The 72,089-nt window shown below is 44.2% G+C and overlaps 2 protein-coding genes and 2 non-coding genes across 5 annotated transcripts in view; 3 read left to right on the forward strand and 1 right to left on the reverse strand.

Moving 5' to 3' along the window:
• Positions 1–16,819: 16,819 nt before the first annotated feature.
• On the forward strand, positions 16,820–16,924 carry Trnal-caa. The gene is made up of 2 exons: positions 16,820–16,857; positions 16,879–16,924. It is a non-coding gene; the product is annotated as a tRNA-Leu (tRNA).
• Positions 16,925–17,233: 309 nt separating this feature from the next.
• Trnae-cuc lies at positions 17,234–17,305 on the forward strand. Its single transcript has one exon. It is a non-coding gene; the product is annotated as a tRNA-Glu (tRNA).
• A 6,980-nt stretch (positions 17,306–24,285) lies between these two features.
• Positions 24,286–42,759, reverse strand: LOC125359440 (L-amino-acid oxidase-like). Its single transcript, XM_048357185.1, has 7 exons — positions 42,540–42,759; positions 31,319–31,548; positions 30,936–31,048; positions 30,380–30,581; positions 29,274–29,342; positions 26,458–26,594; positions 24,286–25,117 (listed from the first exon to the last, which is right to left on the reverse strand). The coding sequence occupies exons 2-7, from the start codon at positions 31,544–31,546 to the stop codon at positions 24,286–24,288; spliced, it is 1,581 nt and encodes a 526-aa protein (XP_048213142.1). The 5' UTR covers positions 31,547–31,548; positions 42,540–42,759.
• Positions 42,760–61,766: 19,007 nt separating this feature from the next.
• Pgbd2 (piggyBac transposable element derived 2) overlaps positions 61,767–72,089 on the forward strand; it is a 21,005-nt gene continuing 10,682 nt past the window's right edge. For both annotated transcript variants that reach the window (XM_048357428.1, XM_048357429.1), the window contains exon 1: positions 61,767–61,871. The gene's annotated coding sequence lies outside the window, so the exon portion shown is untranslated. The remainder of the gene's footprint in view (positions 61,872–72,089) is intronic.

Below are 72,089 nucleotides of genomic sequence, written 5' to 3' on the forward strand. Positions count from 1 at the left end.
AACCCGTATTGCGGGATCAGCACCTCGACGGGCCACAAAGCCCCTCCGGCCAGCATTAAAAGACCCCCCCAGAGCTACGCAGAGTCTCCTTGGACCACCCCCACTCCACAGATGGCTCCCGTGGAATGTGTCACCAAGCTGCTTCTGCCTGCCTGCCTTCAACAGCACAGACCAAGTAGATCTTCCCTGCTCTTCCACACAGATTCCGCCACTTTTAAAAAAAAATCTAGTATCAGCCTGTAACTTCCACCTCTTTCTGTTTTCCCCGCTCATCACTGGCTCTTCCTTTCCTTCGTTGGATTTTGCTTCTGTATTACCCGAAGTCTCTGGAGCAGACCCTTGACCAAGTTTTCTCTCTTCTACATTTGATTTCTTTTGGGGTGATCTAACTAGTCATTCATATAACTAAAGCTCTGGGATGCTCACATCTATACTTGCGGCCTAGCCCTCTTTGGGCTCCAGACTCATCTAACTGCCTCACACCTACACATCTCTCCGCAGGTTTTTCTTTTTCTTTGTTTTCCATTATCAGCACTTGAACCCAATACCTGGCCATTACGCTCACTGGCTGGTGCTGTACCGACTGAGCCATTCTTTTTTTTTTTTTTTTTTGGGCCAGTCCTGGGCCTTGGACTCCGGGCCTGAGCACTGTCCCTGGCTTCTTCCCGCTCAAGGCTAGCACTCCGCCACTTGAGCCACAGCGCCGCTTCTGGCCGTTTTCTGTATATGTGGTGCTGGGGAATCGAACCTAGGGCCTCGTGTATCCGAGGCAGGCACTCTTGCCACTAGGCTATATCCCCAGCCCTGAGCCATTCTTTTAACCTCAGTGTTAGTACACACAAAGAGCTAAGGACAGTGCCTGACACAAAGATAGTTCTGACACATGCTAATTTATATTTTCACAAACATAACAATAACAAATATATAACAATAATCCCTGCCCCCTCACCATTCTCAGTAAACAGTGCCATCATTCCCCATTTCCTCAGACCAAACTGTCTTCTGGGAATCAGCCTTGGTTATTCCTTCTGGGATACTCAAACCCTATGCATCAGATGTCTGTTGGGGGCTGGGAATGTGGCTTAGAAGTAGGGTGCTTGCCTAGCATGCATGGGTTCTATTCCACAGTACCACATACACAGAAAAAGCAGGAACTGGTGGTAGAGCACTAGCCTTGAGCACAGAAGGCTCAGGGAAAGTGCCCAGGACTTGACTTGAACCCCCAGAACTGGTGTGTGTGTGTGTGTGTGTGTGCGGACACACACATCTGCTAGTGTATTCCCTGATTTGTGACCGTGTTACTTCAAATTTTGTCTCTGTGGTCACACTGCCCTTTCTCTTCTATATCAAACATTCCTTTAACTGTCTCTTCATTTATTTATTTATTTATTCATTTAGCAAGTGCTGGGGACTGGGACTCAGGGCCAGAGCACTGTCCCTGTCTTCTTTTTTGCTCAAGACTAGCGATGTACCTCTTGAGCCACAGCACCACTTTCAGCTCTTTCTATATATGTAGTGCTGAGGAATGGAACCCAGGGCTTCATGCACGCTAGGCAAACACTCTGCCACTAACCCACATTCCCAGTCCTGTCTCTTAGGTTGTTTACAAGTGCATTCAGAGAGCACTTGGACAATCCAGATAATCTTCCCAACTCAATAGTCTAAAACAATTTTATCTGCAAAGTGTTTGTTAAATAACATAATTTTCACAAATTCCCAAATTAGAACATAGATTTTTTTCTTTTTTTGGTCGGTTGTGGGGCTTGAACTCAGGGCAAAACCTTTACCATGATTTAAGGATTCTATGTGGTCTGGCCCTTGGCTGCTGCTCAGAAATCTCCATTTTCTCAGATTGTCCTCTCCAGCCTTCTCATTATTTCTGACCTGAGCCAACAAAGCCAGATGGAGGTTTTTGTTGTTGTTGTTTTCCCCTCCCCCCCCAGATACTCACTTCATAGCTCTTAATATGGTTGCTTCATTTCCATCATGTAAGTTTCAACTCCAATATCCCCTCAGAAAGACCTCTTTCCCCAAGCATTCATCTCACTGTGTTTTCCTATTTAAACACCTGAATGATGTTCATTAGTCTCTGAAATCATTTTAGGGATTTGTTTGTATATTTGTCATTGGTATAAGATGGTTGTTGACCAGTCCCAAACTCTCTGTAAACTAAATATCTCAAATGACATGAAATTCAAACATGAACCACCCATATATATGTATGTCTGGTCCATGTTTCGTTTGACTTTTGATACCAATGACTCAGTATACTTGTCTGACCAGTGTATGGAAGGAAGAAGGATTATCCACGTTATTCCAGATATTTTACACATTAAGGAAGATGTGACCTTTCCATCAAAATATCAGAACACCATTGGGAGCAATTAGGAAAACAATATTCCCTCTCATCTATAGTCCCTTAACAAATACCTGTAAAATCCTAGTTTCCTCAGCCACTTGGATAAAATCAAAACTTGTCCATAATTCTTGATTATTCTTAGATGATGAAAAGTCCTTTACCCATTTTGGGATCCAGGAACATTCTTGGTTCTCTCAAACTAAAACTCTAGTCACATGTTGGTAGCTTATGCCTGTAATCCTAGCTACTTAGGAAGCTGAGATCTGAGGATTGCAGTCCAAAGCCATCCCAAGTCCAATTACTCACCAAAAACCCAGAAGTGGATCAAGAGAGAGAGCGCTAACCTTGAGTGAAAAAGCTAAGAGACAATATACCAGCCCTAACTTCAAGCCCAGTACAAACACAAATAAGTTAAAAAAATATAGAATTCCAAATTGCTTTTAATACCAAATCATCTCCAAAAAAGTCTTTTTTCTCTTGGCCACTCTTCACTTTCTTTCTTTTTTTTAAATTGTCAAACTGATGTACAGAGAGGTTACAGTTTCATACGTTACACATTGGATACATTTCTTGTACTGTTACCTCCTCCCTCATTCCCGCTCCCCCATTTTCCTTTCCCCCCATGAGTTGTTCAGTTCATTTATACCAAACAATTTTGCAAGTATTGCTTTTGTAGTTGTTTGTCTTTTTCACCCTGTGTCTCTCGATTTTGGTATTCCCTTTCAGTTTCCTAGTTCTAATACCAGTATACACAGATTCCAATGTACTCAGATAAGATACAGAGATAGTGCAGGTACACCACAGGAAGGGAATATAAGATCATCAATAATAGAAGCTACGGTTATACATAGCACGTTGAAAGTAGTTACTACAGTGATATAACAATCGTTTCCAAAACATGGAGTTCATTTCACTTAGCATCATCTTATGTGTTCTAAGGGTATAGCTATTGGGCTCTTGTGATCCTCTGCTGTGACTTGCGTAAACCTGTGCTAATTATTCCCTATAAGGGAGACCATAGAGTCCATGTTTCTTTGGGTCTGGCTCACTTCACTTAGTATAATTGAAGAGTCAAATGAAAAGATAGCTACCCAGTTAAAAGATTTGAGAGACAGCACTCAAAACCAAATTAATGAAATTAATGAAGTAAAGAAGTCCATGCAGGACCTAAGATATAATTATACCAAGGACATGGAAATCATCAGGCAAGACCAGTCAGAAGGAAAAGAGGTTCAAAATCAAGTAGCTAGCCTACATTCCCGACTAGCTGAAGGAGAGGATCGAATCTCAGGAGCTAAAGATTCCCTAGAATCTATGGAGAAAGATCAAAAATCAATACAACCCCAATCCAGTCAACAAAACAGATCACTCCAGGAGCTTCAAGACACAATCAGGAAGCCCAATTTAAGGATAATAGGTATTGAGTAAAACCTGGAGAAAGAAATTAATGGAATAGGCAACCTATTTAACAGAATATTAGCCGAGAACTTCCCAAATATCCAGAAGGATAGGCCTATACAAATACAAGAAGCATTTAGAACCCCAAACCGACCTGACCTGAATAGGACATCCCACCAACACATTGTGATCAACACAGGATCAATAGAGTCCAAGCAAAGAATCCTTAAAGCTGTTAGGGAGAAGAAAACAATCACATATAAAGGAAAAGCAATCAGAATTACCCCGGACTTCTCAGCAGACACCATGAAAGCAAGGAGAGCCTGGAATGAGGTATAGCAAACCCTAAATAAAAATAACTGCCAACAAAGAATACTGTACCCAGTTAAATTCTCATTCATAGCCAAGGTCAAATAAAAGTCTTCCACAGTAAGGAAAAATTAAAACAATATAACTCCACCAAACCAGCTTTTTTTCAAAGATGTACTATACAGGGAAAATAATCAAGATCCCAATACAGACAGAGAAATGAACCCTAAATAGAAAACCAGAATATTAGATCAAGAAATGGGAAGACACAGCTTTTAACAAGATAGCTATAATGAAATGAACAAACGATCATCTCTCAATCCTAACTCTCAATATTAATGGACTTAATTCTCCAATCAAATGACATAGACTCATGAGTTGGATCAAAAATAAAGATCCAGGGGCTGGGGATATGGCCTAGTGGCTAGAGTGCTTGCCTCATATACATGAAGCCCTGGGTTTGATTCCCCAGCACCACATATACAGAAAATGGCCAGAAGTGGCGCTGTGGCTCAAGTGGCAGAGTGGTAGCCTTGAGTAAAAAGAAGCCAGGGAATAGTGCTCAGGCCCTGAGTCCAAGCCCCAGGACTGGCCAAAAAAAAAAAAAAAAAAATCAAGATTCATCTTTCTGCTGCCTCCAAGAGACACATCTATCCAACAAAAGTAAACATCTTCTAAAAGTAAAAGGCTAGAATAAAATCTATCAAGAAAATGGCCCCCATAAGCAGGCTGGGGTAGCAATCCTAGTATCAGACAAAATTGACTTCAAATTAAAAAAGGTAAGAAGAGACAAAGAAGGTTACTACATACTAGTAAAGGGATCTCTCCTTCAGGAGTATATAACCACCCTAAATATCTACACACCAAATACAGGAGCACTCAACTTCATCAAACAAACACAACTGACTCTAAAAACACTAATAGACCCAAACACATTGATAGTTGGGGATTTTAACACTCACTATCACCTCTGGACAGATCAACATGCCAAAAACTGAATAAAGAAACCACAGAATTAAACAACTGCATAGACCAACTAGACTTAACTGACATCTACAGAATATTCCATCCAGCAACATCTGAATACACATTCTTTTCAGCAGCACATGGAACATTCTCCAAAATAGACCACATCTTAGGGCACAAAGAAAATCTTTACAAATTCAGAAATATCAAAACCATTCCCTGCATTCTCTCAGACCACAATGGAATAAAATTAGAGCTCAACTCAAAGAGCCACCGCAGAAAATCCTACAATACATGGAGACTAAACAACACACTGCTGAACCATCAGTGGGTCATTGAAGAAATTAGAACAGAAATTCAAATGTTTATGGAATTCAACCAAGATGAGGACACAAAGTACCAGCTCCTTTGGGACACAGCAAAGGCAGTACTCAGAGGGAAATTCATATCTCTGAGTGCCTCCATCAATAAACTGGAGAAACAGCAACTCAACAAATTAAGGAAGCACCTTAATCTCCTCGAAAGAGAACAATAAGTCAAACCCTAAGTCAATAGACGGAAGCAAATAATTAAAATCAAATCAGAATTAAATGAATTAGCGACAAAAAAAATCGAAAGAATCAACAAAACCAAGAGTTGGTTCTTTGAGAAAATCAACAAGATAGACAGACCCTAGCAAACCTGACCAAAAAACAAAGGCAGCACACTCAAATAAACAAGATCAGAGATGAAACAGGTAACATCACCACAGAAATAACCAAAATTCAGGACAAAATAAGAGACTATTTTGCAAACCTTTATGCCAACAAGTTTGAGCACCTGGAAGAAATGGATGATTTCCTAGAAAAAATTGATATCCCCAAACTCAACCATGAAGATTTAAACCTTCTAAACAGACCCATATCCAGCATTGAAATAGAAACGGCAATAAGTGATCTCCCATCCAAGAAAAGCCCAGGTCCAGATGGATTCACAGCAGAATTCTACAAGGCCTTCAAAACAGAACTCACACCAATATTTCTCAAACTCTTCAATGAAATTGAAAGAGAACGTTCACTACCAGACACATTCTATGAAGCCAGTATAACCCTCATCCCAAAACCAGGCAGGGCCTCATCATGGAAAGACCGATTTCCCTGATGAACATTGATGCAAAAATTCTGGCCAATTGACTTCAACAGTTCATCAAAAAAAGTCATACACCGTGATCAAACTGGATTCATCCCAGGGTTGAAAATTTGGTTCAATATACGCAAGTCAATTAATGTAATCCACCACATCAACCAGAGCAAGGTAAAGAACCACATGGTTATATCTCTGGATGTGAAAAAGGCGTTCGATAAAATCCGGCACCCATTTATGCTAAAAGCCCTGGAAAAACTGGGATTCAAGGGAACACTCCTGAATATAATAAAGGCAGTTTATGACAAACCAAAAGCAAGCATAATTCCAAGTGGTGAAAAACTAAAGCCATTCCTTTAAAATCAAGAGCAAGACAGGGATATCCGCTCTCTGCCCTTCTCTTCAACATAGTACTATAATTCTTAGCCAGAGCAATTAGGCAAGAAGAAAATATAAAGGGGGTCCAAATAGGAAAAGATGAAATTAAACTTTCTCTCTTTGCAGATGACATGATCCTATACCTAAAGAACCCCATAGACTCTACTCCCAAGCTACTAGAGCTGATCCACAACTTTGGCAAAGTTGCAGGATATAAAATAAACCCTCAAAAAACAAAGGCCTTTCTCTATGCTGATGACCTGAACGCCGAGGCTGAAATCAGGAAAGCAACTCCTTTTGCAATAGCCTCAAAAAACATAAAATACCTAGGAATAACCTTAACGAAAGAAGTGAAAGATGTCTATGATGAGAACTTTAAAAACATGAAAAATGAAATTAAGGCAGAACTAGGGAAATGGAAAAACCTCCCATGCTCCTGGATAGGGAGGATTAATATAATCAAAATGGCAATATTGCCAAAGGCTATCTACAAATTCAATGCAATACCCATTAATATCTCAACACCATTTTTTAATGAAGTAGAGGAAGCAATTCAGAAATTCATATGGAACAATAAAAGACCTAGAATAGCAAAAACAATCCTAAGCAGAAAGAACAGTGCTGGAGGAATTACAATACCCATCTTCAAGCTGTATTATAAAGCTATAATAATAAAAACAGCTTGGTATTGGCACCAGAACAGGCCTGAAGACAAATGGAACAGAACTGAAGACCCAGAAATGAACACACAGAACTATGCCTACTTAATCTTTGATAAAGGAGCTAAAACAATAGTTTGGAAGAAAGACAGCCTCTTTAACAAATTGTGCTGGCAAAACTGGTTCAACACATGCAACAAACTAAAACTAGATCCTGATATATCACCCTGCACCAAAATCAATTCCAAATAGATCAAAGACCTCGAAATCAAAACAGACTCCCTGAAAACACTAAAGGAAGGAGTAGGAGAAACACTTGAGCTCCTTGGCACAGGACGGAACTTCTTTAACAAAGACCCAGAAAGGCTACAAATCAAAGAAAGGTTGGACAAATGGGACTACATCAAACTGCAGAACTTCTGCAGGGCAAAGGACATAGCTCGCAAGATAAACAGAAAGCCCACAGATTGGGAGAAGATCTTTACCGGCCATTCAATGGACAAAGGCCTCATATCTAAAATATATGCAGAACTAAACAAATTACCTTCCTCCAAAACAAAACCGCAGAGAACCAATAGCCCCCTCATCAAGTGGTCTAGAGACTTAAAAAGAGACTTCTCTGATGAGGAAATGAGAATGGCCAAGAGTTATATGAAAAAGTGCTCTACATCACTGGCCATAAAAGAAATGCCCATTCAAAACAACATTGAGATTCTATCTCACCCCAGTAAGAATGTCCTATATCAAGAAAACTAACAATAGCAACTGTTGGAGGGGATGTGGTCAAAAGGGAACCCTACTTCATTGTTTGTGGGAATGAATGTAAACTGGTTCAGCCACTCTGGCGAGGGGTATGGAGATTCCTCAGAAGGCTAAACATAGAATTCCCCTATGACCCAGCAGCCCCACTTTTGGGTATCTATCCAAAGGACCACAAACATAATCACACTAAAGCCACCAGCACAACAATGTTCATCACAGAACAATTTGTCATAGCTAGAATATGGAACCACTCTTCAATTTCTTACATCATTGAAGTAAGGACAAATCAATTCTCTCAAAAGTCATTTGCTCTCAACTTTTAGAAATCCTGAGGAGTAGTATTTGAGAGAGTAAAGACAGGGGCGCTCTTTTTTTTTTTCCCCCCCGTCATGGGGCTTGGAATCAGGGCCTGAGCACTGTCCCTGGCTTCTTTTTGCTCAAGGCTAGCACTCTGCTACCTGAGCCACAGTGCCATTTCTGGCCATTTTCTATACATGTAGTGCTGAGAAACTGAACTCAGGGCTTCATGTATATGAGGCAAGCACTCGTGCCACTAGGCCATATTCCCAGCCCTGGGGGTGTTCTTTTTTGCTGTGTGTCTTTGCCTTATTACAATGGGACTGTGGATTTCATTTTAGTATCAAATTACAAAATATTAAGCTTAAGCTTAAACTATTTGTAGCTCAATGATAAGCAACTCTTTTCTCCTATTAAAACTGCCAATTCAGGGTGGGAATATGGCCTAGTGGTAGAGTGCTCGTCTCATATATATGAAACCCTAGGTTTGATTCCCTAGCACCACATACATAGAAAAAAGCCAGAAGTGGTGCTGTGGCTCAAGTGGTACAGTACTAGCCTTGAGCAAAAAGAGGCCAGAGACCACACTCAGGCCCTTAGTCCAAGGCCCAGGACTGGCACAAACAAAATAAAACCTACCTACCAATTCTTTTTCACATGTAAAGTTCCTATATCTCACCATAAACGCTCATAACTAGATATTGGGGTCCTTGTGGACAGATCTATCTGTAACAATTGTGTTTCCTGCTTGAATGTAGTCAAGTCTAATAATAATGCTGTGCTCTCTGAGCTCTTAACATCTTCATTCCACTCTCCTAGCCCAAGGAGGGAAGAGCCAAAGGACCTCCTGGCAATTTGTTCCCTAACTTATGTCATTTTGGTGGCACTGGGGTGTGAACTGAGGATCTTATTATTGCCAGTCAGTTGCTCTACCACTGGAACCAGACCCTTAGTAAATGGGGATTTATGCCTAGGGCCTGGCCTGGCCTGGCTTGCCAGCTGTTTAGTTGGCACAACTACACCAAACTTCACTGGTTGAGCTGAAGATTCAAACTTCTTGCTCTGTTTTACCTCCACAGGAGGGAGGAACTGCCTGTTTCCTGCCTCCCAAGTTAAAAGTTAAGAGTACTAGTTAAGAGTATACTGCCTGTTTTTGAAACAGGATCACCTATTTGGGGGAGGGGTGCCAGATACAGGACTTGTATTCAAGGACTGGTAGTGTCCGTCAGCTTTTTTTCGCCCACGGGCTCACGTAGGACGCGCTTCCCGTTGACACTGAGGCCTTGGGGGCGGCCAGCCACGGAAGACTAATGTGGGCCGGGCTCTCAGCGAGGTCCCGCGGCCGGGCGGGGCGGTCGGGGACTCGCCAGGCTACGCTGCGCTGCGCGCTTGCCCGCACCACTGGGTGCCAGCCCAGCGCCCTGGCATGCCGGTCTTGGTTCTGGGAGAGAGGGAAGACGGGGCAGCAGGTAGTGTGTTCCCAGTGCTGAAAGAACAGCGGTGTCCATGCCTCAGGCGCGCTGCGCGGGCTGGCGCGGGGCCCTTTCCACCCATCCCGCTCGGACAGAACGTGGGAGACCCGGGCGCGCAAGGCAGACAAAGGGCCACGGCCCTGGCTGTCATCGGAGCCTCTTCCGGGTCGCAGTCGTCCTCCGAGATGCATTTGTGGGGCAGCAGCCGACTCTTTGTGCCCCGCGGGAGCGCGCGTCGGATCCCTCACCCGTGCCTCACCGCCAGCCTCGGCCCCCACGAAGCTCCGCCGGCGCATGGCTGCCCCGCAGCTCCGCGGAGATCCACGAGCTCCAGCTGGTTTCGGGTGAGGTCCAGGGAAATCGCGATGTGTAGGTCTGTACCTCAGCTGTCATCCAGGCTGTAAGAGAAACCCTGCATCTGGTGGCCTTGCAGCTGGGCCGGAAGGGAAGGGCGTTTCCTGCGCATGCCCAGAGAAGGAAAACATTTGAAACAAGCAGAGTGAGTTGTAAGAACACCAGCTTCCGGACCACTCCTCCCTTTGTCCCCGCGCCCACCCCTGTGAAGATGCAAACAAGGGGAGTCTGGTTTGCTCTCAGTAAAATGTGGCTTCCCATGTGCTTTATTTGGTGGGTTTGATGGGTGTTCCTCTTGCCGTGGGAGAGCTGTGTCCTTGCCACTTCTCCATGTCAGTGTTTCTGCCCTTTGCCATCTTCATCTGTTGTACCAAGATGTTATAGCGTGTACCTGTGTACATTCACAGGCACAAAAGCCAGATGGGCACCAGGACCACTCACACCTATTATCCTAGCTATTCAGAGGATGGGATCTAAGAACCAAGGTTCAAAGCCAACCCAAGCAGACAAATCTGAGAGACTCCTCTCCAGATAACTAGAACTAAGCCAGATGTAGAAGTGTGGCTCAAGTGGTAGAATTTTATTCTATTTAGCCTTTACCTCTCTCCCACCCCACGCTGACAAACTTGCCTCTTTTTAACTCACTTGTCTTCTTCCTTTTTCTTTGCCTCATTGCATCCAGAAAGTTCTATGTTTGAGTCACAGATGGGCCCAATCATGTCCCCTCAGCCACCTTCCAGTAGCAGGCTTCTACACAGAAGAATTTATTCTGAAGACTTATGATTGTGTTCTGATCTGTTGATCATTCACCAGACTGTCTCAAGATCTCGCCTTGCTTCCACTTACCAGGACCTGGTAGATCTTGCTCTTTCCAGACTGATAGTCACCCGGTAAGAATGGGGAAATATGACCAAAAGTGTAGTGGAGTGACCCCACCAGGAGAGACCACATGGACACAGAGTACAGCCAATAGAAAGTTTTTATTAGCTGGCCTGAAACTACACTGGGCCTTCAGGACATCCAAGTACAGTCTCAAGTGCTTAGGGCCCCCTTTAAAGCTGAGAACCCACCTCCTTGTTAAAGCAGAGGTGGAAAGTCCCTAAAACTCTTCTCTTCCTGGCAAGTGACAACCAAGCACAGCATTTGAGCAAGGGCAACACTACCTGTTTCTAGGACCCGTTACTTTGGAACATAAAGGAAACAGTGGATACATATATCTTTAAATGCCAAACCATAAGGAACTAGTCTCATGGTACGGGTGCTTTCTGCATCTAAAATAGAGTCACAGAAGCTAAGAGTAAACTAAGATGGTGAGGTTTGATAAGCGCTATCAGAAAAGTAGAGAATTCTCCCTCTCATTCTTGCTTATTCTCTTAAGCTTCCTCTAGGAACACTAGAAACAGCCTGGGCTACACATCTCACTTGAAGCTCAAAGCACAGTTTACAGTCTACTGAATTAGAGTGTGAGGCTTTATGGTTCATCAGCAGGACAGCCTTGGGCCTGTACTTAGACTTCCCAGGAAATCATACATAGGCTAACCACATTATTCCTTTCCTTCTAAGCCAAACCCTAATGAAAGGTGTTCTAGACCTTTAGAGTTAAATGGACAGAACTTGACCTCTTCTATGAACCCTGAAAACTTGTCATAGCTCTGTGCAAAAGCAGTTCCTATCTGGGTCCTTCCACCATCCTACTTGTCTATAAAGTCTGTGAAAGAAGAGAGAGAGAGACCAGGAAAAAGAGAGAAAAGGACAAGAAGAGGGAAGAGGAGGAATGGAAAGAAGAAAAGCTGCCCATGCATTACCTATTAATGGCCCCATCAAGAAAACAAAGTGAAAGGAACGGTGGCTGAAGAGACCTGTTGGGTAGAACTTTTATTGTAAAGCCTGCCTCTGGTATGCCAACCTCCCTGGCCAGTGACACCACCCACTACATCCTTAACACAGGCCCATGTCTCAGCCCTTTCTCCAGGAGACCGAGTCTGACTTTGCTGCACACTCAGATGATGACTCCTTGGAACTGATGGAGATGACTACAATGCTGAGCATTTCAAGTTCCTAAATCGAAGTCTTGATATGTTGAGGACTGAATTCAAGAAAATAAAATAGATCTGATGGTGAGATATTGGGAAAAGCAAATGTATCTGAAAGTTGTTCAGTAACTTTTAGACAAAAATGATGACAACAGAATAGACACTGAAATGTGGGCATCACGGGCAAGCATTCCTTCTACCCTGCCATGTGCGGTACTGAAATTGGACATGAAGAGAAGAGCATTGTGGGAGACTATTTGTATCCCCCCTCCTGTGTGCATACATACATATGTATGTATGTATGTACATGCACACATGCATGCTACTAGGGCTTAAACTCAGGGCCTCACATTCTTGCTCAACTTTTTCACTAAGGCTGACCTCTATCACTTGAGGCACAGATCTTTTTTTTTTTTTTTTCAAATTTTTATTATCAAACTGATGTACAGAGAGGTTACAGTTTCATACGTTAAGCATTGGATACATTTCTTATACTGTTTGTTACCTTGTCCCTCATACACCCCTCCCCCCTCCCCCTTACCCTTTCCCCCTCTGAGGTGTTCAGTTCACTTACACCAAACAGTTTTGCAAGTATTGCTTTTCTAGTTGTTTGTCTTTTTTTTACCCTGTGTCTCTCAATTTTGGTATTCCCTTTCAATTTCCTACTTCCAATACCAGTACACATGGTTTCCAATATACTCAGTAAGATTAGGTACAACCACAGGAAGGTGATAGAAGAACATCATCAATAATAGAAGCTACAGATACAGATGGGACGTTGAAAGTAGTTACAACTGTGATATAACAATCATTTCCATAACATGGAGTTCATTTCACTTAGCATCATCTTAGGTGTTCATAAGGGTATAGCTATTGGGCCTTGTGATGCTCTGCTATGACTTGCCTAAACCTGTACTAATTATTCCCAATAAGAGAGACCATAGAGTCCATGTTTCTTTGGGTCGAGCCACAGATCTTTTTTCAACTTTTTGGTGGTTAATTGGAGGTAAGAGTCTCATGGATTTTCTTGCCCAGGCTGTCTGTGAACTGTAATCCTCACATTTCAGCCTCCTGAGTAGCTAGGATTATAGACGTGAACCATTAGAACCTGATTTGGACCCTTGTTCACTAATCAAGCCTTCTAAACTTCCAGAATCCCCCACCAACATCATATATTGGGGCCTAGAAGATAGCAAGTGTGTTTGAATAGTTAGGTACCACAAGGCTCCCAGTAGCTAGAGGACTCAATTTGGCTGACCTGTCAAAGTTCTAAGTTTATCTTGAGTGATTCTCATTGTCTTGGAGTTGTTTCTGAAATTCAGGAAAAGGAAGGGAGTAAAAGTATAAGGAGAACAGGGAAACAGCTAACAGGCTTAAGAACAGGAAGGACCCTGAGCATTTAGGAGAGGAGCAAAAGCAAGAAAGGGTCTTTGTAAAATCAAGTCAGATGATCCTGTTCCAAATCTTTCTCTTCAAGTGTCATTCCGTGCTTCACCCAAGAATCCTATGTCCTACACTGGTACCACTTTCTTCTCAGCAAACTCCATTCCTCTTCCTCCCATCTCTCCTCTAGCTCCTACAACATGGTCAGATGTCACTTATTGTTATCTCCTATATCAGAGATAGACAAAATAATAGACAAAATAGCAAAAGGACTTCCCAATAGAGTTAGAGCTAGAATCAATGTAAGAACCAGATCAGGGAATCCTGCAGAATAATTACAGGATGAGGTGTACCCTGACAACAACAAACTGTTTGTCAGGGTCTGCTAGCTTCCTACATGAGGGTGAAAATGTATGATGCTTTTCTTAACAAGCAACATATACAGAATCTTTTCTCCAGGGACTATACAAGGAATGTACAAGGGCCTAGGAAGATGTGGAAGGAGAGAAGGGATTGAGGAAGTGGTGGGTGTGTGGAAGGAAAAGGGCCAGGCTAGTGGGTTTGTAGCAAGGTAGTTGACAGGTAAAGTGGAGGACAAGCTCTTGTTTCCCACTTAACATTTACTCTAAAAACAAGGAGGGAAAAGGTGCTGAGTGGGTAATATACCCTCATTTTAAATTGCTAGAATTAAAGGAAAAATGAGACTGGTATGGCTTTAGTAGGGCTTTTTTCATCTCCTCCCCATTAAAAAAAAGGCAAGTTTAAAAACGCATCTTTAATTAGGATGAATTATGTTAGTAATATATGCAGAGCAACTGGAGGTCTTTGGAGAACCCAAATCACCCCACTACAAGTCACAAAGAACTACAAAAGGTGCATTTAGAAGCTAAACATTTGACACTGCACTCCACTCCATGGGCAATGGAAGCAAATTGGCAGGAGGGCTGCCAGAGGCAGACAGACAGCACTATTACCCATAAAGAATTCAAATACCAAAAAAAGTCTGATAGAATACTTCCAGGTAAACTTTCCTAATGGTCTAAGTTCTAAACAATTGTAAAACTATTTTGTCTACCTCAACATCAAAATCGCCTATATGCTTCATTTAGCATTTCCTATTTATCCCTGAACAAATATTGTATTTTACATGGAAGTTAATTTGGAGATATCTCATACAGAGTTGTCTGTCCCTAGATACAGGTACTGAAGTAACTTCTTAACAGTTTAGAGCTATTTCAATTCACCTTGGGGACAATTCATGTCATGTTAGCTTAAGCTATCACAAACATGTTTTTTTTAAAGAGTGGATTAAGATAAATAATTGTAAAGATGGAGAATTGAGTTGGTTCCATTCTGTCATTCTTCCAAAATGTAAAGGTGATGTACAGAGGGGATACAGTTACATAAGTCAGACATTGAGTACATTTCTTTTCTAGCATCTTACTTTCTGACTTACACCATGTCTTGCTAGTTCTTTGTCTCTAGTCCATTTTTGGCCTCACTGGAACTCTTACCTGTTACAGTCTCACTAATAGCTCTACCTGTTCTCCCTCCTCTTCTTATCTAGTTTCCAGTGCAGGCTATATTCTTGTAGTCACTACCCTGGCACACGTTCTCATCAACCTTGCCCTCATCCCAAGTTCTTACCACTTGGTAAAAACCTTTTCAATACTGTTCCTATGGAATCACTGTCTCCTATCTGAGTCCTACCTCTACTCCTTTGTTCCACTGCCACCCCACTCATACTGTGTCCAATCTCATCACTCATCTTGTGACTTCAGTGGTACTTAAAACATGTGACCACTCTGGAGACAAGGCAGTGAATTCTATCATGAATTTGAATGGGAAATAATTAGTATCTTTTACTTCATTTAGCCTCTAGTTGAAGAAACAGACATTTCCTTCCATTAAGGGAGCAAACTAATAGCCACACTAGAAGGACCCAATATCATGAATAAAAACGTACAACTATTTTCATATTGGATTGTGTATGTTGCTGTTTTCTCAGAATCTTATTCTCTTCCCCTTACCAGTTATTTATGTTTGGAGTTTCCAAGCTCCTCTACATGATCAGGAAATATGTACTAGTTTGTTAGCAGGAGGGAAAGCTCAATGGTAGGTACTTACCTAGCATGCAGAAGGTACTAAATTTGACCCTCAGCACTGGAATAGAGATATTATTGCAACTATAGTCATTCTACTGTGCTAGAAAACATGTGTGTGCGCGTGCGCGCCATAACTTCAGTTCCAACTTTTTGCTATTCGTTTCCTTTTACATTACCGATTAAATAAAAAAAAAAAATACATCGGACACCTAGAACACTCTATATTTGCACGTTATTTTGGTGTATGAGGAGTATTTTAGCAAGAGCCATTTTAGTCCAGCTTTAACAGCTTCATTCCTCACAGCCCTTTCATTTTCACTAACTGGTCACTTCTGCCGGACAGAGGGATGTGTCAGGTTAGTTTTCATTGTGGGGGGGAAAAAGGGGAAGGGAAGCGGGGAGACAGAGAGACAGAGACATACAGAGGGACAGAGACATCGTGAGACAGGAAGAGGGACAGACTGAAGGACCCAGACAGAGATCCCGGCGCGGACCGGCACGGGGACCCCTGGACGGCGGCTTTCCTCGGGTCCTGACTGTTCCGCCAGTGTTGCTTGAGCTCCGGGCGGGACACTCGGACTCGTAGGCCCGGCGGCTCCCTGAGGCCCGGGAAAGCCCGCGCCCGCGTCACTCACTACCTCTAGCAAGGCCCAGGCCCTGGGTAGAGGCTGCGATGTGGACGCGGGGCTGGAGCGCCCCGGACAGGCAGGCAGACGCCCTGCGAAGACAGGGGCGGAAAACAGTCACCGGCGAGCGTGCCCTTCGCCCTGCCCGGGCCCAGCGTCCCCTTCGCTCAGCGTCCCTCCTCGTCCTGCCTGGGGCCCAGCGTCCCTCCTCGTCCTGCCGGGGGCCCAGCGTCCCCCCTCGGCGTGCCCGGGCCCAGCGTCCCCCCTCGGCGTGCCCGGGCCCAGCGTCCCCCCTCGTCCTGCCAGGAGCCCAGCGTCACCCCTCGGCGTGCCGGGGCCCAGCGGACCCCTCGGCTGCCTGCGCCCAGGTTCCTACCTCGGCCTGGGATGGGAGGTGGGGCCAGACGCCTGTGCGTTCGTCCCCAAGTCCGGGCCTAGCCTCCTATTCTCAGCTCAGTGCGGCGCTGCGCTCGGCCTGTGTCCGCCAATTCCCGGAGAAACCGTGGGCACTGGCGGACAGCGTCAGGAGCAGCCGCGGGAGGGAAGCGTGGTCTCTCATGCCCAAGTAGCTGAAGGAGAGAAAAGCGACTCCAAGTGTCAGGATGGCCGAGTGGTCTAAGGCGCCAGACTCAAGGTTCTTACCTTCCTACGGGTATTCTGGTCTCCGAATGGAGGCGTGGGTTCGAATCCCACTTCTGACACAGCTCTTTTTGTTTTCTTCCTCCTTTCAAAACACACTCCAACCACAGCATATTGCTTTGGGAAAGTTGTCTTTCCTTCTCTTCTGCAACAAGACAGCTACCGTAGATTGTGGCATTCTAAACCGTTCATCCGAATCAGTGGAGAGTGGAGGGCAGCAAACCTATCTCAAAGGGAGCACAGAGGGGCGGTGCCAGCTGACTAACCAAAGACCGCCCCCAAAACCTCTCCCGTCAATCCCTTCGCAGAATATGGCGTACGTCACCAAATCTGTATTAGTCTAGCAGATAATGAGCACTGTTACTACCTCTTCCCTGGTGGTCTAGTGGTTAGGATTCGGCGCTCTCACCGCCGCGGCCCGGGTTCGATTCCCGGTCAGGGAAGCTACCGTTTTGCTTGACGAAGGACCCTGACACTCGGTTTTTTCACTAAAATGCAAAGCGAAAAAAAAAAAAAATAAATTATTCTCTCTTTTGACAGAGAATTGATCCTCTCTACAGTTTGTGACTACTAATTGCATGCCAGGCATTTACCTCTAGTATAGTATCTTAAAGGAGGAAAGAACAATTTCGGCAGCTCAAAATGATCTAAAATATTTGAGGGTTTCCTGAGGTGCTTGTTCTTATTACTTTAGCACGTAGTTAAGGAGTTTTAACACTCTTCCAAAGTTCCCAAGGTTGTTAATAGGGCACTTGTCGTCTAAGAAATCAGTCAGATAGGTAATCTCACCGATTCCAGAACCTTTTATTTTGAAAATAAATAGAAGCAATTACAATAATACCACGAGGAATCTAATGATCTCTTCACCTAGATCCAATATTGGTTAGTATTTTGTCATCATTGAGATCCATAAGAATTACTTCTTCCTGATGGCTACAGCCAGGTTTTCAGAAGAACCAGTGTGGAGGAGGACATGCTACCAGGCATGTCCTTCCTAGGACTCCTGAGCCCGGTGGCCTCAGGGGAGCCAGCACAGTGAGTGACAGCCAGGCTCTTGATTACAGAGAAATGAGTTCAAATCCTGCTTAGAGGTTTCCTAGATGAAAGTAGGCTGTTTTGTCCCAAGTCTTAGCTTTAGCATCTGTAAAACTGGCCTAAGGACTGAAATGAAAGATAATTTGAAATTCTAGCTAGCTTTTAAGTTTCAACCTTCTTTCATCTTCAAATGAATTGAAAGGGATCTACAAATGTGAAAGAAGAAGTGGTTAAAAGAAAAAGCTGTAAGGACAAATACCCATATATAACCGTGATTTCCCCCAGTGGTAGAATTGTAAAATTTTAAACTTTCTTTGTTGTATATGCTTTTATGTATATGCTGAATTTTCTCCTATGAGTAGATAAACTTCATTACAAAAATAACATACTTTATTTAAAAACCTTGTTCCATCTTTTTTTAAAATAGAGAAATACTGATTTTAATTAGAATATGGTAAACTCTAGCTAGGTATTCATCATCTTTTGGCTTAAAAATTAGCAAAAAAAAAAAAAAACCCTGTTAAAACAAGGCATACTTCCCCTATACTTGCTATGTGGCTTCAGTTACAGAAAGACTGGTTCCATCTTACACAAAATATTGACTCAAAATAAATCACAGTGTAACATGTAAGATATAAAACCTTTAGAAGAAAATGTAACAAAACCTTCAGGATCTTAGGCTTAGAAAAGCTCTTAGACAAATCACAAAAGACATAATCCATCAAAGAAAACCTTAAAATTGGAGTGCATCAAAAATTTAAATATGTTTTGCGAAACATCTTATTAACACCATGAAAAAAACAAATCTCAAAGAGAAAACGTATTTGCAAATCAAATTTGTGACAAAAGAGTCCTTTCTATGTAGGATGAAGAGAGAACTCTGAAAAGTCAACAGTATAAAAGCAAATGATCCAATTAGAAAATGAACTAAAGATATAAAAAGCACTACACACACACACACACACACACACACACACACGATGTCCAATGTTACTGAAGTACAAATTCAAACCACAAGAGGTCATCAGTATGTACTTTTCAGAATGGCTTAAGTATAACAGCAAGGGATGTGCCCTCATCTGTTGCTGGTGGAAGGTAGGGTAGGATAGACAGTCTAGAAACAGTACAACAATTCTTTTTAAAAAACAAATTTAAGTCTAAAGTTGTACTTCCTACGTGACTCAATGATTATACTCATATATACTTATTGCACAAGAAGTAAAAATGTAGGTTTTGCACAAAAACTTACACATACATGCATATTGCTCTTCTACTTGTTAGAGTGCCAATCTGGCAAAGACTTGAAGGCCTTAAGTGGGTGAAGGGTTAAACAAACTGTGACACTGTCATATCACAGTATGCTACTCAGTAATAAATAGAAGAAAATAAAACTATTGACCTCAGGGATTTATATTGAGTAAAAATGACAGTTTGAAAAGGTCATATACTGCACAATTCTACTTGTATGACACTCTAGAAAGGGGAAACTTATAGTAATGGTAAACAGATTACTGATTGCCTAGTGTGTGTGTATGTGAGGAAGTGATTTTGGGGTTGGTGAATTGCACCTTGACTGGAGTGTGGGTAACAAAACTCAAATCTGTAACATTGACTTATACCCCAAAACATTGTACCAATGTCACACTTCTAGGTTTAGCTTTATCCTATAGTTAGGTAACTGTGTCCTAGGCCAGATGCCAAACTCTGAGTATTTCACCAGCCAGGGGAATCCACTTACCCATAGAAAAAGCAAACAAAAGTCATGGCCATAGCAGGATTTTCATTACAATGGCCATTTGGGCAAGATGGAAACTCAGCATCTCAATCCATCCTTGGCCTACTGATAGGAACTTTCGGGTTAAATAGAAGAACTGAGGCAGGAAGTGAGAGGTATGCTTTGTCAAGCAGTCTTTGTCCAAGTGGGGCCAGGTTGACCATTATCTTACTTCTAGCTCTGCAAGGTGGCCCCAAGAAGTTCTTACTATCTGAGGAAAAATCTTGGTCCCATGCAATGATTATTTCTGCTTCAAGGTGATGTTATCATGAGGGTAGTATGTCTATAGGCTCCAAGGGTGATGTTATCATGAGGGCAGGTAATATGTCTATAGGCTCTGGTGTTGTTGGACTTTAAGGTGACTACAGGTTTAACACAATGACTAGAACTTTGAGGTGCCTTTTTGGGAGTCTGTAACAGGACAAAAGTTGATCAGCTACCTCGCTACTGCTGGGCAATGGCTCATGCCTTTAATCCTATCTACTCAGGAGGCTGAGATTTGAGGATTAGGGTTTGAAGCCAGCCCAGGTAGGAAAACTCATGAAATTCTTATTTCCACTTAATCATCAAAAAGCCACAAGTGGAGATGTGGCTCAAGTAGTAGAATGTGTGCCATGTGTGGGCATGTGCATACACACACATGCTCATGCACCCCCCCCCCCCCAAATACCTAGTTACTTTCAAAGATAATATAGGTTAGATATCAGGTACTCTCTAAATGATTAACATGCCTACTTGCAGAATTAAGCAGTCTAACCTAAAGGTGTGTGTGTGTGTGCGCGTGTGCGCACCAGTACTGGGAGGTACTGAGGGCTTGAACTCATGTCCAAGGCTCTGTTTCTTAGCTTTTTCCACTAAGGCTAGCACTCTACTACTTGAGCCATAGATCCATTTGCAGCTTTTTAGTGGTTGTCTAGTCTACTTTAATGGGCCCTCCTGTCTGGGCTGGCTATGAACTTTCATCCTTAGATCTTAGCCTTCTGAGGAGCTAGGACTACAGGCATGAGCCAGGGCCCAGCAATAGCTAGGTAAGCCAGCAGCAGGGGTCTTCACCCAAAGTTTTAAAACAGAAGGGACACACAAAATGGAAGCAGAGATGTCTGGCATTTATCCTGTCAGGTGAGAAGTCAGTGTTCTTCAGTAATAACAGTTTCTAAGTACTTGTTTTAATTAGGCAAAATGTAAAAACTGGTGGAAATGGAATGGAGGGTACATTTGGGCCTGTCTCCTCGCAACTTCCAGTGAATCCATAATTATTATTATTCTGTAAGTTACTTCTCCCTGCATTGTAGGTGACATTAACCTCCTGAAGATATCATCCTGGAAGATGCCAAGCTCCAGGATTTCATGTTCTTCCAGTTTCATTGCAGACACACACCTCAGCTGCCTCTTCTCATGCTCGGTTGCTTATATATCTTGGCTCATCAGCTGTCTCCTAGTTTACTAAGGGAAGGACTTAGGTTTCAGCCCATGATTTCAGAGCATGGAATGGTTATTTTGTGTATATGAGCTTCATGTGTGCTGTGAGACAGAGCAGGGACTGTGTCTGGCGACGCCAAATGGCCTGTAGGACTTCGGGCGCTTCCTGAGGCACTCTGTGGGGATGCAATCCAGGTGCAGGTGGCACGGTGCTGGGAGAAACCATTTGCCATGTGTTCTGAGTGGCCCTAGTATGCTCTGAATGTAAAGGCCCTGAGTGCTCTTTGCTAAGGCTGTTTCTCAGGGCTGTGTTTCAGTGAGCAACCCTAGTCCCAAATCAAGAGCAGATTGCTTACTGCTTGCCATGGACTGGGTATGTTCTTTGAGCTCAGTGCTCCTCAGCCACAGCACAGTGCTCACCTGCACCCCTCCACACTGGGGCTAGAGAGCGTGGAATATTCATGCTTCTACTTGGGCTGCAGGTAATAAGTTCTTTGTCTCAGATCCATGAGTTTTGTGGTTTACGGCAACATCTAGGAACTTCCATAGGCTCATTTGTTAGATTGTTAGAATGAAACCCAAAAGTCTGGTAAAGGGAGATTCTGGGTAGGGGTGGCCCTGATACAGCCTTAGGCTCTAAAGAGAATCGTGCTATCTCAGCTTGTTCTGATGTCTTTCCTGAGGACACTTTACTGCCCTTGGTGTTTAACTGCCCCACACTTCACAGTCACCTGGCCTCTTTTCATGGGTGATTAATTCATACCTCCAAGAGGTCCAAATCAGTGACAAAGTCCACACTAGCTCTCTGCCGAATGCTGGGCTTGTCTAGAGGTTATCCATCTCTGTGCACAGTCATCATGTCATCATATTACTCTGCTTAAATGATATTATCACTATCTACTCCATCTATCTACCTCTAAACCCGTCTGACAAGAAAGAAGACTCATGTGGGATAGGAGAAGATATGAAAGGCAGAATACAACTTTGTTATTCAAACTTAACATTTATGGCTGAATGTCTCCAAAGTGAATCATGAATTTTCTAAGAGCACACAAAAGAGAATGAAACAGAAGAGCTGATCTTCGAAGAAGAAAGAGTATTTGTAACTATGTCTGGGTTTAAGTTTGAGCCACTTTGGATTAGTATTTTTGACTCTCTTTGACAGTTTTCTTCATCTTTAATATGGAGTAAACTTAGAATAGGTCCACTGGGGATTGTTGCAGTGACCTGAAAAACAACAACAGTGAGTGAATTGCTGAATACACAATGTGGCCTTCTCAACTTCTCTTAATATTCAGTCGTGACTCAACAAAAAATGGATCAAAGACCTCAGTGTCAGATCTGACACCTTGAAATGATGGCAAGAAGGAGTTGGAGAAGCTGTAGAACTTACTGGCACAGGCAGAACCTTTCTGAGTCAAATTCCCGGAGCTCAGCAAATTGAAGAGAGACTGGACAAATGTAATTGTATCAAGTGAAAAAGTTTCTGCACAGCAAAGGACATAGTTACTAAGCTCAAAAGATAGCCAACAGCTATAAATCTAACAAGGGCCTAATATCCTGAATATACAAGAAGCTCAAAAATCAAGTCTCTCCCAAAGAAATAAACCAGTTAATAAATAGGCACAGGAGCTAAATAGAAACTTCTCAGGAGCAGAAGGAAGAATGACCAATGAACACTTGAAAATATGCCCAATGTCCCTGGCCATAAAGGAAGGGTAAATCAAAGCAACTCTGAGATCCCATCTCACCCCAGTAAGATTGACCAGCATCAAGAATTTGAACAATAATAAATGCTGGCAGAGATGTTGGGAAAAAGGAACCCCATTACACTGTCAGTAAATATGTAAACTAGTGTGACTACTTTGGAAGGTGATTTGGAGACTCCTAAAAAACAAAAAATCACTATGATCCAGCCATACCACTCCTGGGCATCTACTCCTGGGCATCTACCTGGAACATCACAAGCCAAGATATTGTAAAGACACTTGCTTATGCATGTTCTTTGCTGCACTACTCACAGTATCCAAGTTATGGAAACAGTTCAACTGCCCTACAGTGGATTCGTGGACCAAGAAAATGTGGTACTTACATAGAATGGAATTTTACTCTTCCATTAGAAAGAATAGTAGTATTATGTCATTTGCAGAAAAGTGTATGGACAGGGCTGGGGATACGGCCTAGTGGCAAGAGCGCTTACCTCGTATACTTGAAGCCCTGGGTTCAATTCCCCAGCACCACATATACAGAAAATGGCCAGAAGTGGCGCTGTGACTCAAGTGGCAGAGTGCTAGCCTTGAGCAAAGAGAAGCCAGGGACAGTGCTCAGGCCCTGAGTCCAAGCCCCAGGACTGGCAAAAAAAAAAAAAAAAAAAAAAAAAAGAAATGTATGGACCCAGAATGAATCATGTTAAATGAAATAAGCCAGGCTCAGAGAGACAAATGGCACATTTTCTCTCATATGTGGAAGCCAGATATAAAACGCAACTAAATGTAACTTATATAGGGCTCTATGGGTTTAGACACTGACTGACTGAAGAATGGTGTACTGAGGGGAGGAGTACAGAAGTGTGAGTTCTCTGAACAACTCATGTACTGTCCGAGTACTAGGAAATGGAAACTTGATTGGGGGTGGGAGGAGGGTAAAGAGGGCACATGGGGAATGGGGGGAGGAAGGGTGAGCAAATGCAATCATTATACCAATGTACATTATGTAAAGACTGAACTGTGTAACTTAGGGGTAGGGGTGGAAGGGAAGAATGGGAAAAATGATGGAAGATGTGATATTGATCAAGGTGCCTTGTACTCATAACCTGCCCTACGGGATAAAAATCCTCTTTTACAGCTACTTAATAATAATAATAATAATAATAATAAATTCATCGTGGCAGGTGAGGAATGGAGATGGGGAAAGGCGCTTCCCATCCCTCAGTACTCAGCTCTAAATTCTTTGAATGATGCCCGCACTGACCGGCTAGTGAAAGTCACCCATTCAACAAACGCTTTATTTTTCTGACAATGTATCACGTGGTGGTCAGGTGTTTGAGGGATTCCCTTTCCTGCCTGTAAGTTCACCTGTTGCTCTGACATCTTTGGGCACAGGCGAAGGGGACGGAGAGGACGAGGGCGGGCTTGGAACCTTTCCCTGGTAGGCCGAGGTGATTGAATCACCCCCGTTCCTGGGCACGCCGGCTGGCTACAGCTCGGCTTTGGAGCGGGGCTCCTTCCTGTCCTCACAGTCTCTGGGCGCCGCCAGGTCCACCGCCTCTTGGATGAGCCTTGCTGCCTGGAGCCCGGACTTGATGGCGGTGTCGATCCAGCCGTGCGGCAGTGCCGTGTGCTCCCCAGCGAAGTAGACGCGCCCCTCGGGCCGGCTCAGCTCCTGCGCGTAGTCCACGTACTGATAGGGGGTGAAAAAGGCGAAGCCACCCATGGCGTAAGGGTCCTGGCCCCAGTGCTTGACCATGGAGTAGGGGCACAGGGCCCGCAGCTCCTCGATGGGGCGGTCGTGGATGGCCGCGAGGTCGTCGAAGACCACGTCCACCACCCGTCGGTGGTCCATGGCAGCGAAGAAGGCAGAGTCGTCGTCCAGGGTGTAGGAGGCCAGGATGACACCGGTGCCGTCGGGGAATACCTGGCCGGGGTAGTAGACGAAGCGGGAAGGCCGGTCGGTGCTGGACTTGCCGCTGAAGATGCCGTCCCACTCCCAGAAGCGGCGTGCGCAGGCCAGGATGATCTTGCTGGCGCTGTTGTAGTGCACGGAGCGCAGCGCGTCCTCCTTGCGCAGTGACAGCGGCGGCTGGAAGCGCAGCAGCCGGGCCGCCTTGGCTGTGCTCGACACCACCAGGAAGTCCGCCGCCAGGCGCGCCCGGGGCCGCAGGGGGTCCGGGGTCCCGTGGGTGACGTAGATGTGCTGGCCGGCCGTCTCCACGGCCTCCGCGGGCGAGTGGAGCCTCACCGTCCCTGGTTGCAGGGAGCTGTGCAGGGCCTGGGGCAGCTGGTCAAAGCCCCCGACGATCTCGTCAAACCTGAGAGCAAACAGGCAAAGGAGGGAAGGGAGGCAGGCTGGTGGATGGGGCAGGCGGTCACGGGCCAGGTGTTGGGACTGAACAGTGGGTGGTGTCTACCAATTCCCGGGAACTAGAGCAAAGGTGCTGCTTTGGACTGGCCAGTCAGAAAACTGCGCCTTCAATGCTGACCCAGTTCCCCAGCTCTCAGCTATCTCCTCTCCCCCTCGGTGGTCACCCCGATTCAGTGCCAGGGTCTGAGATGGACAGATGCAGGATTCTTATGGACGCACCCAACTATGTCTGATAGATAGATGTCAGCACAGAGCAGCCCTCACTGGAGGAAGCCTAACCCCCACTGAGATCCTTCACTCAGTCTGCCTTAGACTCCTCCAGCGTCCGCCCCCCCCCCCCCCCCGACAGCACGGCTACGATTGAATTTATGAATGCAAGTTGGGAAAAGAGGAGGACTGGACTCCCAAATAGATGACTACCTCCGGGTGCGGGCCCAGCTGGCCTCTTGGTGGTGTTATTTCCTGCTTTCTGAAGTGGATGGCCAGACTCTAAGAGTACATTTCAGTTCATTTTCTCCTTATAGCTACAGATCACACGGGTGGCCAGTGTCACTAATCCATTTTCCTGGGCTAAAGAATAGCAGGTGAACCGGGCACCAGGTGGTCACATTTGTACATCCTAGCTGCTCAGGAGGCTGAGATCTGAGGAGCACAGTTCAAAGCTAGTCCAGGCAGGAATGTCCATGAGACATTTAATGCCAACGAACTACCAAAAAGCCTGAAGTGGAGCGGTGGCTTGAGGGGAAAAGGCCTGGAGTTCAAGCCACAGTATGGACACTAAATAAATAAATGAAAAAATAAACATAGCAAGTGTCCTCTGAAGCAGAGTTGAGGCCACAACCTGTGTCGCTGCGGAAGAGGCAAGACCTACTGCAGGTTTAAGGACTCTGTTGTTGTTGAAAGACTGGGACTTGAACTCAATACCCAAAGCTTTGCTCCTTGGTTGGCACTCTACCATCTGAGGCACAAAGGATCAAAGTGAGATTCCAAAACAGGCAGTAGAGGTCTCACTGGGAGCACCTTAGAAGTACGTGCTCTCAGGTCCCAAGCCAGGTGTGCTAAAGTTAACAGGTGATGCCAGTCTCTGTGCTTGATTTAACAAGCACTGCCCTCCCCTCCAGTCATTCTGAGTCCCAATGAGGTTGGAAATTCCTGCCTCTTCCTCTCTGCCTCCCATTTCTTGGGGGATTTTTTTTTTGCCTGGTCCATCTAGAACTTCCTTTTACCTTTGTCTCCCTTAAGGAACTGGTGAACCCACAACCCATTCTCCCTGTCCCCATTTCCCACCTAGGCTCCTGGAAGAAGGAGATGATACCACGCAGAGTTTCTGTGAAGGCCTCGTAGTAGCCAGAGTCTGCATTCAGCAGGTGGCCAATCATCTGCACTGCCCCACGGCTCAGGTTCCCCACCTTGATCAGGAATTCCTGTGACCCCGAAGGCAGGGAGAAGAGACAAGAGGGTCAGAATGTGCAAGAGCTAACGTGAGAGCCTCGCCCACCACCCAGGGGCAGCAGGACAGCCCTGAATGACAGGTGACACTCTGCTGGGCCCTGAGCTGGGTGGGCTTACACACAGGACTCTGGGACAGTACTCAAAACGGTTTCCTTGCTCACAGTAACACTTGCTGTGGCTTTTAATCTGCAGACCTTCTTTCTAGCTCTTGTGCAATCCTCATGTATAATCCTAGGAACATTATTTTACAGACGAGGAAACAGGTCTAGTTTTCATGTCCTACTGCAGGTACTTGGAGTCAACCTGGTTTCTTTGATCTTCCCTACCCAAGGCACAGTGATCAGGCCCTATGCTTTGTCTCTGTTCCTCCCAGGCACAGCAGCAGTGGACTGGCTGAGATGGCTCTACTAGATAGGATGTCCCCACTACCAGGCCTCCCTGAAGCTGAGAGGGTTCTCTGCCATCAGTGCTGGCCAGCCCTGGAGGCTCGAACCTGGGGCACAGGCCTGAAAGGAGCTAGCAGGCTGGCTGGGCATGCACTAGATTGGGGAAAATGCCTTTGTTAGACATGCTAGTTTAAACTAGACTTGAGACCTGAGTGTTATCCTTGGGGTCCCGTGAACTCGTGGACAGCAACAACAGGAAGTGCTACCAAAAACCCAGAGTGCCACAAAAGACCTATAGTGATACCAAAGACCCAGAGTGCCACCAAAGACCCAGAGTGCCACCGAAGACCTATAGTGCCACCAAAGACCCATAGTGCTACCAAAGACCTACAGTGCCACCAAAGACCTACCAGAGTGCTACAGACCAATGGAGTAGGATAGACCACTGAGACAGCTACAGGTATTTGATTCTTAAAAAAGGCATGCGCACACACACACACACACACACACACACACACAAACATATGCAGGAGAGAAGACAACTTTTTCAATAAATTGTGCTTGTAAAACTGGATATCCACAAGTAGAGAAGTGAGACTAGATCCTTGCCTTTCATTTTCTTCAAAAATCAATTAAAATGAATCAGATACCATAATATAATACCCAAAACCTGAAACTACTGCAGGAAAATGTAAGGAAAATTTGAAGAAACATCCAGGATGAAGGAAAATAAGGAAGAGTAACAAAGGCAGTAAACAGGATCAAAGTATTATATGTATATATAGAAATATTGTAATGAAATTTCTCACTTTGTATAATTAATATGTGCTAATAAAATTGAGGAAAATACATTAGTATTCAAATTAGTAGTTCAGACAAAGAAGCAGGTAGATTTCCTCTAATTAAATTATATTTGTTAGGACCAAAGATGTTATTTGGAAATAGTTTTGACATATAAATAATCAAGTCAGTGAAAAAAACACCAAAACTTATTTGGAGTAGATTTAACACTTCAATTTAGAACATATTTTTTCTGCCTTAATCTAAGACAAAACCTGAGTGTTTGAAAAATAGTGCTTAAGTGACTCCTCTTTAGGGCCCTTCTCCTGATGGGGAGCATTGCTACTTTATTCATGGCTTTCCTTTCCATTTCAAATAAAATTACTCTGTTTACCCTAAATACTTTCTTGCCTTTCAGAGAAAGGAAAAAAAACAGTGATTGAATATATCCTGGGTTTATTAAGAGCTGTCATGTAGATAGCCAGAACCCAGAGATATCAGTTGGCTGCAAGTGGGGCAGTATGTGACAGAGAGAGGGACCCCCAGCCCCAGGGACCTTCTCCATACTCTTATTTTCTCTGTCCTTCACATCTATACATGCAGTATCCAGTGGTCAGGTGACCATGGGACTTTGGTCCATTGGACTGAAGTAACCAGCCAAGAAAGGAAAAGCCAGCCTCCACTGCGCAGCAAGCCAAATGACAGGACTGCTTAGTGATGATCAGCTTTCTTATGCTTGTGTCTTTTCCCATTCATCTTCCACCATGGGACCAACTAGAGAAAGCTAAATATCCTCCCCTGGCGAATTACACAGCTACCACACTTCAAGCCAATTGCCAGCAGCCTCCAACAAGGGCACATATAAAATCTTCCCTATTTTTTTTCCTCCCGGTGCTGGGCTTTGCATATGGCAGCCAAGTGCTATGCCATTGACACACACCCAATCCCCAGCCTTCCCTCATTGTCACTATGATCATGTGTTGTGTAAGGATGTTTACACCAGTGCTGTGGTCCATAAGAATATACAGCCCAGTGACATGGTAGCCATCTTAAATTGACCCAGCAGATATGATTTTTATACAGCTATGTAATCACCTAAGGATTTACTTCTCAGGCACTATCCCCCTCATTACACAACACATGGCCATATCAGACTCTCCACATTTCTGCCTGCCTTTAACTCTGCCAAAATGCAGTAGTGGTGGTTACCTCCTTGGCTACAGCAAGCAAGCTCAGAACAAATTCCCTTTGACTGCTCTTGTTAGGATGGGCTTTATTCATTTCCCTATTTCCTTCCCTCTCTTCCTCTTGGCCTGTCTCTACCCTCTCTCCTCTCCTCATGGAGCTTGCATTCTAGCAAGGCATACAGATTTTATAAAAGTTAACACCAGTATAATACGGTATGATAAGCATTGGGAAGAGGCCCACTGGATGGGTCCTGGGGATCTGCGACCCAGTGGCAGACAGAGGAGTCTCAGGACTGACCTTGGTGGAGAAGGAGTCATACTTCTCCAGCACCTGGCTGCAGCTGCTGCTCTTCAGCTCCTCCACCACCTGGGCAGGGAAGGAGGGGGAAGTAAGGGAGGTCAGGCCTCACATACCCTCAGCCCTTCCCTAGGCAGCTTCCATGACCTATGCTTCCACTGGGTGTTTGTCTGAGGCACACTTTATATGAATCCTGTATTCCAAGACTATCTCACACAGATGTGTCCTGATGGTAGAGTGTCATCTCCACCATTAGACATATAACCGATGGGTAAAGATAAGAACTTCAGATCTCCTCTTGGGCTTGGAGTTACCAGAAGTGGAAATCAACTCTCATTCTACATGGAAGACATTTTTTTTTTGGGCACTGTGGATGGTGTGGGTGCCAGGAGGCCTAGCCCCACTGAGCTTTTGAGCAAGGCTGGACAGGAGTCCAAAAGCTGGACATATTTATGCTGCATCACACCAGGACACCACTCCTGAAAAGACAGGACACCTGTGAGGGCTATCCATCCCAGAGCTAAGCTCATAGGTCCCTCTGAGCAGTGGGTCTGGAAAGAGAGAGGCACTGTCCCATACCAAGTAAACACTGGCCAGATAGTGGAATATTCCAGGCAGGGCTCATCATTGTTTGCATTCTGGCTCACACAGCTATAGTGATAATAATTACAATTTGAGCACTGTTCTGCTCATATCACACAGGTCTTCTCATTTCATCCTCTGGGAGGAGAGAGACTCCAGTGGTGTGATCATTCCACAGAAGCTGAAGAAGAGAAAAGTATCTTGTTCTGGACTGCATGGCACATTTGCAAGCTCTGCACCTCAAGCCTGGGCCCACCATAATGCTTCTAATGGCAGCTAGGTTTACTCAAATTGGCATTTGTGCAGACATTTGAGGTCTAAAAATGCATAATGGTTGTTGTGCATGTGACTCTGGTGAGAGATGGTCATCTGAGAGAGGACAGGCAGATGAAAGCTGGGCTGCACATCAACCTGAAGTCTAAGGAAGGACTTCTACTCCACTTAGGGAACCAGAGAGAAACTTGAGAAAGTCTGAACAGAATGGCTCTGCAGAAAGTGCCTGTGTGCTTCGTGTTTCAGCTTACCTTCCTCAGTGATTCGTCAAAGAGCTGTTCTGCTGTCTTCCCCACCTCATCTTCTCTGACAGGGTAGCCCAGAATGCTGGGGTCAGCCTGCACAGCCCCTGCACGCTGACGCACTCTGTTCATCAGGACCCAGGTCTGATTGTTACAGGGGCAGAACTCCTTGAGAGTCAATCCAAACTTGTTGACAAATTCACGAGAGAGTCTATAAAGTGAGTTGGAGATGATTTGGGACTAGACAAGGAAGTTACCAACCCTCCCTGCTCCCAGTGCCACTTTCTGCCTCCCTTGGATTCTCTGGGACCCCTCCTGTCCTCCTTTCATGAACGGGATACTGGATCTCCTGTCTCTATGCCAGGTTAACAGCCATGCAGCCCGGAGGGAGTCAGGCAGGCAGGGTCCTCATTCTTGTGGTCACATGACCACAGGCTGCTTTGCTATGCTGGCCAAATGTGCTGTCACTTTGTCTGAGATCTGTAGTATTCAGACCTTCAGTTGTGGTCACCTTGGTGCCAGCATCTTGGCCTTCTTCATCTGCCTCTCTGTCAATGAATCCTACCTGTGGTTCACAGGGATCCTCATGGCTCCCAGCTCAATGTACCACTGGGCTCCGGGAACTCTGTGGGTCTCTATTCTGCCTCCTACACGTCCTGAAGCTTCCAGGACTGTCACCTAGAAAGAAAGAAAGCCATTTCTTGGACTCAATAAGGTCAAGTCCCTTGTACATAGCACCCTTACTTCCCTCTTGGCAGGCCCAGATTTACCAGCCCTCTGACTCTTTCTGAGGTTTCCTTCTGCTATAGAATCAGATCACTTACCTTCTCACTCCATGAGTTCAAGTCTAGATCTACCCCTGGTCTTTGACCCCAGGTCCACTGGGATGTCCACTCCTCCCCCCACCTCCTTGTCCAGGGCCCAAGTTCCTCAGGCTGCTTCCCATACCTGGTGGCCAGCATCCTGCAGAATCTTGGCAGCGGTGAGCCCAGCCATGCCTGCCCCAATCACTACTATCCGTTTCCTTTCAGCTGTCTGCCCCAGTCCACGTTGAGCCAGCTGCAGTAGCTCTTCATACTGGGGATCCTCAAAGCATTTGACAAGTTGACTGTTGAAGGCCTGGGTCCCCAGACTCAGCACAGACAGGAGGGTGAGAATCAGCCAGCCTGGGAACATAGCTGTGGAGATGGCAGTCAGGTGAATGTCTGAGGAACTGAAGAGGTGCGTCCTTCCCCTTGATCTGGGGGAAAACCGTATCACTGTATCTATGACGAAACATCCTGGCACTCTTGTTTCCCTCCTTCTTTACCACAATATGCCTTAGTCATGGGCTTCCCACGCTCTCCATGGCTCCAGTGGCCAGCAACTATCTCCTCAGGTATCAGTGCTCCCCACTCAAGGAGTGATGCAGATTACATACCTGCTCAAGGAGCCTGCTCTCATCCCATTCAGCCAGACTGCTGTGCAGAATGTTGAGGTGAACCTACTACCACACTGGGTTTTCCTGATTCCTCCTTGGGGTTGAGAGAATGTTTGTCGCGGTGAGACAAATCTTAACTCACTATAGCTATGAAAGCACAGAATGAGGATGGAGAGCCTGAGACACTGTTGAAGAAACTGGCAGTCTCTGTAATGCATATGGTAGGCCACAAGCTTCCCTAGCCTGAGAGACTTGGTGGGATCGTGTCTCAGAGATAGCCGAGGCTCACAGCATCTGACACAACATCTGAATTCCACACCTGGCTTTCGATGTGCTTCCTTCCATTTCATTTTGGCTCAATTCTGGGAGAAAGGTTCTATATGTTTCCTCTACGAGGCAATAAAAAAAAATGTGTGCATTTTGTGCTAGATGACAGTGGCTCATACCTACATTCCTTGCTACTCAGGTGGATGAGATCCAGAGGACCATGGTTCAAAGTCAGCCTGGGCAGAAGTTCACCATACTCCATCTCCTAAATGACTGCAAAAAAGCAAGGCTGGAGGCATGGTTCAAATGGTAGAGTGCCAGCAGAATGTGAAAGTTGCGCAAGCACAAGGCCCTGCTTCAAAACCCAGTACTTCCAAAAAGATCTTAAAAAAAAAGAAAAGAAAGAAAGAAAAAAATAGATGTGTTTTGATTGTCGTGTTCTAGTTTTCAAGGCTATTGCCTATGCCGTGGGCGGAATTATGTCAAAGCTTTAATTCCTTGTATCTCATAAAGTGGTTGTGTTTAATGATGATGGCTTTTGAAAAATGGATTCAGTTTGAACGAATCCATGAGGGTTGAGCCCACTCAAAACTTGTAAGGATAGGAAATATGGATACAACAAGAGACCCCAGCCATGTGTGCACACAGAGGGATACCATGTGAAGATACAATGAGAAAGCAGCTGTCTATAAGCCAAAGAGAGGCCTTAAAGAAAGAGCAACTACCAACTGTGAGAAACAGATGTCTTGCTGTTCTACCTAGTCTGTGGTGTTTTGTTCGGGTGTCCTGAGCCCAATAAGGCAGTCCACTTCATCGTTTTTCCTGTAGAAGAGAGGAAAGCTCTAGCTCATGACCACAGATCTTTGAAACAAAGCTTGTGTAAGTCTATGTAGGTGATGTGGCAATCCACCCTGGGCTCCAATCTGTTGGGCTCCACTTCTCTTTAGTTTGGGTTACCTTTCCCACGTGGCTTACTGAAGAAATGTTTTAACATTGCAGCCAACAAAATAATAGCCTCCTGCCTTCTGGGTATAACTGCCTAACCTCCCACTCCATCCTACCCATCACCATGAACAGTTTTGCATGCCCCCATTCAGTTCCCACAGGAAGTATGTTACACATTTGCTCAGTCTTGAATCAGAAAGAATCCCTTCTGCACAGATCTTGACTCCTAGTGAGAAGTCACCACATTTGTAGCATGCAGGAGATGGAAGGACAGACAGATGGAAAGACTAAAATAGAGGGAAATGTGGATGGAGAAATAATGTGAGTGGATGAATAGAAAGAGAAAGCATGTGAAGGATGAGAGCCAATACTTGCTGGTTTCTGGAGATGTTTTCCTCCAGTGTCTGCATTTTATCACAAACTAGGGCTGGGGGCTGGGCCCAGCCTGGATCTGCCTGCTCTGCTCCTTCAGGGCACCCTTGCCTTGTCTCTGGCTATATTCCAGAAGGCTTCTCCAGTATCTCTTTGCAAGTGAGCCAGCCTATATAAACCAAATGGTTTCTTTGGTTTATCTAATTCCTCTTTAACACACACACACACACACACACACACACACACACACACACACACCTTTTCTCTACTTTAAATTCATACATCTCTTCTTTCTTCAAGGGAAAGAAGTGAGATTTATTCCTTCCCCCCTTTTTAATTTTTCCCCTCTTTATTGTCAAAGTGAAGTACAGAGGGGTTACAGTTTCATATGCAAAAGACAGTGAGTACATTTTTTTTTTTTTTTTTTGCCAGTCCTGGTGCTTGGACTCAGGGCCTGAGCACTGTCCCTGGCTTCTTTTTTGCTCAAGGCTAGCACTCTGCCACTTGAGCCACAGCGCCACTTCTGGCCATTTTCTGTATATGTGGTGCTGGGGAATCGAACCCAGGGCCTCATGTATATGAGGCAGGCACTCTTGCCACTAGGCCATATCCCCAGCCCAAGTACATTTCTTGTTCAACTTGTTATCTCCCTCCCCCCCTTTTTTTTTACAAAGTGGAATCATTTTCTGTTCTCTCCTCATGTGATTTATTTATTTATTCACTTATTTATTTGTTTTAAAAAATTATTTTAATCTAGTATGTATTGATTGTACATATTGATAAGATATTCAGTGTTGTATTTTAACATATACACACAATGTACATTCCCGAATTGCTAGAAAATTGAGCTTGAAATTGGCAGCAAGTTCCATAAGCCCCATCTCCCTGAAAAGATGCATGTCTAGGCCTTCTGGGAAACACAGAAGCTCTGAGCTTTTTGCTCATGAGTGGAGAATGTGTGTGGAGCTACTCTCACTTTCCTACTATTTGTCTGTGCTGGAGAGTGAGCCACTGGGGCAGAGGGTCTGCTTCCTTGCTGGAGAGGTCAGTAGAACAAAGCTCAAAGATGTTGAGCTTCAGGATTTGTCAGACAACCCAGAGTAGCCTATGGTTCTGCACAGAAGTCATATCAGGAAGCTTGTGGTGGCAGCTCCATGCCCCTTTACCCACTTGTGACCCTTCTGAGCTAATCCCACACCTGTGTCCTAAATGAGGTCATTGGCTCACACCCATAATCCCAACTACTCAGGAGATGGAGAGGACTGAGGTTCCAGGCCACCCCAGCCCAGGCACCCCCCGCCCCCCCCCCCAAAATACCCAGCAACTATGAAGATTCCATCTCTACCAAACAAGCCAAGTGTGGTGGTGTATGACAGTAATATTAGCTATGCAGGAGGTGTAGGTGAGATGACTGTGGTATGATGCTAGCTCTGAGCACAAAGCAGGACCTTACCAGATAAATAACCTAAAGCAGAAAGGTCTCAAGTGGTAGAATGCTTGCCTAATAAGCACAAGACCCTGATCTCAAATCTCACAGAACTGGCATATCCTTTCTCGGAGACAGAAGGACCACTTAGCCACTCAGATCCCTGTGTGGAGAGTCAAGAACTCAGTTTCTGCTAAGAGAGCTCATGCCTGGTATGACACAGCTACGTTCCTCTCCTGAGGGTGAAGAAAAGTTATAGAAACCATGCATCTTAAATCTCACACTTTAAGAAAGTCTCACTTATATGTAGAAACTCTAAAAGTTAAAGCTCAAAATTGATCTCAAGAAAGAGTGTAGTGCTGGGCACCAGTGGCTCACACTTGTATTTCCTAGCTACTCAGGAGGCTGAGGGTTGAGGGTTGTGGTTCAGAGCCAGAGTCAGGAAAGTCTATGAGACTCTTTGTTGGGGACAGCTGCGCCTTTAAGAGGACACAGCTGGCTTTAGCCCATCCCTGCTCCTTCCATCTTTAACAGGAAGAGAAGCCCCCCGCCCCTGGAGGCAAGCACGTGTCTGATGAGGACCCAGAACCCAGGCCTTGGGGGGCTGGGTCTCCGCCCATAAAGGAAGTCCCATAACATCACCTGAGAAACAGTCCTTGTGGCCAACCAGTGGCCACTCTCCTGTGCCCGCCTTTAGGAGTATACCTGTTGGCTCCTCATTTGAATAAACCAGAAGGCCCCTGAGGCTTTCTCCAGGGATCCACGCATCCATGTCTTCCTTGGCGGGTTTGGGTCACCCTGCGACCACACGCTAACCGAGGCTACCTGTGGCCATCGCTCCCACGTGAGAGTGATAAAGGACCGCACAGGAAGGGGCGGACAAGCCCAGGACCCCCAAGCGGAGGGGAAGTAAAGCAAGCCCGGCAACTCTTATTTCTAATTAAGTGTAAAAAGCTGAAAGTGGAGTTGTGCCTCAAGTGGAAGAGTGCCAGCCCTGGGTAAAAAAGGCTAAGAGACAGTGCCCAGGTCCTGAGTTCAAGCTCCAGTACCTGTGTGTGTGTGTGTGTGTGTGTGTGTGTGTGTGCGCGCGCGCATATGTGTGTGTGCACACATATACACGCACAGTGATTAATGCAGGCTAGGAAGGGTAGCAGGGAGAAAAAACAGAGGAGATTGGATAAAAGGTAGCCAAATACAGTTACATAGGAGGAATAAGTTCTACCATTAAGTAGAGTAACTAGTGTTAACAGTCATTTATTATATACTTCATGAAGAACCACAAGAGAGGAGTTTAAAGAATCCAAATAATAAATAATAACAAATATATAGGTGAATAATAATGATTATTATACATTATATGTCTGTACTCAATTTTTACACTGTACTCTACAAATATGTATATGTTAACCAAAAATAAAAAAATAAATTCTGTCCCTTTGTCTCCTCCAAAATATATTAGTTGTCACATGAGAAGGCATCATGATGGGCTTGGGAGGTGGGGAGGGCAGGGATGGGGCAGAGGAGGGGTGGGGGAGGGGTGTGACCAGGGTCCTGGCCTCTGGGTTCCCACAAACGCCCAGCACCCTTATCAGATCCCCAGGGGAGATCTGGCTCCAGGCTTTAGGGCTCTGTGGCATGTCTCAAATATAGGAGCCCAGTCAGGAGATATCTGTCTCTTTCATGTCTCTGGGATTCCCAGCTCCTATCGTTTAAAATATACCCTGGCTCATACCTGTGATCTAATTGCTCAGGGGGCTGAGATCTGAGGAGAGAGGTTCAAAGCAGACAAGTCCCAGACACTCTTACCTTCAGTGAACCAAGGAAAAGCTGAAAGTGGAGATGTGGCTGAAATAGTAGATGGCCAGCCCATGATCAAAGCTGAGTGAGGATGTTTCAAAGGTACAGTTCAAGCCCCAGTAGTGCCACCCTCCCTCCCCAGTACACCTATGCTGGAGGCCTGGCAGGAAAGTCCTGGAAAAGATGCCAGGGTTCTATTGTCACAGCACAATCCACTGCCCACCCTGCCACCTGCTACTTGAGTGTGGGAGTCTCCAGGGCTAGGAATACTAAAGTACCATTGAATAGTCTTTCTCCGGGTCTTTGTCCAGGATTTCCAGCCTCCTCAGCTCTATCTCCTTCAGGTCTCTCACTCGGCACTGACAGCTGACCACTTCTTCACTCAGGGGCCCTTCCCCAACTGCCTGAAGCATTTCTTCCCATGCTAAGGCACTGGTGGTAGGTCCCCTTTGTCTTGCTATAGTTAGATTGAGGGCTCAAATGCAAGTTATCTGTCTGTCTGTCTGTCTGTCTGTCTGTCTGTCTTTCTCTCCCTCCTAGGATAGAACCCAGGGCCCCAGGCCACATGCTCTGATTCAAACTCACTCCTGAAACTGCTTTTCTTCTTACCAGAGCTCTGATTTTATACTGTTATCTTCTGACTCCACAAGCTGATAAACTGCATGGCCAGGAACTTGTTGTTTTACTAACTTAGTGAAGGGCTAGGCACACAGTGATGTTTAATGAATGCTCCATCAATGAACACATGGATGAAGTCAGAGAGGCTGGCTGTGAAGTGCCAAGGTAACACCCCTGGGGAAGGGGGCCATCCTCTTCTCATTCATGTGGCCTCTTTCCTTCTTTTCCTCTTGTTTTCTTTCTTCCCTCTTTCCTTCCTTTGTTCCCTCCCTCCCTCTCTCTTTGTCTCTCTTCCTTTCTCTCTCTCTCTCTCTTTCTTTCGGCCTGGGTGATTTTTTGCTCAAGGCTAGCCCTATACCACTTGAACCACAGCTCTACTTCCAGATTTTTGGTGGTTCATTGGTGACCCTCAGATCTCAACCTCCTGAGTAGCTAGGATTATAAGGATGAGCCACTGGTGCCCAGCTCAAACGGCCTTCTCGTTCTCTCCTTCCCCTTTCTTAGTCTTAGCTTCTGTTGAAAGGACTCCTTGCTATTCCTTCCTCCATTGCTTCAGGATGTTCAGGTCAGAGATTTCTCTACCCAGGATCTAGCTTAGTGTGAGTCCCACATTACTTACCCTTTCAGCTTCCCAGTGACTTTTGTTTCTGCACACCTTGAGTTTTAAGGACTTGAACTTACTTTCTCTGGTAACCTTTTTGGGAGCTGCAGCTCTCCCCTGTGTGCCCCTCCCCTCTTTTACTGGAATCAGGAGGGCTTGGGATTGTCAGGGATGTGGTGAGGTGTGAAGAGAACGACTGGGCTGGAGGGAAGGTGAGGTGAATGAGGGGAAGGAACATAAAAACAAACCTAGAAGCACCTGCTACCAGCACACATCCACACCCTATTCTTCACCCCTGCAATCCAGACTCATCAACTGGACTGTAAACTTGCCAGTTCAGCAATGTGCTAGCCAATTGTTTAGCAGGAACACTCGCATCCTTGCTTAGCCTTTCAAAAAAATTTTTCCCCTCGAAGTACCCAACTGTCCTACTAGCCCCATACGGGGGTGGGGTGGGGGGAAGACCTGACAGTGTCCATGTTCTGGGGATCTTTGACGACTACACAGTGTCAGCTGGAGGAAGGCCAATCTTTTCCACTTACGCTAAGAGCAATATGCTTATTTTGAAAGAAGCCCACACACAAAGTTGAACAAAAGGAATGAGACAGTATTGTTCTTGTTATCTATTGTTTTCTTTCTTTCTTTTTTTTTGTGCCAGTCCTGAGACTTGAACTCAGCGCCTGGACACTGTCCCTGATGTTTTGTGCTCAAGGATAGCACCCAACCACTGGAACCACAGTTCCACTTCTGGCTTTTTGCTGGTTAATTGGAGGTAAGAGTTTCACAGACTTTCCTGCATAGCCTGAGTTTGAACCACGATCCTCAGATCTCAACCTCCTGAGTAGCTAGGATTACAGGCATGAGCTACCAGTGCCCAGTTTACACGATGCCTTAAAATAGGCAGAATAAAGCAATGGAGATAAAAAAGAATAAATTCTCTTGGAGATATTGCCTGGAATGGAGCACCAGAGACATTTGTTTGTTTGTTTGTTTTGTCTGTCATAGGGCTTGAACTCAGGGTCTGGGTGTTGGCTCAGCTCTTTTTGCTCAAAGCAGTTTTCTGGTGGTTAATTCGAAATAAGAGTTTTATGGACTTTCCTGCCTGGGTTGACTTTGAACCATGGTCCTCAGAGCTCAGCCTCCTGACCCACCAGGGTCCAGCCATAAGAGAACTTTTAAGAGGTGATGGTAATCATTTGTCACTTCATTTGAGTGGATATCACACAAATGTTTGACTAATTCGGATTCCTTCACTGTACTTTTCTTCGAACATACCAGAACTTCAGACCTGCCTGCCCTACCACCTTGCCTCTCACTACTTGGGTTGAGAGTGGGAGGCAAGGTAGGCAGTTTCCTTGACTAGAAAACCTAAAATAGCTTTAGGCTGTCTTTATTCCAGCTTGGAATATACATATATATGTGTATATATATATTCTATATACATATATTTGTTAGTACTTGCTATTCCTCTGTAAAAGTTCAAAAACAAATTCTAAACCACAAAAGTATACTCTTGTTCTAACATTAAAATTGCTCTTTTTCAAGGTTCAAAAAAGGAGAAAGTGACAACAGCTGAAGAGAGAAAAAATAAGTCAAGATGATGAAAAGTACTCTTGACAAAATCAAGTGTATACTAGGAATAGGAGGTTTAGGTGTGGGTAGAGCTCAGAGAAAAGCTAGGAGTCTGGGGCCAGAAGACAGGCCATGGGATGGGACTGTTACCTGTCAAAGGCTGTCTTAGGCTATGACTGCCTGCCTTCTTTCTAGTCCTCAGCACTAACACATGGAATTCTGTATAGAATATTGCCAACACTGCCCCCCCCCCAAAAAGCAAAAAACCCAAACCCTTAACTATGTAATTCCGTAGGCCAGGCACTGATGGCTCAGGCCTGTAATTCTAACTGTGCAATCTGAGGATTATGATTCAAAGTCAACCCAGGCAGGAAAGCCCAAGGAAATTCTTATCTCCAATAAAGTACCAGAGAAAGAGAGAGAGAGAGAGAGAGAGAGAGAGAGAGAGAGAGAGAGAGAGAGAGAGAGAGAGAGAAAGACACAGAGAGAAAGACACAGAGAGAAAGACAGAGAGAGAGAGACAGAGAGAAAGACAGAGAGAAAGAGAGAGACACACACACACACCAGAGCAGAGCCGAGCCCCAGGTACAAGTGCACAACCAACCAAAAAAAAAAAAAAAAGAAAAAGAAAAAGAATATTGCCATTCTCTAGTAGAAGAGAATCTGAGAATACAACATTTTATTTGTACCAGGTAACTTGAGGGGATGGGGATACGGGGGACACAGGAGAAGGGGATAGAAAGGGTGACATTGACCAAGATGCATTATACTTATAAACTAAAATTCCTTTGTATAACTACTCAAAGATAATATTTTAAAAACTTTAAAAAAGCTACTTTGTTTATACTAAAAAATCTAATACTAACAATGACTTGTTGGGGAACTCTCCTACTTTTTAAAAGGATGCCTATGGTCATATATTCGAAGGTGTCTAAATCAATACATAAGACAGATATCACAGCATATCCATGTTCATTGCAACTTCGTTCATAATAAGCAGCTCAGAAGTCCAACCAGTGATAAATGGATAAAATATGGCACCTATATACCATGAGATATTATTCAGTCTTAAAGAAGGCTGAAATCATGTAATTTGCTGGAAAATGGGTGGAACTGGAGATCATCATATTGAGCAAGAAAAGCAAAGCTTGAAGAGCTGAATACTGCATGCTGTCACTTATTTGCAGAATCCAAACTTTAAAGACACACACATACACTCACACATACACACACATTTTATCTTTAGAGAATTTGATTGTAACTATGGGATTATGTAAGGGTATGAAGGGGAGGAGAAAGAAGGCCTAAATTTTAGGGGAAAAAAAAAGATACCTCTGTGTGGGTGTGAGTTTGGCCTCATTCTTTTCATCCCAGCCCTAATTATTTTACTTACTCTCCACCCACATGCCGGTAGGCAGCTCTTCCTATTACTGCTGTTTCTCCATGAGGAAATTAAATAAGGCTCACAGGAAAGAGGGACTTGCTAAGATGGCCTAAATCACATCACAGGTACATGTTGACCTGAGGGTGAATAAACTATTCCTGCCTTTTGAGGTGTGCCAAGCCGTATGCCCCAAGGCCCATAGGACCAGAAGAATAAAAGCCTGACATCTGGCTCAACCTCTAGTGCTGAGCTAATTGCACAGGTGTGCCAGGCAGACGTGATGTTCGAGCACACACCTAGGCCCCACCCTTCAGGGAGGGCAGTCAGGCTGCCTCAGGAACTCCAGGCCTGCTAAGTGGGAAGCCTGGAAGAAGTGGACACTGTATGTGTGTCCTAGAGATGAGTGTTTTAAGTAAAGGTCATTGCCTCTGCAGGCTAGGGTTGCCAGCCCTTCCAGTCATTTGGAAGTGGTGAGGCCTGCTGAGGCTGGGCCAGTGGGGCAATTCTGTCACTCAGAGTTGTTGCTGGGATTGTTAGGCTGCCCTGGATATTGGGCTGTTGGTCAAGGTAGAGCCTTGTAAGACTGAAGGGAGCTACTGGAGAGCCCATTCTGGAGAGCTTGTCCTAGGGACCTCTCTTGGGACACATCTATCTTTGTGGCTATCCTAGGATGTCTGTCCTAGGGCATCTGGGCATCCATTCTAGGGCAGCCATCTTGCGAGTGTACTGTCTTAAGACAAGCCCACCCTGCTTGTCTAGTTTTCGGTGAAGACAGGGCCCAGGGAAAGGCTTGGGTTGGTGATAATTGTCCCCATAGTTTTTCTGAAGGGCTGAGTTAATTGACTGTGAGTAGAACTGAGGAGGTAGGAAGCCAGTGGAAACAAGATGGGGAGACTCAGGTAAAAGTAAAAGCCCTGCCTGGCAATCCTTGAGGGCCTGCCTCAGGACCCATACTTGACTCCATCTTGTGGTTCTTGTTTGGTCTTTTCTCCACATCTGCTCTACCAGGTCCAGAGGAGTCAGGAATTCTACCAAGTGGTATCCTGGCTCCTTCCCTTTGGAAGGGCTTCTTAGCCCTGCCCTTGGCTTTGGTGTCAAATACAGTCAAAGGAGGCACATTGGCAGCTCTGTGGTCCAGCCCCACACCACCACCTTTCCCCCTCGGGCTGAGGACTCCCACTCTCTCTGCAAGTGCAGCACAGAAACTCAGAAACTCCTTGAGATAGGATTAGGGATGAGGTAGTGCAGGTAAAGGAGAAGGGAGACTGAACAAAGACCCAGAGAGCAGTCAGCTGCGCATAAAACTCAGCAGGGAGGTACCTAGAGGGAAGCACACTCCTTTGCTTTGTATAGTTCTAGACCTTCTTCCATACAACACCCACAATGCCTACCGACTCACTCACCCGCCCCTCACCCTCACCCCACATTTCTTGGGGGGCAGCTATAGGACAATCTCACCCATATGAAAAGACAAAATGATAGGGGACAGACAGAAGGGGCCCCCTTCTTTGGGGGGCTTACCACACCCCAATCCTGGTACCATTCGGTTTCACTGGTACTTTTCTGATTGCTTATGAAAAACCAGCCCCAGGGAAGATACATTTTGAGAAAGGTCCTGTTTCAGGTAGAAGAGGACCTGGTGCTAGGCAAGGGGGAGCCAACCATACCTCCAGGGCCAGCAAGCCAGGGAGAGGAAGGGTCACCTCTAGGGCGTGCCTTGCTGAGCCCAGCAGACTGCTCCATGACAGAAGGCAAAAGAGCACATACCTGGGGGCCTGGTTGGGGCCTGGGGTGCCCATGTCCACAAGGCCAGGCCTTGAGCCAAGTTGTCCGTATCTAGGAGAGTGGGTGGAGGTCAAAATCCTGGATAAAGATGATGCACCATGATCCTTTGTCAGGACTCCATGATGCACCGTGCTCCTTGTCACAACCCCAAGGCTCTGCTCTCCAGGCAGCCTGGCTTCCTGGTCTTAGTCCTGATTTCCAGGTCTGTTGACTAACCCTGCCAGAGAAGTTTGGGGAGAAGAAGGGAAGAGGGTGAGATTTACATCAGGCAGTTAATTCAAACCAGAGACTAATGTCTCTGTGTGTAACATTCAGGAAGATGCTCTCATCCTGATGCAAGTAAGGGATGTGGTGCAAGGGAATGTCTCAATCAGTGGCTCAGCAAGACCAGGCCCTCCAGAGCTGGGTGGGGGTGGCTGGGTGGGGGAAGGCCCTCAGTTCCCACTCCTACCACCTCTGTGACCCAGCTTTGGTGCCTCAGCATCCACAAAGGGCCTGGTGTGGCCTCATGCATGCAGGTTCAACTGTCCTTTAAACCTCGTCTTCCTCCGTCCAAGAGCTGCAACATGGAGAGAAAGTTCCAGTGTGGCCAGCTGTCCTTAGTTGTTACCAGAAGGATGAAGGCGTGCTGATGGGAGCCAGGTTTTATTCTACCCAGGCTTCTCCGTGGGGGAGGGGGTGTCTCTTTGGTTCTTTAAGGCGGTCTGCACCTCTGAGACACTGTGAGGTGCAGTCCTCTGGTGGTGGATGAGGCCTAGCAGCAGAGATGGGTATACCCCACCTCTTGTCCTTGGCTGAGTCCAGCTCCTCACAAAGGTAATTTTTATTTTTATGATTTATATTAGAGGTAAGGCAGACTTAATTCAGGTGGGCAATTCCAATTTTGGGAGGCTTGTGTTTGTTTCTCCTGGCCTTTATTAAAAAAGAGAAGGCAGACTTAACTCAGGGAGATTATTATAATGGTTTTTGTTTTTGTGCCCATCCTGGGCACAACTGAACTCAGAGCCTGAACTTAGAGCCTGGGTGCTGTCCTTGAGCTCTGTTCCTCAAGGCTAGCACTCTATCACTTGAGTCACAGCTCCACTTGTGGCTTTTCTGGTGGCTAATTGGAGACAAGTCTCATAGACCTTCCTACTCCAACTGGCTTCAAACTGTGGTCCTCAGATCTCAGACTCCTGAATAGCTAGGATTATAAGCAGGAGCCTCTGGCACCCAGTCTTAAATTTATTTTTATTTTTATTTATTTTTATTTTTTGCCAGTCCTGGGCCTTGGACTCAGGGCCTGAGCACAGTCCCTGGCTTCTTCCCGCTCAAGGCTAGCACTCTGCCACTCGAGCCACAGCGCCGCTTCTGGCCGTTTTCTGTATATGTGGTGCTGGGGAATCGAACCTAGGGCCTCGTGTATCCGAGGCTGGCACTCTTGCCGCTAGGCTATATCCCCAGCCCTAAATTTATTTTTTTTAAATAAATATACAAAATGTTGCTATGGGATACTTATAGAGAGTAAAAATGGTTACTGTAATGAAACAGGTTAACACATTTATCTTCTCACATTGTATGTGTGTATGAATGTGTGTGTGTGAGAGAGAATATGTGTGAGAAACAGCTAAGATCTGCTTATTTAACAAAAATATTGAGTACATTTTATTAACTCTAGTCTTCACGTCATACATTATATTGCTAAGCCTGATCACTTGACCTAGCAGCTATTTTGAATCTTTTGGCTTAGATCCATCTCTCTATTTTCTCTCCCTTCTCACCCTCACTTGTGTAACCATTAGGTCATTTTCTACTTCTATGTATTTTAGTTCTTAAAATTTTTAAGTATTCCACATATCAGTGAGATATTGCAATATTTTCATTTCTTTCACTTATTTCGCTTAGCATATCTTCCAGGACAATCATGTTACAGTAAATGTCAAGCTATAATATTTCAAAATACATGTATGGATATATGCACACACACACACAGGCACACAGACACATACACACATATTTCTTTATCCTTTCACCTGTCAATAAACACTATGCTTATTTGCCTATCTTAGCTGTTGCAGATGCTGCTGCAATGAATACATAAATGCTAATACCTTTAAGCAGGAAGATATTTCCATCTTCTTTGGCTATAGAACGGGTTGCTGGCTCAGAGGGCAGCTCTAAGGTTTATTTCTTTAGGGACTTCCATATTGTTTTCCACAATGGCTGCATCAAGTCACAGTTCCATCAACACAAAGGTTCCTTTTTCTTCACATCTTTGCCAACATTTATCTTATCTTTTTTTGTTGTTTTGGACTATTCCTATATGCTTATGTAAGCACAATTACTGTTTGGCTTTTTGTATGTTTTTCCTTTCCCTTGCATCCTTGTTGTAAAGTATGACAGAATCTGCTTCCTTTCCAAAGCTGAATCATATTCTGTTGCATGTATTGTTTATATTGTGTTTCTCCCTTTGTTGGTGAATCTTTGGACTAGTAAGTTAGTAAATGTATTGATTTTAGATCTCAGAAGTGAGAGGGGGAGGGGAAAGAGGGAGGGGATAATTGATGTCCCTGAGGGGAGGGGTGACTGGTGCTTCTGAAACTGGCAGTGGGACTGACTGTGTGGGACAGCAGTGTAGTCCTGGAGGAGCTTTGCCCTTTTCCCCATTCTTGGGTTACTGACCTTTAATGCCCCCTGCAAGAAATTCTTTGATAATTCCTGCCCGAGTCTGTCCTCATCCCCTCCTTCTGCCTGCCTGTTGTAAGCTATGGCCATTGAACAGCTTTTTTTTTTTTTTTTTCCTTTTCCAGGCATACCCTGGGTTTGTCAACCTTCCTGTTCTTTCACAGTCCTTCAGCCTCTTCAGCAATGAGGCTGCAGTGCCCAGAACCTCTTTGCCAGTGAGGCATGGGCACAGGTGGCCATTCTTCCCCAAGTAAGGGGAGCAGCTGCAGGGGGCGAGTGCCAGAGTCAACTTTGGAGATAGGTTGTAGAGAATAGTACATCCAGACAGATGGGAGGGAGGAAGAGCTCATCCTAGCAACCCTATTTCCCTGGATTCTTAGAGGTGGTCATGTAGGGAGCCTAGGCCCCTGCCAGCCTCCCTTTCTGGAAATAACATGAGTAGGAGCAGAGGGCTGGGACATCCCTGCCCAGGCATGTGCTGGGAAGAGAAGTAAGGGATGGAAAGGGTGAGATGTTGATTCACTAAACATATTAGAAAGACAGCTTCCTTGCACTTGGCCTCAATGGATTGCTCAGAAGACTCACTAGTAAAGGGAACACAGGAAATGTTCTCATCTCTGGGTTTGGTGGGCTAGAATCAGGACAGAAGGAGGCTGTGCCGCCATTGCTGGGCCTTCCCTTCTCCCTCCCACATTTCTTCATTAGATTGAGCAACTTGCCAACCTAATGCCAAGTCCCGCCTGCTACCTTAAGTGCCCCAGAAGCAAGGTGTGACTAAAGGGCAGAAAGGAGGACAGAAGGAATGCAGAAAATGGCAAATATGGATGCTGCACACATCCCAGACTGTGAGGTACAGTGCTGACTACAGAGCAGACACAAAGTAATGTTTGTTACATGACTGGAAAGCATATGATAAAATTCATGCCCTCCTCTACTCTCTATTTGAATAAAGTAAATAGGTTCATACAATAAGAACTGACTATACTATTTACATTTATTCATTAGTTAAACCAAAACACACCATGAACCTACTGGGAAAATAGGCAAGTAGTGATCCAAGTATGCAAGAATCACTACAAGATCAGTGGTTAAAATGTACCTATACTTTGTTAGATGATGTTTGTGTTAAGGAGAAGAATAGCATAGGACTAGGCATTGAAATAAAAGACTAAAGGAACCCAGAAAACATAAAAGCAGTAGACAGAAAGCAATCACAAACATCAGGACAGAAACTAGTGAGATGAAGACTTAAAGAACAATAAAAATAATCAGAAAAACAAAAAAAAATGTTTTTTGGGAACGACAAACAAGCTTGACACACCCTTAGCTACACTGACCAAAAAAGAAGACCCAAATTAATAAAATTAGAAATACAAAAGGAACATCACGACAAATAAAATTCAGAGTAGAATTCAGAGTATCACTAGGGAATATTTTGAAATCTTATATTCAAATTAATGAGAAATTCTAGAAGAAATGGACAATTTTTAGCACCTTAAGGAAATGAAAGATATCTATGATAAAACTAAAACACTGAGAAAAAAGAATACACTAGAAAATGGAAAGACTTCTCATATTCATTGATCAGCAGAAACAATATGAAAATGACTGTACTAGCAAAAGCAATGTACCGATTGAATGAAATCTCCACCAAAATTCTAATAGCAGTGGCTTACACTTGTAATTGTAGCTACTAAGGAGCCTGAGTTCTTGGGATTGTGGTTCAAAACCAGCCCCAGCAGGAAAGTCTGTGAGACTCTTATCTTCAATTAACCACCAAAAAGCAGCATGTGAAGCTGTGGCCCAAGTGGTAGAGTGCTAGCTTTGAGTGAAGAATCTGAGGGACCAGTGCCCACTTCTTGAGTATAAGCTTCAGTTCCAGAACTTGCACACAAAATAACTACAACGTCATTCTTCATAGAAATAGAAAAACCGAACTTAAAATTAGTATGGAAACACACAGAATAGCTAAAACAATCTTGAACAAAAAGATAATGGTGAAAATATCATAGTACCTGCTGAAGGTATTAGATTATACTATGATGCCTTGGAAACAAAAACATACTACTGACATAAAAATAGACACAAATGCTAATGGAATAGAAGATTCATAAATAGTCGCACACAGATTAAACCTTTTGATCCTTGACAAATGTGCCAAAAATCTATGTTGGAGAAAAAACATCTTCTTCAACAAAATGGTGCTGGGAAAACTTGATGTAGAAGATGGAAACTGAATCCTAATATGCCTGGGTCCCTTATATGAGCCACAAGCAACAATGGCAAGATGATTAGATTCTATACTCTTACAACATTGGAACATGAAATGTATTAAGAATTTATTTGTTTCTTCAAGGATACAAGCTAGATGGTCTACCATTTTATTCAGTTCTGACATTTGTCTACCTAGAGTTAGCTTCAGATTCCATAAATTAAGGGCCCATCCCACAAAATGGCCCCCATGTTAGATAATGTTTGGATATCGGACTTGCACTTAGCAGTAACTGGTTATAAAGCAGAGGTTTACACTCCCCTCAGGTTTAATAATTTTCTAAAGGGGTTCACATAACCCAGGGAAACCCTTTATTTACATTTACTTGTTTACTCTAAAGGATTCAAATAAGAAACAGCCAGATGGAAGAGATGCATAGAATTAGCTCCCCAAGGTTAAAGGTTGTCTTTCTTGAGTTGGGTGCTGGTGGCTTATGCATATAATCTACTCAAGGAGGCTGAGATAAAAGGATTGAGGTTCAAAGCCAGCCTGGGCAGGGAAACCCATGAAACTCTTATCTCCAATTTATCACCAAAAATCTGGAACTGGAGCTGTGGCTCAAGTGGTAGAGTGCTAGCCTTGAGCACAAGAGTTCAGTGACAATGGCCAAGCCCTGAGTTCAAGACCCAGGACTGGGACAAAAAAAATAATCTCTCTTGAGGAAAGCTGTGAGGATGGGAGAATGCAGTTATAATAGTCAATATACATATGTGAAAATGGAGGAGATGGATGTGATTGGAAGAGATGGGGGAGAATGAAAGAGATGACATTGATCAAGATGCATTGTACTCATAAATGTACATGTTGAATGGAAACCCTTTCATACACTACTTAAAGATAATAATAATAATAATAACAATAAAAGGATTGTCTCTCTGGGATGGGAATGTGGCCTAGTGGTAGAGTGCTTGCCTCACATACATGAAGCCCTGTGTTCAATTCCTCAGCACCACATATACAGAAAAAGCCCAAAGTGGCACTGTGGTTCAAGTGATAGAGTGCCAGCCTTGAGCAAAAGAAGTCAGGGACAGTGCTCAGGCCTGAGTTCAAGCTTCAGGACTGGCCAAAGGAAAAAAAAAAGGATCGTCTCCCTTCACTTCATTTGCTATTTAAAGCAGTATAGTGATCATTTGTGAAAAATTAAATACTACAATTTTACATACTTCCATGATCCTTAAGGATATGTATATATACACATACAGTAGTCACAAAAGCATTATTTTTTTAAATAGAAAATACCTGGAAAAAGAGAAAAATCACTTATTGGGAATTTAAAAAATGCGTTACACATTGAAATAATACGTTACTTTCAGTCATTGCCAATGATAATGGATAACTAAATTTGCTAATACGGAAAACTCAATGAAATATTAAGCGGAAGACAAAATGTAATCTATCTTGTAGTAAATGAAACAGCTTTGTTTAAAATGTAAGTGTACTGTGTACATTCCTATACAAGAACATTCTGGTTAGATAGTTGCAGAAATGTTGATACTGGTTATTTTGGGGGTTGGGTGGAGGGGGAGCTGCTTCGGAGCAAGTGATGAGAGCTGACTTCCTTTTGCCTTGCCTGAAATAAACAACCTTCTACAGATGTTTATATTTTTAATGAGCAGGTATTTTCATTATAATATAAAAATAGTCCATTAAAACTCACAGGGTCATCCTCCGTATTTATGGAATCTGACTTATACACTCTCTTGCCTGAGTTCCTATTTGTAGCCTACAATCTCTACCACATAATTCAACACTTCATCATGCCTTACTTACTAATAATCATCAGTCAAGCCTCACCTATGTGAAGTGCAAGCTTCCCAAGATTAAAGATTTTCTTTTTGTTTCTTTTGCTTTTGGAAGCAGTACAGTGATCGATTACCATACATGGAAAGGATAAACAATTTTACATGTTCTATGGTCCCTTAAACATGTGTTCTGGGGTTAGGCACCTCCTACCTTTTGCTGACAATTTTAAGTGGCTCCAGCCACTTATACTCACTTGTTGGTCCATGCGGTGGATTGACTAATGGCACCCCAAAGATGTCCATACCCAATCCCCAGAGCCTGGGTCTATGTTTCATAATATGATAAATGATAATTAAAGATGTACACAGAATAATGTTGCTTATCAGCAAGCCTTATAAGATGAAGATTATTCTGACTTAGCTGGGTGGGCCCACAAAATCACAGGTCCTCTTGTGTAGGAGACAGAGGACTGGCTCAGAGTGATGTGGTGGGGTAATGACAGCCTGACAGTGGCGCTTTGAAGATGGAAGAAGGGGATGCATGAGTCAAGGAGTGATGATGGCCACAAGAAACTGGAAAAGGCCAAGATGTGCTGCTACTGCCCTCAGAAGGAACATGCATCTGGCTTACTGAGTCCATTTTAAGCTCCTGATTTATAACCTGTAAAATGAAAGGAAAGTTGTGAGGGTTTTTTTTTTTTGAGCATTTTTTTGTTTTATCTTAAATTATATTCCTATTTATTTTTAAGTAGTTGTATAAAGGGGTTACCATTCAACAAATCACTTCTTTAAGTACAATGCATCTTTATCAATACCCTCCTTTCAGAAAATTGCATTCTTAAAGAAAAACTGCTAAATTTGAGTTAATTTGGTATATCAGCAATAGGAAAAAGGACACTGTACTCAACAGAGCTGTGATCATGTAAATATCCAAATCCAGTCTGCATCTAGAAACACCTCACCACAGTCCCTACTTAAATTACTCCTGGGATTAATGAGGACACCCTCTCTCTTCTTCCTTCCTGTTAGAAAAGGAGGGCACAATCCGCAAGGAATGACAATGTATAAAGCATTGCAACAATCCTCCCCATCACCTTCCCCACCCAGATGGCTCTTCATGTGTTTTATAAGAGAGGAGCCACAGACCAGCACACAGCCATTCCCTCCCCAAACCCTATATACAGATCTCCAGCTTTCCCTCGGTGTGGCCACTCAGTTCTAACAGAAGCAGAGAGTTTTATTTTAATCCTGCTACAAATGTAAATAGCAATTGCATAAACATGCACAGTCTTTGAAATTGGCATCTATATCAATCAGATTGTTGGTTAGAACACAAAGTGTACTTCTCAATTGTCTACCTTAAGAAATTTTGTGCAATAATGGTTGCCAAACTCTTGCTGAGATCCCTTCCAGTTTGCACCCACCTGCTTCATGTCCAAATTGGGGAAAATAGAGTAAAACAGATCTCAAAACAGTTGCCATGTGCGAGGTTCCTTCAAGAAGGGTTACTTTTGTTTTCCAGAATAAATACAGAAGATCAAGTCATCTACAATCTGCAAGTACGAATTATTATCAACATCACAAGTTTTGTATTTGAATGTATGTCCATTAAATAGAACTACGATTTCCTTTATCAGTCCTAAGGTGGTCACCTAAATGAGCCCTCACCTGGGCACTAATGATTCCCTGGGTTGAGAAGGGAGCATGATTGTTGATTTAGTTCTTTACTTTCATGGCTTCTTCAGGGATCATTTCTGCTCCATCTGCAAGTCTGATCTTTTTTAATTCAAATTATACAGACCAAGTGATGAATAAAAAGGTTACCCATCATAGGAACAGTGCTTCTTGAGCATTAGGACGTGTGATCAAGATTGGGATGTGGTTCCACAATGGGGAACCTGTATTTATGGAGTTAAAAACGTCCAGCCTCACACAGTCTTATCTGGGACTCAGCACTTGCTGCCTGGCTTGGGAGACAGAGCTTTGTGAACAGATGCTCTGCTTGTGCAGCTCCAGCCTGGCCTTCTGGGAGTGAAGAGTGTTGGCAAGGGCAAGGTTACCTCTTGGCATCCTCCTTGAGGTTTATAGGAATAAAAAAAAAAACCCACTCATGTTTAAACCTTATGATGTGATCATGAAAGGAGTCAACAAGCAATGGAAGAATCACACTTTTTTTTTTTTTTGGTACCAAACTTGGAGCTTGAATTCAGTATCTGAGAGCTGTTCCTGAGATTTATGGTCAAGGCTAGTTAGTGTTCTACGACTTGAACCCCATCTCCACTTCTGACTTTTTCATGATTAATTGGAGATAAGAGTCTCATGAACCTTCCTGCCCAGGTTGGTTTTGAATCATGATCCTCAGATCTTAGACTCCTGAATAGCAAGGATTACAACACCTGGCAAAAATTATATTCTTTCAAAGAGTAGAGTGACCTGAAAAGTTCAAGGGTAAATCTCTGTGGCAGGAGGATGGCTTAGCAGCTTGAAATGCCATGTTCCCCACCTCTTCATCTATTTATCTGTCTCACTATGGCTTGTACTCAGTCTTGTACTTGCTAGACGGCTACTTTACTCTACCCCTTGAGTTATGCCTCTATCTCTAACCCTTTTTGTCTTACCCTTTTGTCTGTTTTCCAACAGAGTATTGTGTTTTTTCTTGAGCTGATTTTGACCATGATACCCCTATTTTTACCTTATGGGTAGCTGGAGTGACAAATATGTGCCACTATATTTATTTATTATTTCAGATGGGGGTTTCACTAACTTTTTGTCCTAGTTGGCCTTGAACCATGATCTGCCTGATCTCAGTCTCCCAAGTAGCTAGAATTACAGATATGAGCCACCATACCTGGCCTTATCCTCTTTTGTATTTGTTAAAATTAATGAATTTTTATAGGACATAGTGTGATTTGAAGACTTGTAGCAAAGTTACAAAAATAGTAGAAAAAAAATGACCTCAGCTCAGCATCTTCTAAAACTAACAATAGGCATAGTATAAGTTTTCCAACCTAGTGAATTTACATTGACACAATTAAATCATAGACCATACTACAGTTTCATGTGCATTAAATGTTAATTCAGGATTCCACATTGCATCTTACTTGCCTTACTGCTTTCTTTCTTTGCATTTTGTGTGTATGTATTTGTGTGTGTGTGTGTGTGTGTGTGTGTGTGTGTGTGTGTGTGTGTGTGTAACGCATGGGTATGTGCTTGTGTGTGCCAGTCCTGGGGCTTGAATTCAGAGCCTGGGTGCTATCTCTGTGCTTCTCTTGCTCAAGGCTAGCCTTCTACTACTTGGGCCACAGTGCCACGTTTAGCTTTTTTGGTGGTTAATAGGAGATAAAAGTCTTATAGACTTTACTGCCTGGGCTGGCTTTGAACCATAATCCTCAGATCTCGGCCTCCTGAATAGCTAGGATTATGGCATGAACCACTGGTACCTGGTTCATTTCTGTGCTCTATTTAGTTTTCGCAGAAACTTTTTTTTTGAGTCAGTTTATTATTTCTTTTTTTAAAAAATTTATTCATTAATTAAACACATTTGTTTTTGACAAGGTGTTGTGCAAAAAGGGTACAGTTACCTAGTAGGGCAGTGTGTACATTTCTTGTGATATCTTACACTCTGTTTTTCTTTCCCTTCCCTAGGTCAGGTAGACATATATACGATACACAATGTACTAAGAACATATACAGTAGCCATGTGGCCTACACCCAAGAAAATTGGCCTAGGGCTTTAAATGTAATGTCGATATTAGACAATATGTTGACAGTAGTCTTATATGAACGCACATACATAGCTTTTGAGCTATTGTATTCCACTGAGAGGTCAATTTTTGACCTTTATATGTTGAGTAGTTGTTTGGTTTTAGTTACATAATGTTGGGTCACTGACCCATTCCTGTGGGAAATACCATTTGACAAGCAGTTTTTGGTTTCACAGACCTCCCAGAAACTTTTTTTTTTTTTTTGGCCAGTCCTGGGCTTGGACTCTGGGCCTGAGCACTGTCCCTGGCTTCTTTTTGCTCAAGGCTAGCACTCTGCCACTTGAGCCACAGTGCCACTTCTGGCCGTTTTCTGTATATGTGGTGCTGGGGAATCGAACCCAGGGCCTCATGTATATGAGGCAGGCACTCTTGCCACTAGGCCATATCCCCAGCCCAACCTCCCAGAAACTTTTGACCATGACTCATGGTAATAACAGGAAGAGCAAGAATGATATGATAAATGATGCTAAACTAGGCATTGTACTAAATGCTTCCCATTTTCATATTTGTCTTATTTAATTCTAATGACCTTATAAGGTAAATACTATTATTATGGTCACAACTTGTAGATGAAGAAATTGAGATCCAATACAATTAATGAATTTTGCCAGGCACCAGTGGCTCATGCCTATAATCTTAGCTGCTCAGGAAGCTGAGATCTGAGATTGAAGTTCAAACCTAGTCTAGGCTTGGAGGTCTATGAAACTCCTATCTCCAATTAATCACCTAAAAAAGACCAGAACTGGAGCTGCGGCTCAAGGGGTAGAGTGCTAGACTTGATCAGAAAAGCTCAGAGACAGTACCCTAGGCCCTGAGTTCAAGCTACAGGACTGGCACCATAAACAAATAAACAACGGAAACAACATCACTTAATAAATTTATCAACCAGGCATTATGGCTTGTGTCTATAATCCTACCATGTGAGATGCTATGGTAGGAGTTATTACTGATCTAGGCTATATAGCAAGACCCCACCTCAACAAAACAAATAAACAAAGCACAATGCTGGAGGCTTGTGCTTATTATATTAGCTACCAAGGAAGCTGAGATTTAGATGGAGATTGGCAGCTTGAAACCAACCTAGGCAGGAAAACCCATGAAATTCCATATCCAAAACAACCAGCAAAAGACCTGACTAGAGGCACAAGTACCAACAGAGTGAGCATAAGGCCCTAAGTTTGAACCATAGTACTTACAAAACAAAAAAATGGAAACAAAAATATTTTTTATTTTTAAAATTCAGAGTGACAAAATTCCTGAGAAGAGGGCCTGGATTTATGTTGAGATCTTCAGGAACGTAATCACCCCATGTGCCTTCTCACCTGCTAAAAGGTGAGAAGAAAGAGCCATGTTGGACTCATACTACCCCCACTTAGAGACAAATACCACATACCACACTTCCCACATGCCACACAGACCTCACACACACACCACAAGACATCAAACACCACACACACAGCACCTACTGAACATAGCATTCATACTATAAAAATGTCATACACACTCACACTACAGAGCACATAACACAGACATAAAACTCAAACATTCCACACACACTACACATGACACATACCACATAGCACACCTACTACACATCACAATTCATGTTCATATATACTCCACATACTCATAAGCACCACCAACTTTGCCCGTAATGCACATACCACACACAATACATATCACACATATATGTATACTATAAACTCACAAACATGCAAACTCCCCAAACTGCAGCCACATGCAACATATATACCACACCAAATGTACCACATGTATACATATACACAGATACACCTGAAACACAGTAGGCACTAACCACACACACTCAACACACTTACACACACAACTGTAGCACATATTCATATTCCAAAAGTTAAAAAATGTACAAACAAAATCCATCTCTTTCAGGTGTGGTACTTGGGACTTTTGGCTTGTCTTCCACTTGATTGTGTGTGCCCACAGGCTGATCCTGGGGCTTGAACTCAGGGCCTAGGCACTGTCCCTGAACTTGTTTGCTCCTGGCTAGTACTCTACCACTGAACTTGTTTGCTCAAGGCTAACAGTCTACCACTTGAGCCACTGCTCAAGAGATAAGAGTTTTACAGAGGGCTGGGAATGTGGCTTAGTGGTAGAGTGCTTGCCTCACATACATGAAGCCCTGGGTTCGATTCCTCAGCACCACATATATAGAAAAAGCCAGAAGTGGCACTGTGGCACAAGTGGTAAAGTGCTAGCCTTGATCAAAAAGAATCAAAGGCCCCAGGACTGGCAAAAAAAAAAAAAGTCTCACAGACCTTTCTGCCTGGGACGGTTCAAATGTAATCCTCAGATCTTAGTCTCCTGAGTAGCTAGGTTTACAGGTATAAGCCATTGGTGTCCAGCTTTTCATATGGTATTTTAGAAATGCTAGACGTTGCCCATTCAATTAATAATTCTCTAAAGGATGGGAAATGCTTCCTATAGCCAAGAAAACAGAGAGATGCCAGCCTTAAGCTCTCCTCAGGGATAAGAGATTTATACTCTGGGTATCTGGATTCCTTGGAGAGATTCAGAGACCTTGTTAAAGTAAAAAAGGATAATAGAGCCACTAAGTGGTGACCACTGTATTGTGTGCAAATCAATGGGATGTTCTGAAATGTGCAACAAGCAATCAGTTGTCTCCATGTTATAGGAACTTGAGTGGCGTGCAGAACTCTATACTTCCTGTTTGTCAGCACTGACTGCCTTGATTTTTGGACCACCTGTGGGAATGTAGCACCTTGTCTTCTCGAGGTTGATAGCTCACCTGAACACATCAGCAGTAATATAGCTCTAACTTAGGAATCCAAGGGACCACACATGGCCATCAGCTCAGCCTTCTTGGTGGGAGCATGCCGGAGCCAGCAGGCAGCAAAGAGGAAATCCTGATTGAGGGGGAGAGGATTAAAGAAAAAGAAAGATAGACAAGAGAAAAAAGAAGACAAGAGACAAAAGATGGGGTTCGGGAGGTCTGCAGTTTAAGACTGTAACTCAAGACTGCAGCCACGTTTATTCTTAACTTCCAGCTTATATGCAGTTTAGGAACTAGGGAATAGCATAGGGTTGCTAAAATTCAAGAACGCAAAGAGGCTTTGCAGTTAGCAACTTTTGATGGCAGTAAAGACAGGATGAGGTTGATTAACACAGGAATGTACTCCAGCAGACACAGCAAAGCAGACATAGCAAAGCAATTCCGGGTAGTGGCTGAGATGCTGAGTGGCATATCCTAGTGATAACAACATAGCCAGAGGTCAGAATGAGATTAGCTGCTCCTTTGGCTCCCAACAGGAGCACACAGTGGCTCATAGAGCCACATAGAGGTCACTTTAAACCTGGCTCTCTGGCCAACCACTCTTCAGCTTCACATGCCCTCACTCAGATATGTAGCTTTAAATACCATTTACAATTCTGCCAGTCCCAAGGTATCTTTTCATCTGGGAGCTCCTTCCCGAACTCCCAGTGGGTTCATTGGTATGTTTCATGGTACTTCACCAGGAGCATATCAAAAAGAACTCCTGACTTCTGTCTACCTTAGCTTGGTCTACTCCTGCTAACGTCTTCCCTGACTTAGCTGATGGCAGTCATCCTGTTCAGGTTCCTTATGCAAACAGTGGTCATTCTGTATTCTCATCTTGTAGTCATAATATCTAATCACAACAGTTCGACCTTTGAAGGATATCTTAAAGCCTATTATTTCCCACAACTAAGCTACCCCTTTTAGTCCATTCATCCTCATTCCATCTGGATGTCACTGCAGCCTCCAAGCTCCTCTCTTTGTCTTCCTGAATTTGTCCTGTCCTTCTTCCTATTGTCCACATAGAAGCTGGAGACCATATTTCCCCAAGGATGCTCTATACTATGGGCTGTAGGACTGTGAACTACCTTTGAAGATCCTACACAGCTATGGCCTCATCTTTAATTGTCAACTTGGCTATGATTTAGCTATAACCTTAATACAATCAAGCAACTTATGACTCAGTTTTATTTGAATATAAATTCCTAGCATCTTAACTGTGCTATGTAATTACTGTTTAAATAGAACTTTTATATGTAATATTTCACCCCACATGTACAAAAGCATACATATATACGTACATGCATAGTGAATTAAACTAAATGATGACATAATTTCTAATTTTAATTTTTAAAGTCCCTCTTTCTCTGTAGAATACTTCTAACTGCCTTTTTATAAGGACTTGAAAATTTGTCAGTCACCCACAGTAGGACCAGCATAAGCTACAAGGCTCTTATAAAGTGTGTTCATATACATTTAAAGACATTTTTCATTTTTTCTTTAAATTTAGTCTATTTCTAAATTAAACATAATTTCAAAATACACATTTTCCAAAGAATTCTGGTGTTGATTTTTTTCACTTCCCATTGCATGCAGTTTGTTCTTTACTCCTGCATTTTGAGATTTTTTTTAATGACTTGATTTTATATCACCAATGTAATTTAGTTCAAAGCAATGCACTGAAAATATCTGCATGTACCTCTCACAGACATGGTGCTGGCCTTTCCTGTAGCTCCTAAGAAAACACAGGGAAATGCATGACAGTGAGAATCCTCTAGCTCATAAAGATCCCAGAGCAGTATTGCCCATCACCTAACTGTGTAATGACTCGTAACACTTTTCCTTTGCATAGATTAGAGTCCTAAGTAGTTCAGGAGAAGAAACTCCTTGTCCTGGCACTACCGGATTGAGTGTCCAAGGCCCAGGGAGATACCAAGAGTTTTAAGCTCTTGACCCTTAGAGACAGGCCCTATTGCTTCAGGATTTAGAAGTCAGAAACTTAAGGCTATAAGCCCTCAGATTGGAGGCTTATCATTCTGGGTTGGCTACCAGTAACCTATTTGCAGGTATTTAGTCCTGGGCTTCAAGCAACAGAAAAACAGCAGCAAGTAACTGCAGGCAGCATCTGCTAGCTTTACAACTCTGAAATAAACCCCAGGGAAGTTTTAGAGCTCTTAAGTCTGAATGTCTGAGGCTCCTGGCAATTAAGAGCTGGCATTTCCCTGGAAATAGGGACCAAGACTTGCAGCTTCTTTTCTCTGGTTCTTCATGGCCTTTTTTTTTCTTTTCAGTTTTGGATTCCCATCTTGTTTTTATTTCATATTTCCTCCACTCCTGCCAGCTCTTGTTCTCTCTGCTGCCTCTGCTCTTCATGCCATGCTGTTCTCTGGATGCCTCCAGGCTGCCTTTTCCTACTGTAAGGGGCACTGTTGCCTCTGGCATGGCTATCTTCATGGCTGCCTTTGCTTCCAGTAGGAGTCTGTTGTTGCTTCTGCCATCCACTGTTCATACCACCAGCTCAGCCCACTCCACTGATGATAAAGTGTAAGCAGTGGGCAGGAAAGCGGCCACTGAGAGAAGCCAACACAGCAGGGCATCACCCAGCTCCCTCAAAAAGTAATTGGAACCGTCAGTATAGTTACACAGTAAGAAGGAGGTGTCTTTACTGATCACTGCAGTCTCTTACACAATTGGTATACCTTGTTTATGCCAGCTGCAGGAATTAGGCTGGACCACCAGGGAAAGTTCTTCCTCTTTGGGGAGAGGAGGTTCTTATGTCTTGGAAGAAGACATCAAGCAGACTACATGTATATGTAGATCATTATCATTATTTAATTCACTTCTCCAGCCTGATTTCTGTGAATCTTGCTTATCTGGCTCCAGCCACTCAGAGCCTCAAGGTTCCAAGCATGCTCTTAACCTTAAATCTTTTGCAAATGCAATTTTCTCTGCATCAAGTATTTTTTTCTCTCTTTGCTTTTTCTCTCCTTTGGATTATACTTTTACAAAAGCCTTCTCTGATCAAGGTCTTTAAAACTAAACTCCTAACATTATTTTCTGTGAAAAAAAGACTTTTATTAAGATGACCAAATGGCAGAAAAATAGGAGGGCTTGGTGGATTGTGGATGAGCCAAGTAATGTGAAATGGTCAAATGGAATAAAGAAGTGAGTCAAGCTGGAGAAATAGAATGCAAATGTAAAACTGCCCACTGTCTATCTTTCTTTTTGCAAGTCCTGGGGCTTGGACTCAGGGCTTGAGTACTGTCCCTGGCTTCTTTTTGTTCAAGGATTGGACTCTACCACTTGAGCCACAGAGCCATTTCCCGGCCTTTTCTGTTAATGTGGTGCTGAGGAAATGAACCCAGGACTTCATGCATGCAAGGCAAGCACTCTACCACTAAGCCATCTTCCCAGCCACTGTGTTTCTTTTGTAAGGAATCCTGATAAATCTTTGCTTTTTATTTTTATTTATTTATTTATTTTTTGCCAGTCCTGGGGCTTGGACTCAGGGCCTGAGCACTGTCCCTGGCTTCTTTTTTGCTCAAGGCTAGCACTCTGCCACTTGAGCCACAGCACCACTTCTGGCCATTTTCTATATATGTGGTGCTGGGGAATCGAACCCAGGGCCTCATGTATATGAGGCAGGCACTCTTGCCACTAGGCCATATCCCCAGCCCAAATCTTTGCTTTTTAAATGCTCCTGTCTGTAATTTTTTTATTTTCTCATGCTTTTTAATTGTAAAAAGTAGTTTCATTTTCATACCCACATATAATGTACTTCGATCATATTCACCCCTCTATTACCCTCTTTTGTTTGTAGGTCATAGGGTTTAACTCAGGGCCTGGGCAATGTCCCTAAGCTTTATTGAGCCATAGTACCACTTCCAGTTTTAATTGGAGATAAGTCTCATGGACTTTTCTGCCCTGGCTCCTGCTGAGCCAGCCGGCAGTGAACGGGAATCCTGACTGAGGGCGGCGAGGATTAAGGAAAAGGAAAAATACAAGACAAGAGAAAAAAGAGAAGAGGCAAAGATGGGGTACGGAGGTCTGCATCTCGAGATTGAGACTCAAGACTGCAGCCCAGTTTATTCTCAACTCCCAGTTTATATGCAGTTTTGGAACCAGGGAATAGCATAGGGTTGTTAAAATTCCAGAACACAAAGAGGCTTAGAAGTTTGCAACATTTGATTACAGTAAACACAAGGTAACAAAGCAATTCCGGATAGTGGCTGTGGACAAATATCTTTGTATCTAGCATATCCTGGTGATAATAGCACAGCCAGAGGTGATAATGAACCTAGCTGCAAGTTTGGCTCCCGACATCTTGGCGACATCGGCACAGCCAGAGGTCAGGATGAACTTAGTTGCTAGCTGGGCTCCAGACACTGGCTGGCTTTGAACCACAATCCTTAAATCTCAGCCTCCTGAATAACCAGGATTACAAGCCTGAGCCACCGGTGCCTGGCTCTATTACTCTTTTTTATTCCTCTTTCCCTTTACTCCTTCCACATTCTAACAGTCCTCCTTTTACTTTCTGTATTTTATAACTAAAAACACTAGCGTAACTTTTTTTTTTATCAATGTGTTATCTTGTGGTATTTACACATGTACACGAAGTATACTTTGGTCCAATTTAAGTATCTTGTTCCAGCTATCTCCTTTTTATGTATTTTTAGGTTTCATTGTGCTGTTTTCATGTACATGTATACTACACTTTTATTCATCCTCAAACCTCCTTGTTCATCGGCTTCTTTTCACCAACAGCGATACACTCTATATTTCACCTGCTTTACTTTTCTTCATGGTGTGTTCCACACTGGCATGCTGATATTTTATTTTCACTTGTTTATTGTTTCTCTCACTGAAATTTAACATCAGAAGACCTTCCTTTCTTTCTTCCTCCCTCTTTGCTTCCATCTGTTGGCATATTCACCCCTATTTTAGGTTGGCAAGCTTTCATCTTGCGTCATCCCCAAGCCAGGCCCAGCCAGAGTTGTCCATTGCCACCCAAACTGCACATAGCTCCAGCCCCAAGGGCGTCAACAATGTGTTGCTGCCACAGTCAGGATGCCCACTCCGGGCCCCACGGCTATTTCTAGTGTCCAGCTACAAAAGGTCCCAGGTATGTGCCAGCTAGAGAGGATGCCCCCCCCCACCCAATCAGCTCTGGAATGTTCTGTCCCCCCCCCCCCATCTGACATCTCCAGTGTCCAGCTGTGACCACAAACGCTTTCCTGCTGCAGCCCCTTCTCCTGCCTTCAGCCTCCTTGACATATACAACGACCTCCCTGCCGAAGGGCAGCCTGGCAGCTTCGGCTGACATTAAAATGCTTTCCTTCTTCTATGTGACTATGTGTCCCCTGGTTTCTGGGCTTGTGCTCACGCCATCCACGTTTGCTTCTCATGGCCGGGCAGGGGTGATCTGCTTTGCCCCTGCCGGGGCTCGGTGGGAGCCGCTGGGCAATCCTCACGGATGTTCACGCGGTCCAAAGCCCGGCTCGGAGTCTGAGCGCAGAACAAGCGCGGGAAAGGGAGAGATCCGGTCAAAGCTGCGACCCGGGGCCCCCGAGGCGGAGCTGGGCCCGCGGGGCGGCATCGGACGCCGTAACCGGTGCGTGGGATGTGCATTTCGACCGACTTCCCGCGAGCCACGCTGATACACAAATGCACGGTCCGAGGAAGAGAGAAGTCGCTCACCCCGAGTGCGGGATAGCGGGGCAAGTGAGGCTGCATGAGATTGGGCCTGTGGGCTGGGCGTTCCCGCGGTCCGGGCCCCGCTCCCCACCCCGCGGCCCCTCTAGGCCGACCGGACGTCTCAGAGTCTCGCTGCTCTCTCGGGCTGGGGCAAGGCTCCCCAGGGGCGTGGCTAGATTTGGGGGCGGACCTCGGGCGAGGCCCGCCTAGAGGCGTGTTCGGCGTGGGAGGCGGGCCCTGGCGCCCGAGCGCTTTGGTGCCGGACGTTGCGCGGCCGCGACGGCTGTGCCCAGCGCCCCCTGGACTGTCAGCGCCTTTCAACGGCGCCTGTTGCGAGCCTGCGAAACTCCGGCCTGCCCGGCCCAGGTAGGCGTCTTCTAGTTTACGACGCAGGCAAGGTTCTGGCCTTGGAGCCGGCGATGCGGGCCCGCACGTTGCGTTTTTGCTACTGCGATGACATGCGAGGCCCACGAGCTGGCTGGTCCCGGATCGCCGCAGGCCGCGGAGCATTGAACGCCTACGGACGCTGGAGGGCGCTGGAGGGCGCTGCGGCCTCGGGCCGGGAGCTGGGGCGGGGCCAGGAAGGGGTGAGGGGCGGGGGTGGGGCGGGGCTGGGCTAAGGGGCCGGGGCGAGCGGGACCAGGGGGTGGGGAGGGAGAAGGAGCGGGATGGGGCGGGGCCGGGAAGGGGGGGTTGGGCAGGGGCGGGGCGGAGGTGCATGGCTGGACTGGGCGGGACGATGGGCGGGGCTTGCGGGGCGGGGTCTTGCAGGGGCGGAGGGGAGCGGGAAGGGCGGGGCCTGGCGGGGGTGGGGGGGACTGGGGGACGGTAGGTGTGGAGGTGCAGGGCCTGAGGCTGGGCCCCAGGGGGACTCCTGCGGGGATAGGTGCTCTCCCAGCTAGATGTTGATTCCGTGGTGGGAAGGGGCGGCCCTAGTCTCCTGGACAGTGGGCAAATTCGGGACATGAGCCGGCGTCTGTCCGCAGGCCTGGCGTCAGCTTCGCATCTTGTCCTTACAGTTGTACTTGTGATGTAAGATCCAGAGCAGAATTCAGCTAGGGTTCGTTGTTGTCCCGCCTCCATGGAGAAGTCCACTTTGTGTGCTTGTTTGCTTGTGCGGCTCGGGGCCTTGAATTCAGGGCCTGGGCACTGATCCTGGGCTTTTCCCTCCAGGCTAGTGCTCTACCTCTTGAGCCACAGTGCCACTTGTCGCCTTTTGCTGGTTAATTGCAGATAAGAGACTCATGGACTTTTCCTGCCTGAACTGGCTTTGAACTGTGGGTCTTCAGGTCTCAGCCTCCTGAGTAGCTAGTAGTTGGGATTACAAGAGTAAGCCACAGCTGCCCAGATGAGAAGTGTGCATGTTAAACAACAGGGCTGCCTTGCTCCAAGACCCTTTGGAGTGGTCACTGCAGTTCCAGGTTTCGCATGAGGGAGTTCTCATTTTTACAGTGCCCTTACCAGTTGGGGACACCTGCCTGGGTCTCTGGAAGCTCTAGTTGGGGTGACTACCCTTAACTCCCACACCATAGGTCCCTATCCTTCTGTGTTCTTCCACTTCTCAGGCTGACCTGTGGGTTTTGCCCGCACCCCTCCTCTTCCCTTTTGTCCCTTTCCCTTCTTCCTGTCCTCTCAGATTGTTTGTGAGGACTCCTCTGACCTTCACCCTGGGCTTCCTCTCATGAAGACTCCTCTGTCCCTCACTCTGGGCTTCTTCTCCAGCTGGTCTCTTTGGCTTTGAGCTTTACACAGATCCTCAGAAAATTCTCCCCTTTTGACTCCAGACCAGGCCATTTGTGTGTGGACCCACAGCATGAGAGAACTGCTTCATGGTATTCTTGGTTACCCCCACATCTCTGGCTGGGATGGGCCTCCTACAGCCCTGCTCACTCATGCCTGTCCCCTTCTGGTGCTCCCAGCCTTGGTGAATGGCAGCTCATGAGCTCTGGCCACCTTGACTTGCTATTCTGCTTTACATTTCTCTTGGACATAGTCTTTTCTCCCTAGAGGCACCACAGCAGTAGCCGGTCTCCTTGTCCCTAGCACTGCTTCAGCTCTTGACTTGGTTGTCTATATTGCCTGTAGAATAGGCTTGTTAAACCTACAAACCAGATGGTTTATATTCTGCCTGTCATTTTCTTGTACTGTTCTGTTATTCATTAATGGGGACGTCAGGGCCCTGCAGGCCTGATTCTGAATTAGATTCCTTATTCTGGCCTATCTGACTTTTCTTTCTCTTCCTGTGCTGTTTCCTTTGCCTCGGATACCATTCCCTGTCCACTCTAGGAATTTTCTTCTTGTAGCTCACCAGCCAGTCATCCTTTCCTCAGAAAAATGTTCCCAGACTTCCCTGTCTCAGCCCAGGTTCCATCTTACTGGTCTTTATCTCCTGTACCTGCCCTCCTTGGTAGCCCTGCCGTAGTTGCAGTTTTCCACATCCATGCCTTGCCTCCAGGAAGTACTTTGACAATAAAATGAAGAATTGATAGAGTACTTAATATGTCTACCTCATATTCTTTGGATAGCATTCTCTTTCAGATTTGCTAACCTGTCTGGGCCCTGGTTACGCGTGGTGCACTCCTCACTCAGTTCTGTTGAGCAGGCAGGAGAGGTGGCTGCACCAGGCATGGGCCATGGGGGAATTGCAAGCTGGTAGACAGAAACAGGGTATTTCTGAAGCAAAGTGGGTGGATAGCTCTAGCAAATTACAGATACAGAAGATATTATTTAAAACAGAAATCCTTAGATCAGTTCAAGTTTTATTACCAAAAAAGTTCATTGCAAACTTTTGAAGGCATTTTTGTTTTATTTATTTGTTTGTTTGTTTTGCTGGCCATAGGGCTTGAGCTCTTTTGCTCAAGGCTATTGTCAGAGCATTTTTGACTAGTAAATTGCAAGTGGGAAGCCAGGCCTGTTTGTGTGTGCTTTCCATCTATCACCTCATTGTGTTTACAACCCATGATCTCATTTTTCCAGATGAGAAATGAGAACACAGAGAAGTTAAGAAGCTGCACAACTCAGCACTGCTAGCTGCACATTCTCTCCAGATTGCAGACTTATGAGTGAGGCAGGCAGAGGAGTTTTTAGCCCACGTGCTTTCTCACACACCTTCCATACCTGGCAGGTGCCTGCACCGGTGCCAAAGCAGTCAGATGAGAGTCTGGAGCATGGGAGACGTGATCTCCTTGGGTTTACTCAAGACTTCTTTTTGTGATTTCTGGAGCTTGTGGTGCAGTCAGGCCATCTGTCTTCATAAGCCATTGGAAGGTAAGTGTGACATCAGGTGGACCAGAGTCATTGGGGGCCTTGCATGGAGAAGCCGGGATGTAGGCTGGGCTTTGAGAAAAACCTGGTAAATAGGTCATAAAGATCCTGTCAGGACATTTTTCACTAAGGACATGACTGTTCAATTTTTTTCCATCTTCTAGCTATTTGTGTACTCTAGAATACTACAGATGAATATTGACCCACCTCTCCCTCACCTGCCAGGCAGCAGGTTTCCTGTTGTGCAGTGACCCAGCTTGATGGCCTTTGTTCATTGCATGGGTCTCTGTGCTTGTGTGTTATGTGTGTACTGTATAAAACACTCATAAATGGTATATTTGGTTCGCTGAATCCTGTTGCATCTGTTCTACTCATAGCCACATAGATTGTATCTGGGTTTTGTTACTGTAAACAGGCTACAGGTCTCTTGGTGGAAGTTGGGGGATGATAGGAAGAGAAGAGAGGCACTTACCTATATGATGCTATGGTATGGATTCTTCTGTCAGTCATCTCCTGCTTCAGCACATTTCAAATTTTTGCCACTTGGGTATATATGAAATGATTTCTCACTATGGTTGTAAATTTTATTTTCTGAATAGTAAAGACATAAAGCATATTAAATAATTGTATTTCCTTTGGAACGTGTCTTTTCTGCCCATTTTCCTATTGCATTATTTTTCTTTTTCTGTTGTTTTTTTTTTTTTGGAAGTACCAGAGTTTGAACTCAGGGCTATGTGATTGTTCAGCTGGTGCTCTTTTACTTGGGCTATGCTTTCCACCTGGCCTTTTGCTGGTTATTTGTAGATGGAGTCTTACCATGGATGTTTTTGCCTGGTAAGATTACAGTAGGATTACAGGTATGAGCCAGCAGTACCTGACTATTTTTCTTTTTCTTAATAGTTCTTGGATCTTGTTTTTGTATATTCTAGATTCTTTATATGACCTGGATTCAAATCCTATTAGTTGCAGAAAATTTCTTCTGTTTATGAGTTTCTTTTAATAAACAGGAGTTCTTAAATTATTTTTTAGATGACAGTGGTGATGATGATGATTATTTTGTGGTATGGGGGACCAAACTCAAGGCCTCAGGCATATTAGGTAAACACCTTGCCACTGAACTACATCCATAGCCTGAAGAGTTCTTAACGTAAATGTAGTAAAATTGAATTTATCACTTTCTTTATAGTTCATATTTTTTGTGTTTGTGTATTCTTCTGTGCCCTGAAATCATAAATATATTTTTGTTTATGTTCTTCTAAAAGATTTATGATTTGGCCTTTTACATTTATGGTTTTCATATATCTGGAATTGTCTTTTTCTTTATGTTTTGAAGGAAGGATATGATTTATTTTTTCTGACTTAATTTTTATATGAGAGTAAATGTTCCATTTGTCCTTAATGATACAGTGTCTGCTTTGTCATAAGTTTAAGTTTGTGTGCATTTGTGGTTTACGTCTGGGCTTTCTCCTCTCTCCTTGTCTGTCTCCACATGCATGCTATGCTGTGTTAGTCCCATGTCCTGTGAGAGTGAAGGGCAGCCTCTGTTCCATGACTTTTCTTCAGGACTCATTGCTGCATTTGTTCCTTGGAGCTTCAGTGTCACAGTTCCACACACACACAAAGCTATGGGGGTTTTAACCATCAAACCTACACCCAGGGAATATTAACATTGGTATTTGTATCTCTAAACTTAGTATATCTTCCGGTTCATTTAAGACAGACCAGGATGCCAGTTGTTTTGTTTTTCTTCAAGTGTCAGTAATCTCGTCAGTTTGATCATCAGTTTCTGAAAGGTGTTTTGAAATTTTCATTATTATGATTGATGTGTCATTCGTTTCTATTAATTTGTTAATTCTATTATTTTCTGGTAGTTTTTTTTTTTTTTTGCCAGTCCTGGGGCTTGGGCTTGAACTCAGGGCCTGAGTACTGTCCCTAGCTTCTTTTTGCTCAAGGCTAGCACTCTACCTCTTGAGCCACAGCACCACTTCTGACTTTTTTTCTATGTATGTGGTGCTGAGGAACTGAACCCAGGGCTTCATGTATAGGAGGCGAGCCTATACCACTAGGCCATATTCCCAGCCCTTTCTGGTAGTTTTTATGCTATATGTTGAGAGATTTGATACAATTCCAATAAAGTTACCTTTGTGACTAATAGAGCATTTTTATCTTGAAGCTTTCAATATTCTATTCTGTAGCTCTAGAATTTCTATCATAATATAATGTGGAGAGTTTCTTTTGTAGTTATATATATTTGGGGTTCTAAATGTCTCCTCTACTGGATATCCATCTTTCCCTAGGTTTGGGGAATTTTATGCTATAATCTCACTTGAGTAGGTTTTGTATACCTTTAGTTTGTTTTTCTGGTCCTCCCATCAGAGAGTTTTTGGCTTGTTCTCTTGATCTTTTCCTGGAGTAGTTAAGTGTTGTGGCCATGGTTGCCTTTCTTCTTTATAGTGTGAATGTGATCTGTCCTCAGCTTGGGGCTTCAGTGCTCATTCTCCAGCTGGTCTGGGTTGTTGATGCTTTCTATTGGGTTATAAAATTTGATTTATTGAGCTTATAATTTCCAAAGTGTGTGTTTTTCATCATCTAGAACCTCTGTATTTAGTATATTTATTTATTTATTGCCATTCCTGGGCCTTGGACTCAGGGCCTGAGCACTGTCCCTGGCTTCTTTTTGCTCAAGGCTAGCACTCTGCCACTTGAGCCACAGCGCCACTTCTGGCTATTTTCTATATATGTGGTGCTGGGGAATCGAACCCAGGGCTTCAAGTATACGAGGCAAGCGCTCTTGCCACTAGGCCATATTCCCAGCCCCTGTATTTAGTATATTTATTGTTCAATAATTAAGCTAAGTTAGTTCATCTATTTGTTTCCTTTTGTGAGGTTATTGAGCATTTTTAAAGTTAAACTTTCTTAATTCTTTAACATTTTAACTTCGGACATTTTTTGATTCCATTATCAAGATGTATGGATTTGTGTAGGCACCATACTCCTGTGCCTGTTCACATGTGCCGTGCTTCACTGTGCATGTTGTAGGCACCACACTCCTGTGCCTGTTCACATGTGCTGTGCTTCTGCACTGTGCACGTTGTAGACACCACATTCCCATGCCTGTTCACATGTGCTGTGCTTTTGCACTGTGCACGTTGTAGGCATCGTACTCCTGTGCCTTTTCATGTGTGCTGTGCTTTTGCACTGTGCATGTTGCAGTGTTGGGATACATAGACAGCTCCTCAAGTTTCATGTGTTAGCTTTCTTAGTGAGCAGACCAACTCAAATACATGCTTGATACTGAGAAGTATTCTAAATTATTTGGGAACAAGTATACTTCCAATTAAGATAGCAAAGGAAGGAGCTAAAATACCTGTAAGATAAACTGGAAACTTAAAACAGTAAAGTAAAAAGTATTAATAATTAACAAAAAGTTGTGAGGGAAAAAACGGAAGAAATAAAATAGGAAAAAAAAATGAAAAGTACATGAGATGAAGGAATGAAAGTAAGGAAAACAAAATTAATACAAAACATATCAAAACTACTGAGAGAAAGACCAATCATTACTTTTCCTTGCAGAAGAAATAGGGACTGGAGACACTATTTCCTCTTCTTCTTCTTTCTTTCTTTCTTTCTTTTTTTTTACATTGCAGTTTTATTCTCCCTAAGTGGTTGTACAAAGGAGTTACCATTCAACAAATTAGTGTCCTGGTAGACTGTGTTCTTAGACTGTGAGTTAGTCTTTCTAAGGCTTTACACCATTTGAATTTTCCCTTGGAAATACCACATTTTGTTGTGTACATGTGAGTACACTTTGTTTGCAGTGGACTTGGTGTGGCGTTGGAGGTAGTGATCTTTTTCTCGTAGGTCCACGTAGTTCAGGTGGGAAAGGTTGTTCAGAGGTCGAGCCCCACCCTGCCTTTCCCAACAGGGAGCTACTATGATTGTTGCCAGACAGAATACCTACTGGTGCTGTGCATGGTCCCAGTAAGGAGGCACTGCAGGTGCCCTCCAGCTGATCTCATGACTGCTCACTTGATGCCTCCTCACACCAGCAGCGCGCTACAAGTAGGAGGAATGTTCTAGCAGTGCTGTCCATACACCAGATCTCTCTGGGGCTCAGGTAGTATAGTCAGACCAAAGCAATCTGCACTGAAGTGGGAGTGAGGGCTGGCAGTGAATGATCTAGCGTCCTTGGCACTGTCTCCGTCCCTGTCAACCACATACTCAACATAGCTTTTCATTGTTTTCAGAGTTCAGGCCTCAGTTCCCACATAGAAATGCCTTCACTTCTTTACAGTACAGCTGGTGCGTCATACCACATAGACCTGTGTCTGTGTCACAACAGTCTCCACGACCACGCTGATTCTCAGGTGCTTGTTTGGTTGTGCAGCTCATGTGTCCTACCACATAAACCTCTGTCCATGTCACAATAGTCTCCAGGACCAGGCTGATTCTCAGATAGTTGTTTGATTGGCCAGTGAAGAGTAGAAACCTAAGTCAGTAACTATCAGGTTAAAGAAAAAAGAGTAGAGACCTTTGGGCCCTGAGGTACAGAATGCTGCTGAGCTTGATGGGAAGACTTCTCTGAAGATGGCTTTCATCACAATACCGATAAGCAGGCAGGACAGCGCTAATGCCTTTTCCCCAGCATCTGCTCACTGTGTGGATATAGCTCTCGTCTGAATCTCCATCTTTGCACAATGTCATGTTATGTGCCTGAAGCTTTTTTCTTTTTCCTTAAAGCCCCTTAGGGGGAGATTCACTCTCTCCCATACTATTTGGTACCAAGTATTGGCATCCTTTGCTTCTTCTATAAATGTACAGTGCGTTGCTTCTGGGTTTCTCTTGTTTACTGTGCACTCTCATGCCTGTCCCCACCACTCATCTCTCCTGTGGTTTTGTTTCAGACTATGGAAACACATGGTGAGTATCTAATCCATCCTTCTCTCTCTGTTGTTTTGAAGATGCATTTTTATTGCTGAGAATTTCCTTAGTTGCTATAAGCCAGGTGTGGAGAACATCTGGCCTTCAGGCCTTTTAGTACTGTGAAAGGCTCATGAAATCATTTGGTACATGATGAGCACAGATGCTTCTCTTACACTTCTCAGTGGCTGCCTGTGTTAATTTTGTATGGTTTCAAATGATGTTATAAACAATTTGGATGTTTTGGAGGCAATCTGGCAGAAAAATAAACCATCCCTTACCTCTGCAACCTTTGGCTGTCTCAGAGCTCCTACAAAGTTGGCTCTGGCAACTCAGGGTGCTTTTCCTTGACTCCTCAGGAGCATCAGAGCCTCCTTCTTTCTATTTTGCTTGTATCACTTTCTGTTAGGATTATTCCTTATCTTTAATTCTTTCTAAAATGGTGATTACCTTTATTTTCTTCTTACATTTTCTGTGGTTTTTGTTCATATTTTCTGCACTATATGAAAATGTACATTTTATATTGCTTCTAGGTATAGTTTCTATGTTCTGTGGATCTGACTATGCTGCCGATTGTTTCTGGCTGACTCATGAGGCTTGTTCCTTAGCTTATTTTATGACTTCATTCTTTTTTTCTAAATTCTGAATTTCTATTCTTTGAAACTGTTATGAGTGGGGTTGGTTGGGATATTTTGCTCTAGAGAGGCGTGGTTTATCTCTGCTGTTACTTAGAATTGAAGTTTTTTTCTTCAGGTCACTCAGATCATTAAGTAGGGCAAATTGCCCTTCATAGTTACACATATTTAAGAGATTCCCCAACCTCTGTTCTTTCCAGTGGTAAAGTGGCATCAAACATTTTCCCTCCAGCTCTTTCCTTGGAATGGGTATATATCATCCATCCTCATCTCCTAGGCTTATCTTTTGGTAGACTCTTTGTGGAGGCCTTCTTTAGTTTCCTGTAGTCTTTCTCTTCTGTGTGGTTCTCAAGACAGTGGGATATTGTCACCAGCATTCACAAGAACTCTGCAGGGCTTCCTGGTTCATCATTTTGTTGTTGTTGTCAAATTTTATTGTCAAGGTTATGTACAGTTATATACGTACGGTAGTGACACATTTCTTGTCACACTTGTTACTCCCTCCTCCCCGCCCCCGTCATGTTGTACAGTTCACTTCCAACATATTGTCTAGTGAGTATCATTGTTGTGTTGGCTTGCCCTTTGTCCTTTTTGTTGTTGTTGGTGGTAGTCATAGGGCTTGAATTCTGGGCCTGGGTGCTGTCCCAGCTCAAGGCTAGTGTTCTACCACTTTGAGCCACACCACCACTTCTGGTTTTCTGGTAGTTAATTGGAGATGAGTCTCATGGACTTTCTTGCCCAGGCTGCCTTTGAACCATGATCCTCAGATCTCATCCTCCTGAGTAGCTGGGATTACAGGTGTGAGCCACTGGTGCCCAGCTATCCCTTTGTCCTTTGTCTCACCATGTTGTTTCTCTTCCCTTCCCTTCCCTAACTCAGATAAACATATATACAATACTCAGGGTACCAAAGCCAAATTCAGTGACAGTAAGGGAAAATCACAGGGAAAATAATGAATGAAAAAAGAAACAACTTCACATCATACATTAAAAATAATGAAGAAAAATCTCTTCTTTCCATATGTTGGAGTTCATTTCTAGTAGCATCATCTTATATGGCCATATGTACATAACAATTGAGCTATTATGATCCTCTTCTAGGACAATCCTAGACATATACTAATTATTATGAGGGAAATCATGGAATCTATGTTTCTTTGGGTCTGGCTTATTTCACTTAACATGATTTTTTTCCAAATCTTTCCATTTCCTAACGAATGTGGTGATGTCATTCTTTCTTATGGAAGCATAGAATTCCACTGAATATATATACCACATTTTCTTGATCCGTTCATCTATTGGGGGGACATCTGGGTTGGTTCCATATTTTAGCTATAGTAAGTAATGCTACAATGAACATAGTTGTGCTAGTAGCTTTAGTATGGCTTTGTTTGTGGTCATTTGAGTAAATGCCCAGAAATGGGATTGCTGGGTCATAAGAGAGCTCTATGTTTAGCCTTTTGAGGAACCTCCGCATTGGTTTCCAAAGTGGTTGAACAAAATTACACTCTCACCAACAGTGTAGTAGGGTTCCCTTTTGGCCACATCCCTACCAGCATCTGTTGTCAATAGTTTCCTTTTTTCTTTTTTTTTTTGGCCAGTCCTGGGCCTTGGACTCAGGGCCTGAGCACCGTCCCTGGCTTCTTCCCGCTCAAGGCTAGCACTCTGCTACCTGAGCCACAGCGCCCCTTCTGGCCGTTTTCCATATATGTGGTGCTGGGGAATCGAACTGAGAGCTTCATGTGTAGGAGGCAAGCACTCTTGTC

The sequence above is a fragment of the Perognathus longimembris genome, chromosome 11 (genome assembly GCF_023159225.1).
Source record: "Perognathus longimembris pacificus isolate PPM17 chromosome 11, ASM2315922v1, whole genome shotgun sequence".
Lineage (NCBI taxonomy): Eukaryota > Metazoa > Chordata > Mammalia > Rodentia > Heteromyidae > Perognathus > Perognathus longimembris.

What these genes read in the sequence shown, in the direction of transcription:
- LOC125359440 (XM_048357185.1), bottom strand. Translation starts at nt 31,546, where the DNA reads ATGTTCCCAGGCTGGCTGATTCTCACCCTCCTGTCTGTGCTGAGTCTG. An exon ending in TGCAGGATGCTGGCCACCAG is followed by an intron (nt 31,049 to 31,318) that starts GTATGGGAAGCA and finishes CTTTCTTTCTAG; the next exon opens with GTGACAGTCCTGGAAGCTTC. An exon ending in AGGATCCCTGTGAACCACAG is followed by an intron (nt 30,582 to 30,935) that starts GTAGGATTCATT and finishes CTCACTTTATAG; the next exon opens with ACTCTCTCGTGAATTTGTCA.